Below are 60,948 nucleotides of genomic sequence, written 5' to 3' on the forward strand. Positions count from 1 at the left end.
CTCTCTTAGTCAAGTCTTTTGCACCAATAATCTCATGCTTTGTATGGAATTTAGTAGAGAATGTGCACTCATTCTCGATGCTCTCGCTAATAAGTTCCATTCCTGCAGACACCACCAGCATGGAAGATGGCAAGCTCGGATCGGTCGTGTTGCCGGAAACAAGGACCTTTATCTTGGGACATTTAGTGAGTCACTCAAATTTGAGACCACTCTTTATTTTGAATCCTTCACGATTTCATTGGTAATTTGGCCGAGTCTCATCTCTATGCTATTGTTGTGACTGGCTTTGGACTCATTTTCATTGCAGCTTTCCTTGCTTTCATGTTTTCAATTTTGCTGCCACTAGTGACCAGTTATGCTTTTTTTCTGCTCTGCCCTAGGGACAAAAAAGAACTAGTGATACTTTGTATAAGGCTGATTTGGCTTTACTTTATCTCACTGTATTTCACTTTGAATGCAAAATTTACTTTTTAAGGCTGTCGTTGGTAATAAAGAGATCAGGACAAAAAGAGCAAACCTTGCTTTAATGCAGGATTAAAGGATTTCTGTCTAACATATTCCACTCTCAGACTCTAGCTAATCTTGGTTAAGAGAAAGTTGTGTTAGTTATCTTAGTATAATGATTTTGTTACTGTTAAACTTCAGGCACTCAAGAGGAAGCAGCCGAGGCATATGACATAGCTGCCATAAAGTTCCGCGGTGTAAATGCTGTGACCAACTTCGACATCAGTAGATACGACGTGGAACGGATTATGGCGAGCAGCACCCTCCTCGCAGGGGAGCTTGCCCGCCGAACTAAGGAGATCGCGCCCAGTGAGGAAGTTGCCGAGTATAATGCACTGACCCAGCAAAAAATTAGCGGCGACGGAACTCTTCAGCTTGAGAGCAATGGCAACGTCGCACATGGTTCGGATTGGAAGATGGTTCTGTACCAGTCCTCGCCGCAGCTCCAAGCTAGCTGTAATCAGTCACTTGATCACAATTCTATAGGTTGTCCTTCTGGTGGTAACTATAGGAACTCATCATTTTCAATGGCCCTACATGATCTCATAGGTTTGGAGTCTTCAGTTAACTCAAGCCAGCCATCAGTCGATGATCCGGCTAATAAGCTAGGGACACGTCACTTGTCGAACCCGTCTTCCTTGGTGACCAGCTTGAGCAGCTCGAGGGAGGCCAGCCCTGACCGAGCCGGGTCGGTGGTGGCTTTTGCTAATAAGCCTCCAGTAGTTTCGAAGCTCGCAAACGCTAGTCGTACTTCAGCTTCTGTGACTTCTTGGTTTCCCTCAGCCCACATGAGGCCTAGTTCAATTTCCATGTCTCATCTTCCCGTTTTTACTGCTTGGAATGACACCTGAAAGGAAAGTTTTTGCATGGAGAAAGAGGGTGGGAAGAGGAAGAGGGAGGCACTGGTGTTGGTGGTGGAAAAAGTTAGGATGTGGGAATTATTTCTTTTTGTTTTTACCTTCATGTTGTTATTTTAGTACTTTTTTAGGGTTTAGTGGATGAAATTAGGGGAGAATGACTTGGGGGACCAGCCATCTCTGTCTGTATCCATAGTGTAGGCCATGCAAAGAACCTTTTTTGAAACTGAAACCACTTTTGGTTTTTGGCTCATATTGGAATATATCAAGAATTTTGCAAATGGGTGGGAAATGATATTTGAGAGGGTCTCTAATGATTAAAATTCTTGTAAGATGATGTTGGCGATATGGAAGTGGGCTCTTTTCTTTCTTTTGTTCGCATTATAATTGCATCTACTTTATATCCCACTTTTTTGGTTGATTGGCTCTTGTTGCTAAGTACAAAAACCAACTCATTGTTTTGCCTACTAAAGCGAAAATATCATCAATAAAAGAAGAAGAGAAGAGGGGTCTAACTTTGGGGGTTTGACCCAACCCAACCATCACATTTCATCATCAAATCTCTTCTTTTAAATGCACTACACAATCATTCCTCATCTCTCCAAAAGGGTCTTCTTTCTCCAAAGGTGACACAGACAAAATCCCATTTCACAAATCCAAAAAAGAGAGGTGGTGTAGATTCTCTCTCTGTGATGAGAAAGACTTCGTTTGGTTCCATCTTTAAGGAATTTTTAAGATGGGCGGTGTGTGTCATCATGATTAGTTAGGACTGTCTGCTTATCTTTTACTTTTCTTTTCTTTTTTTCTGGGCAAAAGCCATTTTTGGGCAAAGATAAAAAAAAAATCAAATCTTTAAAGCTTTTGCAAACTTCTGCAAGCGAAATTCAAAAGCGACTTATTATTATTATGGTGAAAAAGTGATTCAATGTCCTCATGTAACATGCAGTGTGTATGTGGACACTTATTATTAACATTATTGTTTCAAGTACCCCTAACTCGGCAATCAGAGAGGCTTTCACATGTGTGGGAGGGCTTGTGCGCACGTGTGAGATCGGCTGCAAATCTTGAACGAGAACGTGAAAACTAGGGTTTTAAAAAAGATCACCGGAAGGACAACGAGGAAATGATGCCGGAAAAGCTGGGAAAGTCGCGTCATTACTGTGCGAGGAAAGTCCAATTACTAACAGTGAAAACATCATTAAGTACACTGACTAAGAACAGTTCTTTTGTGCTGTTTTCTTTTTGCATGCAAATGGATCTACAGGAGGTGGTGGGTCCATCTTTGGTTGACCAAGTGAAGATTGCCTTTGAAAACGAAATCGAATTCTTGGGATCACAGGCAGAAGAAACGCGCCGGAAGAAAACAAAAGGGGAGATAGGTCAAGAACTGGTCGAATCAAAGCAAGTAGAAAGCAAATAGCAGGGAGAGAAAGCAAGAGAGAATAGGAAAAACATTTAGTCGGTCAGTTCGATTATATTGGCATATGATTGAAAGAACCCTTCCAACTTTTCATTTAAGTTGTGGTAGGTATACAAAATCCATCTTAGAAATTAGAACGCCTAGCAAAGGGACGACAAGGAGCGGTAAATAGACATTTAAACGAGTGGATCATGTCTATGGCAAAAAATAAAAAGTGAATCTTGACCAACATTCAAATAATATGTACAGACCCTTTACAGATGAAAATATCGTCGCAGTAATAGTTATAACGAATTATAGTCAAAGCCGTAATCTGTTTTTTCTCTGTCGCACTCCATGGGCGGCCAGGAAATATAAATCAAAATGCTTATATCCCTATAATGAAGTTAATATCGACAACCATTTGATGAAAAGTTGAAAATCTTATTATACAGTCAATCAGTTAATTTATAAACATCATAATAAGTTCTTTTTTTTGGTAAGGCATAATAAGTTCATTTTTATGCATGCGTAATCTAATTTTTCCTGATAAGAATCACAACAAAGCTCAAAAGGGGGAAAAAACAAAGTTAAAACCCCAAAGTCAAAGCCGCTGTAATCCACCAACATCGTATCAGCTTCACTGAACTTGACATGTTTCGCTAGAGTTGGAAGACATCGTTCCTTTTTTCAATTTCAACTTGTCGATGTTGGATGCACAATGTAAACTAAACAAACAAAAAGGGCACACCAAAAGTCACAGATTTTCACCAGCCTGTTTCAGAATCTTAGACTACGTATGTGTCAAGAAAAACATCTCATCTTTTTCATGCGGTGATCACAAGTGAGATGTGTGATGTTTTGGCATGCTGACAACATCTCTTTCCAGTACAACTTCCTCATAAGTCAACGAAACGGAGCCTCCAAAATGACACGATCAACAATTCGATATCATGTCGCGCATGCCATGATATCGTTGTCGACTCTCCAATGAATTGGTCGTCCATTTCATTTTCTTAACTTGTATTCTTATACTCTGTATCACAAAGTATATATATATATAGGATGAAAGAGTGTTAGAAACGACTAAATGAATTTGGTGCAGTGACACAAAATACCACTCTTCGGGATAGTGACCAAGGTTCGAGATTTTGCATGATCACTTGTGATCGTCGACCGAGATTTGACAAATAGAGCGGTGGTTTTATAGTGGCCAAAAACAAAACATAAAAGAGAGATTTTGTTTTTTTTTTTACTCTTGGAAATATGCATACATATTACATAAATGAATATGCACAGCGAAGCGTACAAGCCACAGCATATTCATTTGCGCTTCTTTCTTTATGCGTGGGATGACACGAGATGCTCTATAGTCCTATTATGGACAACAGACAGTTCCAATAGATAAAGTCACATTTTTCAAGATAAAGAAAGGTGAAAAATATATTAAAATTTTCTTTTCAAAAAATCCAAAGCTCGATTGGACAATGAAAAGAAAGAGGGGCACGTATAAAGGGGAACACGCCAACAACTATAACAAGAAAAAAAGAGATAATGCGAGTGTGATTGATGGTCAAAAAGTTGGCAATTTCTTCGTGGAAAAGATGGCAAAGCGAATAAGATACTTCTTTATTTTTTTCTCCTTTTATCCTCCCTTTGTTATGTGCATGTCGAGCTTAGTCAACAAATATGATTACATTTTTGTTGTTGACAGATGGATCGACGACAAAGCAAAATCTCACATGAGACATCTTTCTAAAGATCATCGAGTCGATCTTAGTTGCACACGAGCTGTATAATCATAGCATCTAATTACCCTTTTGCGGTTTCGACCCAGAAAAAAAAAAAAAAACCTTCTTTTGCGGTGAAATGTGGTGATGGTGAAACACGCGAACCGTCCAATCCACATCGTCCTCGAAACCATCCGGACGGGAACCGCGATTTTCTTCTTTTTTTCTTCGCTAGTCGAGTCGAATGCCTTTCTTGGGGCGAGAGTAATAAGATTCAACCATGCAAAAGGAAGAACATTTACAAACCGAATTGATTAGCAGGGTTGAAAGCCTTTCTCGGAGCGAGAGTAGTAAATAAGATTCGACCATGCAAAAGGGAGGACAATTTACAAACCGAATTGATTTTGCAGGCATTGTGAGTTTCGAAAATGTGCGTCATCGCGTGAATTTCTGTCTCCGCTCTGCCCATTCAATCTAAAGATCGGTTGGATCCCTTTGAAAACTTTTTGGTAATTGGCTCCACATGAAACCAAAAGCATAGAAAAGTTGCTCCTTCATCATTGGGATCCCATAGTGAACCACCAGATTTTACGTCTTTGGCCACGTAAAAAGTTGTGGGGGTACTACTACCGCAAAATCACGCGGGGCTAAAGTAGGTTGAGTATCGAAATATCTCCGATAACTTGTATACACGTTTATATATATTCTTTATTTACGTGTTATTTCTCTTCATTTATCGGTTTAAGCTATTGGATCGGATATTCTAACATTGTGTCAGAGTCGGGTTTTTGCCTCGGTTAATTTCCCTCGTGAGGCCCCCTTGTTCGTCAAATTTCACCTACCGTGTCTAATCCGGCTTGCATATAAGAGAGGGTGCTAAAGTATCACTCCATAACTTGTTTACAGAGATTCACATGCTCTCTATTAACATATAGTCTTCCATCGCCTATTAATTTAAATTTTTGAGTCGGACATTCTTACCATAGAAGACTCAAAACAATGAAAAGAGAAAAATGCACGTTTCACTTTCATTGATAGAAATAAATAATGATTTTGTCAAGTAAAATTTCAAGGGTATCCAAGAAGATAAGTCGCTCTCTACCCACAAATTCCACGCATTACAGGACGGAATACTCAGTTGGAGTTGGTGGATGTGGCCTCCAATCGCGTGAGACCATGTGTTTTTGGAGCTTATATGGACAATAATTGAATGGAGGATGAGAAGGACACAAGGTATGTTTCCTGCGGAGGAGCCCTGTTTCTTGGTGGGAGACTTTTCTCTTGAAAATTTATTGTTTCCTTGAATTGCATGTTTCGTATCTTTCTTGAGAAAATAAATGAACACACGAATGATGACATGGGCGATAAAAACAAGAAAAACCCAGCACGCTAAAAGCAGAATTACAGCCAGTTCTCACAAAACTAGAGCTTGTGTACTCCATGAAACATGGGCATTGTTGGATCAGATGACAGCACTGAAAGTAAGTCATCCAATTTGACTGGTTGGATCGAATAGTTTTGAGGATTTAGTTGGCATTGATTAGTGCACATACAAAATCACCAAGAGATTGTTAAGAGAGTTTGGAATACACACAATAAACAGGTTAAATTTGTGCGGCTTGCCCTCTGGATCTTAGAAATTGGCTTCAATGTCTCCCGATGTTGACTCCAATGGAATTTTGCTTGGAGCTTCGACCACGTGATAAAACGTGATGGATTACGAAGGCAAATTTGCCATATAACTATGCACATATAAAAAGGTAAAAGAATATTTTAAAAATATATTGCATGTAAGAGCGTGAGCATTTGACCAAAGTCGATACAAAATATATATCAATATATAGTTCTGAATATGCTTTTTAATAGTACCTATATTATTTCTCACATGTATCAATGATGTATAATCAGTTTGCCTTCCATAACTAGTTACGTGTAATCACTTGCTCAGATATGTGAGAAACATTTGGCTAGAGTCAATGCAAGGAGGCACATTGCCGCCGATCTCGAATAATGGAGGCAAATATCAACTTAAACATAACCATCACACGATCGAAAAACAAAACATTCGCATCTCAGTTAGCCACTTGTTTTGCTAACATGTACATCTTGCATTTTTTTTTATTGATGATAATGAGAGGAACTCGCGCCATTCTCGCTTGCATCAGTTGTCACAAGTAAACCCATTATCAGCGCCCAAAGGGCCCTCACCCCCGGGCATCAGATAAGTCCGAACTGGGTACATGTAGAATGATGAATTGGAAGCAGCACCAGCACAGTAAACTCCGTTCATGGGGCAAGTTAAGAAGGCGGGGGGGAGCGAACCCCTCACCCCTTGGATCTCCAGGTGAGATCTAGGTTGGACAGCACGCATGTCTCACTTAATTGTCAAACCAAATAGGCGCCTCATTGGGTTCTCTTCTGATGACTCAGTTGCTCTGGTCCTTATTGTCCGTTCCAACATCTGATAAATTTGTTTAGGACCACTTCTCTCTCTGTCTCAATTTGAAGATTTTCATGTCTGTGTTGAGGAGCATAACAAGACGAATGCCCTCATCAATATCTGCTCTTCTGAGTTATTGGCATCTGCACTGCATACGTGCAAGGGACTACTCGTATGTCTTGCTGGCTTTCAGGGGACCCAACTTCAAGGGTCTCCTTGCAGCATTCATTCACCATTTCTGGTGTACCTCTAGCTCCCACTTCAGGGTTCAGCGAAAACCATTTATTGCTAAATTAAGGTTTACTGACCCCCAGAAGTCCTTTGCTTTCTAAAGAAAAAAGAACAATCAGTGGGCAGTCACATACTGGTGTCCGTGCCCTTCTTTGCTATGGGTTTTATCTTGTATAATCTTAGGAAATTCGTATTTACTAAAGTTCCTTCTCTAATTTTGCACACTTGGCTTGTATGAAGGTATATTATTTTTGGAGTTATAGTAGTGACAAGAAGCATGACATCTGAGATAAGACGTAAAAAAAAAGGAAAAAAAAGTAAAAATATCTTGTTATAACAATATATATTGACATACACCATAAATTGATCGTCTCACGTATAAATTCACTTTCCATGTATCGAACATTGTATATGTCATATTGTTCTTTATGTACAAATATTAAATCGAATTTGTCCCGTTTATTACTCAGCCCGATTGCTTTCTCACTATCCTTTGAAAAAATTTCCATCCTTTTAGTTAACATAAACAAAAAAACATTGCATTCTATTACATGTTGTATATAACAAAAAAAGAAGAAGCAATTTTGCTAGTCATATCATGAACATATTTCCTTTATTATTGCCAATAATATAATACTATGTACAAAGAGAGAAAATGAACCCCCAAAAAAACTGAAACGACCTTCATGATTGGTCGATAGTTCAACTGGAAAATTTTTAAATAGTTAATGTGTTTTATATTATATGCTTATAAGTAGCAACAGTCGGTTTTCGTATAATAAATTAGATATGAATTATGTCAACGAGTGCCTCAAGGGTGCTTGTTAAGCATATTGAAAAGGCAAATTTTCTATTTTAAAAGTAATACTTATGCATATATACTACTAGAAAATAAAGTGTATTGAAAACGGTAAAACTTTGGTAGTCTAGTTTATGAATCAATATACATAGTAAAAGACGTTTTAAGTCTTATCAGATCTAACAAATCATATTAATTTTTATGCATTTATGAGGTTCGTAGAGTGATTTTTTCCTGAATAAGTGTCGTGATGTCATTTTTAAGCCCACGAGGGAAAGCATGACTTGATTTGATTGTGCCTTCGACACTCTTAAGACGTGTGCACAAGCAAATTCCAAGTTCCAACGCCAAAGATTAAACATAGAATTTAGAAAAATAACAATCTCCAGCTCTAGAGCTCACTTGATTTTGCAATTCAATCCCTTAAACTGACACTAATAACTAAGCAACTCAAATCTTTCTAGTTGGACTTCACGAGATTTTAAAGGGTATCACCGTTACAATAAGAATTTCACATCCGCTACGAAATATTCAGTTATAGTCAAAACTACTCCACACGGTCCGTAACCCGAATATCTGAGGATGGTGAGCCCGTCACCGCAACCCTACCAATACGCTAAGAGATAAAAGATTTCTGCATGTGAGATATAACGCAACCACGTAACCCAATGTGACTGCGTTACGTGATATTGCCAGTCAGCCCTTCAAAGTGATACTAATAACTAAGCAACTCAATCTTTTTAGTTGGACTTCACAAGATTTTAAAGGTTATCACCATTATCACGAGAATTTCACACCCGCTACGAAATATTTAGTTTTAGTTAAAATTACTCCAAACAACCCCCCGACCCAAATCTGAGATTGGCGAAGCCATCTTTACAACGTAATCCGTTCAGATATATTCATTCACAACTTGAGTCGATCTCGAATTCTTGTGGAAGATAAAGGCGATCTCAACCACGAATTGAGAGGGCCTGCTTGATCAGAGATTTCGTGATTTGCATGCAAGTCCTGCTTCCTCAGACCTGGCATGTAACTTAATCAAAGTTTCGGCAAGATTTCCTGTTTGTCATTATCGTGGGATGCTCCTCTGTTGGTTTTTGCTCGTGAGTTTTTGTCTCTTCTATCACTCAGACGCAGCAGCGCATCTAACATGCTTGCCAGAAAATAGTTAATGACTGACATCCCCGCAAGATCTCCCCCTGATTTCTTCTTTTATTTTTTTCTTCTCCGGTAAGACGAAATATCTTTACCGTGTCCTTTCGTAATATTTTCGTGTACGTATATTCGTACGGTTTTGTGGCCTTTTTGCCTAACGAGAGAATAAAAGCTGATGGTGCATTTACCTTACCAAAAAAAAAAAAAAGCTGATGGTGCATGCATGCATGCATAATATGTTTTAATTAATTAACTAAAACAAATTATGATGATGCTCCCCAACAGTCGCATAGGCTCAGAAATTACTGAGGCTTCTCTGAAATTTAAAAAGCACGAATATTGCTTGTGCACAATTTAAAAAAATTTAAGAGTAACTATCATGATATTCATGTTCATAATTTGAAAATTGAAATGCTCATCGGCGGCTCTCGCGAAATGCACACAGCTTTCTCTACCTCCCAAGTGTACTGTCATCTTCTTTTTTGCCTCTCTTGCTTCTTTTAAGGACACGTTTCACATCGGAACGTGAATCTTTTAAATTTACAAGTTATATTTCATAATCACGACTGAATGTGAAAAAGGGAGACGCTCGTTCGACTCTATTCCTCTTTCCATTTTGTTCGTTTCTCAATTCCGTTTCTATTTTGTACCTTCTGTATCTCATACCAAATGGGTCGTGAATTCTTTGGAACGCACATAATAGTCTACTAACCAGTTACGAAAGCACTGGATTTTTGTCATAATCTTCATTATTTCAATGGAAGAAAGTTCATAATGCTTTGTACCGTGAGATTGGTCGGATCGATGATGATCGGTAATCTTGGAGAGTACCTAATAATTTGTTCTTTGGAATTCTTTGAAATCAAGGAGTTTCTTTTACCTTGTCTCCTTTTTGCTAAGCAAATGAAGATTAATGAGATGGGATGAGTTGTGATGCGATAACATAAACATCTAAGGATCATTCTCTCCCTCAAGATGTACATGATGTGTTGACTCGAGACTGAACCATATGTACTACGAATACGAATACGTCATTGGCTATCTTATCTTCATTCCTTTGTTGCATTGCTCATACCTGATGTGAACTTTTGATAATTGCCCTACAAATTATCCAGAAATAAAATCGCAATAATTCTCAAAATGAACAGAAGGAAAAGAAAACCACTCCAAACAGAACAGCACAGCAACATGAAAAAGAAAAAGAAAAAGAAGATGAAAAAGACTAAAGATAGAGCCAAAGATTGAAAAAGAATGGGTTGAAATCTGTTCTTTTCTACAGAACAAGAAGAAGAAATTGTCCCCTCTCCCTCTCTCTTTCTCTGAGCGTCTCTCTCTCTCTCTCTCTCTGAGCCTGAGAAGTGTGACAAGACAGCTTAAAGGCGCCGTCTGAACAGTAATAGTTTGTTTTTCTGGTCAAAACATTGATGGTGTTTACAGCTATTAAATAGCTACATCAATCCAACGATTCATAAGTGAGGTTTAATGCGTTCAACTGCACCTGACGTGCATGTGTGTATATGTATGTGTATATATATAAGTATTTTCCCATGATATTATCTCCTTCACGGGGACACTGAACTATGAAAATCTGAAGTTGATCTGATCTTTGCTTTTGTTTCTCTTCGACAAATATAAAACTCAATGAATCCTTCGTCTCCCTAGCCATAATCATACCAAGTAGGGACTGATCTAGAATTTTCTTTAACGGGGACAAAAATTGGTCACTGATCACTTTAATAATTAATACAGTGTGGTGTATACTATTGTAGGTTTCTCAGTCTAAAGAAACTGCGTTTTCATGATTCTAGAATTCTTTGTTAAACTTTATTAGCTCGTGGGGGCAGATTGAAATGAAAATATCAATTCTTGATTAAGTGGAAAGTAATATAATGGGGGAAAGAGTTATTTTTAAGCCGAAATAATTTAGTATAACCTAAAGACACTAGAATATTTCAATGTACGTAGGTCCATCCCTAGCTCGGGAGTACAAAAGATTGATTCGCAAATTATTCAACATAGTTTCGAAAACATTTCACAATTGAAATAGTATTAATCTTTAACGGTACTCTAGTGTACAAATCTTATTTAGAGAACTTACAACCTTGATGGGTTTAGCTATAGGGATTTTGCATGGTTGGAGTAGTCATTGACATTCTGCAAAAATTCATATTGTCTTTCCTAGGAAGATATGAATCTTGCCAAAGACTTAACCTAATTCAAGGACTCAAACGCTTTTGTCTTTTTTATATGAAGGGTTTCGAAACTCTTTAAGTGCCCGACTTATCCCTATCAGGAGTGACAGTCCTTACAACCTACACATATTGGGTGAAGACGTATAAGTTGTGCTCTTGGGGGTGGTTTCGAGAAAATGCACAAGCGTGGTGGTTCGAACTCAAGTTTTGAGTAAGAATAACGGACGTGTTTAATTTTTTAGCAACCCTTGAAATCGATAATTCCAATATGTTTTCTAGATACGAGCCTAAGTCAACTAGAATGTAAATGGTCTAAGAGAAACGAAAGTTTGGAACAATTATCCTATTTCAGCAATGGTAAATTTATATTTCATATTTCTGGCAAAAAAATAATACATTTCATAAAGATATGTCGAATGTCGCCGACATTGAGAAAAATCAAGTATTTAAACCTTTTTTTTTCATAATATTATGGAGTACAAGCGCAAAGACACGATTATAAGACGTTCACGAAACACTATGAAATCCCCACGAAGTGATTGAGTTTAGGCTTTTGGCCTGGACAGATGAATCTGACCTAGATTAAATGCACAAAAATTAGTGAGAATTGAACGAGTGCCATCCGGTACATAAACAAGAAATTCATTACGTTCCCCCCAACTATGCAAAAAAAATCGATCTCATGTGCTGGCCATGAAAGAGAACCATCCCTTGGCGCCTTGCGATCGGGTCCGGTGTAACTGGATCGATATGTCACACGGTAAAATCACAGTAATTGTTCAATGTGATTCGCTCATTTGAACGTCGGCCCGTATATTTTATAATATGATTTAATCACACTCGACATTATCTTAACACGAAAATATTTCCTTTGAAAAAGAAAACTTCTTATAGAGAGAGATAGGGAGAGAGAGCGTCAGGGGTTGTCGGTGACTGAGGGGAGGGACAACACGTGGAGGCAGTGGCCAAAGTTTTGTCTCCGAAGGGACCTGTCGACGTCCCCGAATCCAACTCACAATCTTCCTCCTCCTCCTCCTCCTCCTCCTCCTCTCCACCGCCGCCCCGGCTCCACGTCGGCGCTCCTCCGCCGCAGCCCGTCACCTCCTCGCCGCCGCCTCCGCCGCCTGCCCCATGCGGCGGCTCTTGCGGCCGGTTGAAATGTAACCTCCCGCCCCCCCGGAGGCGGCTTCTGCTGTGGCTTGCAAGTCACGTCTTCATAAAAGTTATGGTCAGCAGCATCATGGAGATCGTGGGGCTCAGTGAGACGGCTAATTTAGCTACACCTCTAGCTGTGCCTAGCGCACCGCCTAGCCGCCTACCACATGCGTTGCACCCTATAACGAATTTATTCAGAAAATTCTCTACACCGCTTTACGAAATTCCGAGAGCGACAAATTCGTATTCGTATTCGTATTCGTATCGCGACGCCTTTCGCATAAATCGACTTTCAAAAAGATCATGCGCGAGGGGGCCGTGACCCATTTGATGGCGTGAAACGATTTACTTGGAATTCGGAGCGAAAATTGCAAATACCCTCGTGCTGCCTAACATGAAAGGGAAATTTATAGATGGGTATTTAAACGAGTGGATTCCGAGCATCGATGACACTAGAATAATGATTTCCATTTTCCGGCGACGGTAAAATTTTCCCTTGTAGGGAGATCTAATCGTTTCTTCCGAGAGATGTGGCATGGTCTAAAGTCTACTTTGGAAATGGGATAATGACACAAACAGTTCCCGAATTTTGGCTCAATGCGCAATTTAGTCCATGAACTTTTAATTTGTTCAATGTAATCCCTAAACTTTAATCCAATATTTGATGTGGTCCCTGAACTTTTATTTTATTCAATGTCATTCCTGAACTTTTGGTACATGTTCAATTTAGTCCATGAATTATATGAAAATGTTCAGTGCAGTCAGTTTAGGGATTATATTGAACAAATTAAAAATTCAAGGATCAAATTGTACAGTAAATTAAAGTTCAGAAATTGTTTGTGCCATTTTTCCTTTGGAAATAATTGAGGATTCCTATTTCATCGTAGTATAACAAAATCAAATAATAATTGTGGTGATGATGATCAAATTAGACTTCTGGGCACTTCCTCCTTCGTCTGCTGCTGCTGCTGCTCTGACTCTGCCGATGGGATTCTGCAAGGAGGGATGTGATATGACTTGACATGCTCTAGTCAACGGATGTGGTTTGGATCTTTTTATTGTTTATTTTTTTTCCTGATTTTCAGCGGAATTGTTTTTTATATTTGCCCTTCCTTTACAAATATCCTTACAAATGGTTTGTTACAAGGGAACTTTTGGTTACAGAAACGACTCTACAATTATTTTATAAATGGAAAGAAAATCATGCGTGTCGTCATTTTAAACTTTTCTTGTATAAATAATCATTTCCATTATCATCCATGTACACAATGAAAACAGATCATTTATTCATCACGACTTTTTTGTGTTACTGGGCTTGTGAACATTCATGTGGGCTTTGGCCCATATGAAAAAAGCCCACTTGAGAAAAAAGCGATCTGAGTTAACACGAACATTAAAGAATTAATTGTAATGAGAATAGAAATGAAATTAATTTTGCTTGGTTTTTTTGGTGGAAAAGTGCATTCTACCATTTTAAGTAGAATAGTGAATTCAAAGTTGTTGTTGACTAGAATTAGGCATGGCAAATGGGCCGGCCCATTTTGGAGTGGTATTTGAATATTTTGTTATTTGGGTTTGCAAATAGCATTTCACTTCCATTTAGATAAAGGTGAGGAGTTACATGGCCAAAGCTTCGGACAAAGTAAATCTCAAAAGGCCTGAGGGAGACAGATAGTCCAATTTCTTGGCAGGTGTTTTTTCCTTTGGGTTTTGGCAACCCAATCTGTAGCTTGATTAAACTCCCTATTATAACGGGGAAGTTGGAGATCCGAAAACAAATTGACATATCATGACATGCTTCGATAGGCACATGCACTTCCCACTTAGGATGATCTGCGCCTGAAAGAGCTCTTATGAAGTCAAGATTATCCGACTCTAAAGAGAAGCTCTCTTTAGTTCGTGCGACCAAAATCTTTGGGTAACCACGAAAGCCAACGATTCCATTTGTGCAACCGAGGCAACTTGCACCGATCAAGCAAAACCATCTACCGAGCAATCGGTGTGATCTCTGCGTCTGCGCCTTCCGAAGTTTCTTCCACAAAGGATCCATCAACGTTGAGTTCGAGAGTACCTGGTCTCGGAGAGTTCTAGATATGGGGCAAGTCTCTTCTTATGAATGATAATCATAACAAAATTAGTGGTGAAGTGATCTAGAGAAGATAATTGGAGAATTAGAAGTAGATTTGGTAGATTTCAATTTTGAGTTATGCCTTTTCTAGTTTATCTTTCCTACTTGAATTTTTTTTTATAGATTATTGGTGAGAACATTGATTATAGACGAACTGATGATAGATAGATGGATAGATAAAGGACACAACATCACATACTCTTAGCTATCATTTCAAACTCACAGGCAATATTATTAGGGCCTGAGAGCGATCTTGGGCTCGGCCCACTGAGACCAGCTTCCCAGGCCCATTCAATCAACATCTTTTTTGCTTTTTTTCTTTTTCTTTTTTATGCCTAAGAAGAGCTTTGGAAAAAAGAAGAAGAGTAAATACTATAAAAAGATGATTTTCTCCCTAATAAGTTTTCTTAATTTTAATTGCAAGCATAATGCCATGACCCAAAAAGGGCAAGCATAAGGAAAGTTTCTATCATAAGCTTTTTAGCACTAATGAAATAACAAAAGAGTTTATTCCTGTTTATTTTTTTCGAATAATAACTTTCCTTTATAAGAGTGATGAATAATAAAGGCACATTAATGAGAGAATGATACCCTTTTGTAAACTACCAAAGTAATATTTTTCACGAGAAGGGGCTTGGAATCCATGAACTCAATAAAGATTTTAGAAAACATTTTTCTAAACAATGATCGATTGCAAATATGAATCAACGAAAAATATTTTCATCGTTTACGAAAATATTTAGACATAAATTGTTATCAATAATGAAAATATTTTTCATTGACTAATTAGGTTAAGAGATACAAGTAATCGTTTTTTAGAAAATAATTTTTAAATTATTCATTTCTTACGAAATAAATGGAAATAGAGTTTTAGAATCCCATTTCTCTGTTATTGAAGTTAATCCCTAGGGCTAGTCTGTTATTATATATTCATATAGGTCAACATAGTTATCGCCAAACCAAACGTGGTGCATCGTCAGTCCTACGCACCTTAGCTGTAGAAAATGATTTTGATTTCTAGCAACTTTATAGAAAACAAAACACATACTCTTCGTTTCAACCTCACAACATTTTCCACAAAGTGCCATCAAAAGTCATGTCATTCACTTAGGATGATTTGGAATTATGCGTTGAATTCAATGCACAAAACGTCAATCGACAAGATTAAGAATATATCGTGAAATTTCATAAAATCAATCAAATATGCTCTTTCATTCATGATATCTAAAATAAATAAATAAAAATCTACAGGTTTTCCTCTCCCACATATACGCAAAGGTTTTGTACCTGCAAATTGTATTCTTTTTTTAAAGGTAAGATATAGGATTGAAGATGATCTTAAGAGTAATTTGATAATACGAATAAATTCAATTGTTAAGAGTAACTTTTTTATTTCTAAGTTTTGAAGGAAAAGTCACAATGGTGTGTTTGTTTCATGCAAAAACAATGATTTAGAAAATACTTTTTCAAAAAAATGATCGCTTGTATTGCTTATAAAATGAAAAAACGAAAAATATTTTTATTATCCATGAAAATATTTAGACATAAGTTGTTGTTGATAATGAAAATATTTTTCATCAATTAATTATTTCAAGTGATACATACAATTATTTTTCGCGAAACAAACTGTGCCTAATAAAAAAATTTAGCCCACAAACAAGCTTGGGGCGTCTCCTAAATTTAGTAGATTTCAATGTGACATGTGAAAGTTGCTTTCCTAGTCGGTGGTTGACAAAATAAACCAGAAACATTATTGGCCGAACATGATTATTATGGTCGGTTTGATTTGTGGAACGGATGAGTTGCTTCGAGCACGAAACATCATGGTTTGGGTTTCCCTAACAGCAGCCTTTTCTTCTATGCTTTAAAGCTTTTAATTAAAATAAAATACGATCATGACTTTTTTTTTCTGCGCATGCAGCTTCCATCTGTTCATTTCATTACTTAATCAAAGTCTAGATAATATATTGAGGATCAATCTCTCTAATCATGATACTGCAGTTGAGATTATTATCAGGGTTGCTGTCATTATTGTTGATGTCAAGGAGTACAGGGCACAAATCAAACATATTTAATGAGAAAGGTTCTTAATTTTTTCACTGCACATGTTACTTAAAGAAGTGCCAAAGGGCACTCTTAATTTTTTTTTATAGTTAAACAGGATTATTAACATCATTAAATATACTTATATTGATCAAGGGTATTTGCCAATTGAGTGGCAGCAAAGGTTCATGCATGCCAGCCTTTTGTAAAGGAGGAAAAGGAAAAGCTTTGCAAAAGTGGAAAAAATCTCTCTTGAGAGGAGAGATTGGGGAGAGCATCAAGCATGGGTTTTGTGCGACTTTATAAAGCGTTAGGCAAGTGATTAAATTCTTTTTAATTGAATAATTAGTATAGAGGGGGAGATCTGAAGGGCTCGGAATTCAATGAGATTCTTCAATTTGAGGTATCATCCCCCATCATTGCTAATGACGAGGGACCACAAGTTTTCTTCGAACTTGCAATTCATGGTCCACTTCGATTCTTATGCATGGGCGCGCGTGATCTTGAGGCTAGGCTTTATTTTTTATTTTGTTTTATTTTTGGTTGGGCCTCTACTTAATAACCTTGACAAAACAAATCGTGGAAAAGTTAGAATGTCCGACTCAAAGCTTACACTAATAACTTGGAGGGAGTCTACATGTACATATACATTTACATAAAGCGCGTATAAGTTCAGTAGATAAGCGATGCAAGATACCTTAATAAAAAAATATCTTGTTATGAAATCAACCATCTCGGTAAAGATTGTTGTTATCCAAGTATTTATGATAGAAAGGAAGCTTCATATACACCTGTAAGTCCATCGATAGAGATAGATGTACTAATTCCGACACCATGGATCGAGGTTTGAAAACTTCGGGAGAGGGAGAGAGGAAGTTTAATAATAATGAACAATTATATTTGGTTTTATTCCTAAAACTGAATCTAAGGGTCCGTTTGTTTGAAAGAAAATTATTTCCACAAATTTGTTTTCCAATTTTTTGTTGTTTAAATCACGAAAAGCTAATCGATTTACGGAAAACGTTTTTCATGAATTGAAAACAACTTTTCGTTCCGGCATGAATAAAACCACTTTCTATAAATCACCAAACAAATAAAAACTAACCATATTTTCCTTGAAAATATTTTTCTTTATCGAAAAATTTCTAGCGAAACAAACAAACCCTAAAATTGTGTTTATCATTCAATAATATAGTTGCAGGTGACCGCCGGTGGAAGTTTTTCATTTTATGAGCAGCCTGTCAAGTTCTCGATGCCGCTTGTGAAATAAATCTTTTCGCAACTAGTTTGTATTGTAAAAATTTTGATCCGAATATTATGTTGAATAGTACTTATTGCTATTTAGCAATGGGAAAATCACAACAGGATTCCTAAAACTTGTATTGATTCGGCATTTGAATTACAAAAAGCTTTCATTTCGTGTTGTTAAGTCTTAAAACTTATCACCGTTCTCCACGTTAGTCCTTTCTTTAGCTCCATTAGCTTGTAGTGAACTATATGATGCATGTGGCAATTTTTATTAATTTTTTTCGTCTATGTGGCTACTAATAACCGAATGGAACATGTCGAAGCCCAAAACGACGAGGGTTAACACAAATCCACTTCATTTTGTGTTTGAATAAATTGAAACTTAAAGAAATAAATTTAAAATTTATAAAGAAATGGGAGCAGGACCGGAGGGTGAGGGTAAGCATGGTGGGTGATGCCGGCTGCAACTATAGTGAGAGAGGACAATGGCCCTCGCCTGATGAAAGCAGCAGGCCCTTGTCGATGGCCTGGCGAAGGTCGCCACCCTCGTAGCGATTAATATATATATTTGAGTGTGCAAATGAAATCACTATGTTCAAGTTCATATCTAAATGATGTCGACAATGGACGCATGTGCTCCTAGAGAGCTTTCTTACTTTGCAAATGGAGAACAACATATTGAGGGGAAAGTATTAGAGTTGCAAGGACCTTTGGATTTTGGTGAACAAGGAGTGGCGTGGGCTCGTCGAGGTGCTTTGACGAACCAAATAGAAGGAGAACGCCTTGGATAACGTAAGCATATCAATATACTTGGAAAGATCTAAATGCAAAAGGTGAACAAATTGGCTTGGGTGAAATCGCCAAGTTAGGACAGATCATATTGTAGAGGACGTTCACGTTATAGATGGCGTGGACCATATTCCGTGTACCTAGAAAATGAAGACCAATCTCTAAACCAATTTTATTCAATTTTGAATTGGCGCTTTGGAGCAAATTTCAAGCATTAGAATTGTTGGGACCGCGCAGCAGAAGCCCAATATCGTCATTCGTGGAGATCGTCAAGAGGAAGCCCAAGTCCGAGCTCATCAATATATCCAGTTAAATCCACATTCACTTAAAAAGCTTAAGTTAATGAGTTATGAGTAAATTAGGATATATTAACTACTCCACACCACACTCCGATGTGGGATTTCTCTAACCATCTTAACAATCTCCCCCTCAAGTGTGACCTCGGTATTAGGTCTACTTCTCCTTAATCCATTTATCCTTCTGCATTAGGATACTCAAATTTGAATTTCCATCAATATCCAGGCCTGCGTTACTACACTACAATGCTCACCGTTTGGAAATCACGTTGGTCACCAGATTTATTCATTGAGAGGCCCACCAATCTATCATCAGCTCTAATACCATTTATCACGAGCCAACAAATTCATGGCCTAGAAAAGCCCATGCGACGCTTGGTGAGCTAAGAACACTGGGTTAGCCTTCCTTGTATAGTTGTGTGTGACATCCGAAGCCAACTACACTCCCTTGACGGCACATTCTTTCGCCTACTAGGCCTCTCCTAATCTTAATGGACCAATGGAGGCTTCTCCCCTTAGATTCTCCAATTAATCTAGGAATGTTTTCCCTATCCAATGAGCCATTCGGTTCCTTCCCATGCCCCCATTGCCATCCTAGAAGTTAGACGAGAGCCACACCTTATCCGAGCCCTCTTAACCCCGTCGATCACTCCCTGCTCTCACAGGATCAGGTAGACCATAAGCTTTCCTCGAATCACCCACTTACTGGAGGGAACCTGGCTCTCAATCCCCCTTCACTTTCTCGTCCGTCTTTACCACCTGTGACAAATCCTTCGCCACTCTATACCCAACCTTGAGATGGCTCACTAACAGCTTGGCATAGTAGTGCTGATCCCCTCGAATCGGCCACGCTAAGAGTGGGACTTATTGATAGCAGTTAAAAATATGTCTGATATTGATGTACTGAAGAGGCAGTTGAGTAATGAGTTTGAGATAAAAGATTTAGATATTGTAAAGAAAATATTGGGTATGGAGATTTTACATGACAGGACTGCGGGAATTGATTTCAAACATTGAGCCAAGGTGGAGAGATGTTAAATTAATGTCTCGAATTTGAGCCATTTAAGGAGCTCAACCCAATTGGATAAGTCTCTAAGTTTGAATGTGTTACTCACTTGTTTTCTTTGGGCACAAGGTTTTTCTTTTTTGATTGTGAAAAGGCCTTGCAGCTACAACACAAAGAAGAAGGAGAAAATGCATGCATTTAAAGACAAAAGAAAGGCCTCACATTCTTTTATTTAATATATTATATATTTGTGTGTGTTGTGGGTCCAAGTAAAAAAAAAAGAAAAATTATTGACTCCTATAAAAGAAAAAGAATTAGAGTGTAGGTTCCAAGAGAGAGCACTATAACCGCAAATGGGTTCCTTCGTGCTCCTCACCGCACAGGGAAGACAAGCAATAGAAGCCGCGTAGCGAAGTATCTCTCTTCTCCCTTTCGCACGAAGACAAATCTTGGAAGCTGTACAATGAAGCATTTCGTGTGGGCCGCACAGAGAGGGAGCTCAGAACCCTGTAATTTGTGCTTGTGCTTTATATCCAAGTGAGTTATTTTATTTGTAAACACTTAGGATTTGGGAATATTCGAATATATAAGCGATTGTAAACTTTGATTTTCCGATTTATAATGGATTATTTTCTACTGGTTCTCCCTGGAGATGTAAGTACTGATACTCAAACCAAACCAAGTAAATTTTTGAAGTCCTTTTATTGTTCCTCATTTATTTCTTCGGTGATTTCGCATTGACTTAATTGCAAGATCCTAGTTAGTTTCCGCATTATTACATCAATTGATATCAGAGCCCAGGTTATCAATAAGTCTAGACCCAACAGTCACTCAATGGGAGGGAAAATTGAAGTAAGGAATCCAAAATGAAGGGAAATTGAAAGACATGTTCAAATTAAAGAAAATCTAAAGGGAGGAAAAATTACCCCATAAGTTACAAAATGCAATCGAATCCTAAACCTTCAATTAGCTCGATGGAGTACTAAACCTTTACTGGAAAGTTGAATCAAGTTTTGAACATTTACTCAAACATGTAATTAAGTCATAAAACTTGTGTCACGCCCCGAACCAAGACCCGTAGTGCTCGGTCCTGGCCTAGTCGTGATTTATTTCTTTTGTTGTTCCGGGGAATTTCATCGCGATGTCCTGTTTCAGTTTCTTTTGGTTATGCGCAAGCGGAAGCTATTATGGTTAACAACAACAACAAGAACAACAACGTAAGCTAGGAAGCATATTATACAAGCACGCTTAATTTACATGATAATTACTTAGTTTACAAGTCCTCTTTCCTACGGGCCTTCTTGGTTATTTGTTTACATCCGAATCACGTCCGGTCCTTCACATACTATTCGCATAGCTGGGGTCATCCTAGCTTCACTACCACCGTCCCCTTCACAAAAAGAAAAAGTTAGCTTTTTCTCAAGCTCGATCGACTAGCTACGGTCCTCTTCTATTCCCGTTGGGCGCGTTATCACCAACAGCCCCGAGTGGCCCGTCGAATCAGCAAGGGCTCCCAAAAGGTCTCCATCAAACCACACAAACCACGCTTCATAACGATGGCGAACCAGCTCGTCAGTACTTTCTTAAACTCAAACTGTGGTACTACATTTACGGTACGTGACTTCCGTTTCTACGTCGACAACATCTATCACTAAAACATACATTTCTATTGGGAGACCGAAGCGAACCGGGGGTGGCAAGGCCATACCTACAAAGCTAAAATAATAAGGAGTGTGTTACACAACTCAGTAAGTTAAATTCACTATACTTCGGCTTAAAAATAGCCTCGCATTGAACAAGAGAACAACTGTTACCGTTGGCTTGTCAATGGTAGATCAATAGAAAATGCTTATTATCTTACTTATTTTGCTAATCATGCCATGCACACCAAGTAAGAGAACATTAAGCATGGTATTTACATGTTGCATGCAAAGATCGACACACGAGATTTCCTTATTTCTCAATCGAAATCCATCGGTTCCTCCGGTGTTCACCGGGCATCCGACACTCCATCGGGCATCGTCTTGAAATCCGTCGATGACGGCATCGCCCCGAAATCCATCGGCGGCAGCAACGTCCCGAAATCCATCGGCGGCGGCAACGTCCTGAAATCCATTGGTGACGGCCTTAGTCCCTCGCGTGATCATGCATCAAGCAACAAACAATCCGGTTTCTTATCTTGATAACATTAGTCCATGCAATCAAGCTTAAAGGCGTGCGGTGCTCGTGTAATCCATGATCTATAGGGCGAATTTCCTATCATATGGGGCGCGGTCTAGGGTATGTGGCTCGGTCCACCATGCCGAGCGGCAGTTCGGAGCCAAACTTGACCCGAATCTACACACCTCAATGTAAACCCGCACCAAGCCGAGCTTGATCCGTGACGCCACAACATGAGTACGAGACCATACGACACCCCGTTTCACGCCTCGGTTGTTCCTTGACTCGCAGCCATAATGCAAAACAAAAAGCACACGTGCAAGCTTTAAGCATCACAAATAAGGTCATGACTCGAGCCCAAATGCGCAACATCACATCCTAACCAAAGGATAGGGAATTCACTTACTACTCGGGTCACAGGTGGTCCTAACAAGGGTGTTCGGTGATGGTGAGGCGAGCAAGAGAGAAACCGAGGGGGTGACCGAGAAAGAGAGAGAATGTATGAGAGAAAGAGAGAGAGACTGAAGGAGTGTGTGTGTGCCGGTTTGAGGGAAAGAAGAGAATGGGTGATGACTCTTCTATTTATAGCCAAAGGCTCCAATGATTATCTTGCCAAATGGTCCAATCATTTCCATCGAAGTGGCGCCTATTAATAGAGGGAGATCTTATCCAATCTTAGACCCAATTATTTGTTGATTCAATTGACTAACAAGTGTCCTATTGGGGTCATCATGCCCTAAGTTTAGGGTATGCGAATCACCCTATGCATTAATTATTAAGGGGACACCTAAGTCTCTAATGATGGTTCCTCCAATAATTCATTGACTTGGTCTTCATTTCTTCTTGTTCTCCAAGCTTTTGGGCGTATGGCTCCTCTAGAATACTCAAGAACTTCTCAATTATTAGAGATCTTATAAGATAAGATCCTCTCTAATGATTAGCCCTCAATTATTGGTTCAATATTGACTTGGTCTATTCGGCTTCTTGCTCTCCAAGTTTGGCCGAGTACGGCTTGTTCTTGTCCATCAAGGGCACCTAATAATTCACTAAGGACAACCGGTTCATGACATTTAAGCATAACTTCCGAAATCCCATTGTGTATGTCCTCCAAAAATCCATAATGATACTTAGCAAAGATGACTAAGTAAAGGAGAATTTACGGAACTATAACGATCGACCAACCTATTCGAATTGAGATTCGGTGTAGGAATACTTCCAAGTATAATCAAACATGACCGAGCCAAAATCCGAGTCAAATGGTGCAAGGTTAGGTCATCTGGACTGACCAGGCGCATGGCCTATTCGGTCGGGCCTGACCGGGCGTAGGGCCTAGCACATTGTCGGGCCACACTGGCACAGGGCCGAGCACAAGGCTGGGCACGGAGCTGAGTGCACGAGAGTAGTGCCGAGCCGCACGAGCGGTGCGCCGAGCGCAATGCTTGGCCACACGAGCGAGGGGCCGGCACACGGACCAAACACTTGCATTAGCTCACGGATGGGTAAAATGCACAGTTTGTAGCCAAGTCTAGTTGGCACAGTATTAGGTCGGAACCGGATCGGATGGGCACAATGCCTGGTACATAGGTCAGGCATAATAACTGGCACACGGTCGGGCACGTAGCCGGTCTGTGGCTTAGCTAACAGGCACAAGGGTCGGTCCATGACTGGGCACAAGGCTTGGCCGGCGTGGCTAGCACGAAGCCTAGTCCGCGACCAAGCCACTAGGCTCTTGGCCTGGCACATGGCTCGTCCATGGCCTACTTGACTCAACGCGTCGATCCATGGCCGATTCGCAACCAGTCCACGTTCGAGTATCAACGACCCATGGTCGACCCTCGATTGTCATGTAACCATGTGGAATTAAGTACTACGAGATTAATCCATGGTCATCCGCGACCGATGCATGGCCGTGCGGAATTACCTGCGACCGACACATGCCAACATGGCACTGATCCATGGTCGTCCCGGACCTTCCCACTAACCGCCCTTATGGTCAATCCACAGTCGTATTACTCTAATTGACTTACATGATCGGGGAGTCATTTTATTGTCGATCCTATGGCCAATCCATGGACAATCTTTCGATCGAACCATGACTAACCCTCAGCATATTCGTTCTGACCATGTTATCTGTTCCATTACCAACCCTCGAATCGAATCGCTCGCCCATTCCATTACCATTTACCTTTGGTCGTCTTTGCCCAAATTGGGGATGTCACAACTTGTATTGAATATGTAATTTAAGGATGCCAAGTAGGCAATTTTTAAGTGATACGCAAAGAATTTTAGGTATTATATAACCAATTGAAAGGTTTAGGACTTAGTTTCTTCCGTACACCAAATTTAGGACTTTCGATGCAATTTTCTCTCGGTAGTGTATTAGGATGAAGAACACTGAAATTAAAAAAAGAAAAAGAAAAAATGAAGAAACTAGAAGTAAAGTTCACTTGAATTTAAACTAACTTGAAATTTACATACAAGTTGACACTTAAATGGATATATTGACACGATTCACAGCGAAGACACCGGGAACAACAAACTTGACCCCAAAGCTAGAGCTGAAGTTGAAGTACTTTGTTTCTAAAGGGAGTATACATTCAAAGGAAAATTTGGCAGAAGTCTTCTGGGAATTTTTTTTGACGGGTAGGTTTCATATAGAACCTTGACCGACCTTGGAACCGCTCACCTCTACCGTCGCCGTCGACTATGCTTAGGTGCCTCGCTCCTACGCCCAAGTCGCCGCTGCTCAGCCTAGGTCCACAAAGGTTGTGCGCAGGTCACTGGCAACCATGCCTAGATACTAGGCTCCCACGCCTAAGTCATTAGTGCCGAGGCCTCGGTCTATTTAGGCTAGGCCCAGGGTCGCAGAGGTCAGGCCCGAGTCCATCGTGGTGCGGCCCTGGTCCATAGAGGCAAGGCCCAAGACCCCGATGCCTGTGCCCCTGTCCCCGACATTCAAGCCCCATTACCCGACTCTTGCGCCAAAGTCCATTGAGGCCAGGCCCAATTCTATGGCAACTGAGCCCAGGACCCTGGTGGCTGTGCTTTGATACCTTGCTCCGGTGCTCAAGTCACCGGTGCCCGAGCTCGGATCTACAGAGGTAGGAGCAGGACCTCGATACCCGTGCTCAAGTCCAAAGGGCCATACTTGGGACCCTAATGCTTGTGACCAGGTTGCATGGGTACCTGGCTCCTATGCCCAAATCAGGCTCAAGACCACGATGCGTTTGCCTAGGTTCATCGAGGCCATGCTTAGGTACCTAGCTCTCACACCCAAGTCACTAGCTCCCGGCCTTGGTTTCTCGGCAGAAGGGCCCAGGTTCACAAAAGCTAAGCCTAAGTTTCTCGGCAGCTAAGTATCCTTTAAATCTCACAATAATGTACATTTCTTTAGGAAAATAAAATAAAGTTTTTTTTTTACAAACTAAGAAAAATCATTTCTAGTTCATATTCAAATTTCAGCCACATACCGAAAATATCGCCAGGCTTTGTTAAAAATATTTTTCAAAAAATATTATTTTTTTTCCCCGAAATAATTGGATCCTAATTTGATAAGTCTATTCTTTAGGTTCGGTCTATATATCCTGCGGCTGCCTTGGAGGGGTAGACTGAACTGTTCCGCAGTGGATATTGCACGGAGAGATGACTAAAAGCTATCCCATTAAAAAACACATAACCTCCCTCCTTATTTTAATTCCATAAAAATTGGAATAATAATAATAAAGCTCAGCTTCCAGCAAGGTCACAGCCGGACATTACCTTTGACAGATTATTGGATTTTGACCAGGATTGGATTAGTTGGCTCAGGTTAGTACAAAGAAGTTGCAGTTCAACAGCTGGAAACTGCACCAGGACTATACGAGGTAAATTTGCATTGATTACATTCCCATTACATTATTCCATTTTCGCCTATCCTAAATGGCTCCCCCAAAATATTAACACTCTAATAAAAAAAAAAATCAAATAAAAGGGTTCCGGCCATTTTTCCATTGAAAAATTCATTTAGGAGTAACATTAGCAACACTTAGCACCACAAGGAATCTTACTTATAGGTCAGCCAAATCAGAACCATAGTAAATAAAATGCAAATTCGGCAAGGATTTCAATATCAAACTGGAGGTACGCAAGGAATCTAAGGTACGACAAGATGAGGGGAAATGTAATCTAAGTAGTCAAAATAATTATCTCGTGCGTAAATATCTTACTTTTTAAAGACAAGTTCGAATTTCTTGCGTGTTACGCGTATTCAAGTTTTTTCTTTTTTTCTAAATTCATTTGCATCTTTAAACATTTATCTATTCGCAAACACTTGAATTCGTTTTTTTTTTCTACCAGTATATCTGAAAACAATCTGCCAAGGAAAAAACTACGTCCGTATCAGACAAACCCAATATAAATTGTACCTAAACAATTATCCATGAAGGATTATTGGGTATTTTTATCGCAGATCCATGATCCCATAGAATTAAAGAATGAGTTCTCCCTACCGAGTCAGCAGCAACCATGAAATGGGATGATGATGATGATGATGCTTATGGAGACTATGATGGATCTTAGCCACACCATAAACTCTCTCAACCCTAATAAAATATGGAGGCCGGTTTAGTTGGCTCTGAGAAAAATGCGTGTGTAACAGCAAAGAAAGCACTGTAGGAATAGTTGGCAAGCGTGTCAGTAACCAAAAAGAGTTAACAAAAGTCCGAGAAAGGATTACACCGAGGAGGGTAGACATTAAGTGCGTATAATCCTTCACGGTCGTACTAAAATGTAATAGATCTCAGTCGTTCAACAGATCTGGGCGCAAGCCGTTGTGAAAAATCCAAAAGGATAGGTGTCAAGCATCATGGATTAACCCGAAAGAGAAGAGACCCCCCTCTAATGAGCCTTGTCTCCTCTCAAATTTTAAAAGAGAAACTCAAAAGCACAGGAAAAGAAGTAGTAAGCTATGTCTATTGATAAAGAACTTACAGAGGGTAGATGCTTGTGAGGAGGCGAAAAAAAAAAGATAAAAAAAGAGAGGGGGTTTCTGCAATAATTCAAGAACCAGAGAGCTGTTTGGCAGGAGTCGGTCTAATTTTTTTTTGTTTTTAAGTCATGTAGTTAACAAGACCAGCTTCAGAAGGTAAGCAAAGCTCCTCTTTCCTAATGAGTGTACTTATTCACACACTTCCCTCAGTCTCTCTCTCTCTCTCCCTCTCTCTGCTTTGAGCCCTCTACATTTTCTTTTGATGAGCACAAAGATTGAAACTTGACGACGTCTTTCTGCTTCTGAGAAGCCAGTCTTTCTTGGGTAGTATAAGGCGAGAACATCAAGGGCTCAAAGGGTGCAACCAGACGCTCTCATTCTTGGGGATGACTGAGCTGAAACACTTCGCCAATGTCAGCGGTTGCAGAATTCAAGCGGAACATAGTCTTCTTGGCCTCGTCCTGATTACCCTCTGAAAGTACCTTGAAAAGGGTATCTGCAACTTCTCTTTTCTTGGTTAGGGACCACGTGGGTCTAGCTCCAGGAATTGGAATGGTCAATGCGCATTAACTGCCCTAATCATTCTTCTTTCTCTGGTCGTTGCTCCGAATTAGAACTGATTTTTGTGCAATTGGGTCTTATTTAAGCATCCTTGAGCGAACCTTCAGTCTAATTTCTCTCATTTTGGAGCGATGATGCGCGTGTAAGTTTTGAAGCATTTGTCAGTTCTTTTGCCAAGCAGAAGAGGAGGAATCTGCTTTCAATTTGTTGGGTCGGTCACAAATGAGCTGTTTCTCACCAATGTGTCATTCGTTGTTGGTTTTCCTCTGCTTTATGCTCTGAAAGGTTCACTTTCTTGTCTGTAAGGAGAATTTTTCCCCATCTCTCTTCGGGTGGGGTTGTTTAGCGTGATTTGTTCTTCCTTAGAACAATAGGCAAGAGAAGCTGGTGCTCTTGTAGATTTTGTGCCTGATATATCTCGGATTTGTTCACATACTTTGCCTTATTAGATGCTGAAATGAGAGGTTCCTGTTTTCTTCTTTAGCTGCCTCTCTCGATTCCATAAAGCTGCCACCAAAGTCACTAGCTTCTTCTTGAGTCCTGCAATATATCACCAGCTCACTGTGGTCAAACCCACTTTACACATTATACTTTTATAACTCATATAGCGATAGGGCGATTCTTTGAGTGCAAAACTTTGGTTTCTGCATTCTGAAATGAATAGTAGTGGTGGGGGTGGTGGAGATGTTATGGGGTTTCATGATGGAGGCAATAGCGCAGCGAATTGTCCATCCTCGGGCATGATTGCCAATCCATCTGAAGATGTTCCTATGATTGCTATGAGCTCAATGCCCACGTTGCAGAGACCTCCAATCTCGGTTGACCCTTTCTTTGCCTCCGGCTGGGATACACTGGCCTCATTAAGTCATAATGAGAACTATGGGAGTTCTTCGTTGGTTTCCCACAGCAACTTTTCCTCTTATCCGGTTTTAATGGATAACCAAGGATTCGGGAGGAACGGCTCTACTCAACTAGCTCAATGCCTGTCTGATCCGAGGCTTCAGTACATTGGAAGTGGCAGCGTCTCTGAAATGGTCGGTGGCTCCTTTGGCATGTCTGAACTTAATCATCTAGCTAATCATGGGTCTCTGCCAAATAGTGCCTCCAACATAAATAGCAGTGGCTGTGAGAGAAATTCGGAGAAAGGTGCACAATCTTGTGAATGCCAAAATTCTGGAGAGGAACCTGTTGGATCTTCAGCCGAAGTTAGGAGAAGAAAACGAAGCCCCAACCCAAATTCTCAGTCTTGCTCAAATAAGGTGAATCGACTTATGCTGCAACGATGTCAACAATATGATGACTTTGATTTTCTTTTCTAGTTATGTGCATTATTAATGTCATTAGAAAATCGATGTTTGCTTGTCATAGAACAATGAGGGGGACAATTCTGATGTTCCGAGTTTGCAAAACGAGAAGAAACAGAAGATTGAACAGCCTGAAAGTGCTGATTTTACTAACCATAATACCAACCAATCAAAAGATGATTCTTCTAATGGCGGGGAAGCTCCCAAGGAGAATTATATTCATGTGCGAGCACGAAGAGGCCAAGCTACCAACAGTCACAGCCTCGCAGAAAGAGTAATTCCTATTTGCCCTAGTTGAATTAGCCCTTTAGAACTAATGCTTATAGAGTTTAAACTCTTTTCGGCTTCAGGTTAGGAGAGAGAAAATCAGTGAGAGGATGAGATTGCTTCAGGAGCTTGTTCCAGGATGCAATAAGGTAATTAATGGTAGGCCAGCATCTGAGATATGTATTCCTATGATTTTGGGTGGATGGTCACTGTTTTAGTGATTTTTTTGCTCAGATTACTGGGAAGGCAGTGATGCTCGACGAAATTATCAACTATGTGCAGTCCCTGCAACAGCAAGTTGAGGTACGCTTCATGTGGAATATGTTCCTTGTGCTGCGAGACGACGTTATTGTTTTTAAGGAGTTGCCATTAAGGTCTTTGAACAACTGAGGCACTACGTCATGTCCATGTTGTATGCACGCTTTTTTTACTATTTTGAAAACTTAATCTGATTCGTCATTCACCTTGTTCTTATTTTCTCCGAAACATGACAATAAAATCATGTTGCTGTGGTCACCAGCAAAATAAGAAGATGATGCGAGAAAGGATAAATTCTACTGATCCGCAACCTGTGAAGTCATAACAGATGTTAACAACCAAACTGCACAATGACTGTAAATTAGATGGGTTGACTCGTTGTTACCTTTTGTCTCTCCTTTATTTTTATTTTGGTATATTGCAGTTCTTGTCAATGAAGCTTTCCACTCTCATCCCTGGATTGAGCGTCGACTTAGAAAAAGCTCTATCTAAAGAAGTAAGCGGGCAATAATACACTTGATCTTGACAAGATGATTAACATTGTTCGGAAAAAAAGCCCATAAGACACTGCTTAGCGAGTTAGTAACTTCTAATTTTATGGCTTCCAGACTATTCATTCGCGAGGTGGTGGTTTGACAAATCTGGCGCTCAATCCTGGAATGGGCTTACCTAACCTTTATTCACAAGGAGTCCTTAAGGGGATGTTGCCAATCTTACCTAGCACAGATCAGTATCCTCCCATAAATCAGGTTTAGCTGCAATGAATCTTCACACGAAATCTACTCCCACCTATTTGCTTTTTTACGAACTGACATTTGTGACCTTCTCGTGTCTAGGCTCCACTGGACGGCGAGCTTCAAGCTCTTTACGATATGGGTTTCGATTCCATTTCAGGTATGGACATTATGAAAGTGAAACTGACAAATTCGCTCAGAGTTCTCGGCGTTCTTGAGCATTTTGAATCTCTCTTCTAAAATAACTTGAGACTTTTTCCGTTTCCACAGGGCGCATGAAATCGGAGCAATGAATGTGAGACACAAAGATCTCCATTCCCACAGCCGAGGACATTCGATTACTTAAAGCAGCATTCTGTGAATTCAATTCAATCCAGCGCGATCAGAAAAAAAAAGAGTTGTATAGATGATCAACTTGTAACTGTTCATTCTTCGCAATTATTAGTTGAAGAGGATGATGACTTTAAGCATTGACCAGCAGCACACACTGATTCTGGACTCATATTCTGCGACTCCGATTGTTGATGTAGATGGCAAAGAAAATGCAAATCATTCTTATTATTCTAATGGTTTGGTCTGTTTCTTTTATTAATGGAGGGGTCTAGGCCCAAGAAGGAGATGCTCGCCATACCGACCACACACCACTTCGGGCCTCTTAGCAAACTGTCGGGCTCACGATCATGTCTACCATCATCCTCTTGCAATCCAGTTTTGTTGTCGGAAAGCAGTTGCTTCAGTGGCATCTCCTTTATTTGAAAGGATAGAGGCCAAGTCGAGGATAGACCGGGCCCAGCTCATTCTCATTCTCATTCTCACGTAAGTTCGTTCTTTAATCTTCAAGCTAACCGATTAGGAGATTCTTGCTTTTGCGGATGACTTAACCATCCCGAGCCGTATGTTTAAGATGGTATCGGAGATGAGAGGTCTTGCGCGCCATATCCCTCGGTTTCTTTTTACCAATTCACTCGAACGCCATACTAGCTCGACCTTTATGTTAAGGTAGAAAGAATCAGTGCACTTTTTCGGCCATTAACGGGCTTGACTCTGTCGCTGCTCAAAAGAAGGAAGCTATAGTAGCATGTGGTGTATTCACGTACCTTTCTGTCAACAACCCCTACACAGACAATAAAGATGCACTTAATTGAAGGTCGAACCCAAGGACCTACTCGTCTATCCTATGGTTGGAGAGACGATCCATGAAAGCACTTTGTGTGGAAATGGGATGGACAGCAAAGGATTAGAAGTTTCTTCCGGCTGGTTTCACCAGTGCCCACTTACTAATTACGAAAGGTTCCAACGTAAAATTACTACGGATTTATTTTGCACTTATTGTCCGCAATCCTCTAAAACGATTTTACACGTGCTTAGGAATTGTGAGTATGCAAAGGCTGTTTGGCAAAAGATTTTGCCAACAAGCTTAAGGGGTGAATTCTTTGCCCATGATCTGCACTAGTGTTGTTGGCAAAACTATCTACTTCAACAACTACGGTAAAAAAAGCTAACTGGCCACTAGTTTTTGGTGCAACTTGTTGGCATTTTTGAAATTGGAGAAACAAGAGATTATTTCAGACGGACTTTTCTCTTCTTAGCGCACTGTGGACCTGATTTTGGGATATGTTAAGGACATCCTATCGGCTCGTATGAGAGAGAACATATTGTCTTCTCGGAAGGAGGAATGGGATATGTTTGTGGGTTGGACCGTCCCTCATTTTGGTTGGGACAAACTCAATACTGATGGGGCCTCTAAATGCAACCCAGGTCAAACTTCAATAGGTTATCTTCTTCATAATGAATCAGGTAATTGGTTTGGTGGGTTTGTACAAACTGTGGAAGTGTGGTCTTCGCTCAAAGTAGAACTTTGGGTCTCAAAATGGTCATCTCATTGGACATTGTAAACTTATTGTGGAGGTGGACTTGTGAGCGGCTATTTCCCTTCTTCAGAAATCAACTCCCTCTCTCAATTTTGGCGACATTCTCCTTTTTCATATTGGAAAATTGTTAGAGTACTTCCAAAATTGTACCTACTTTTAGGGAAAGAAACTCATGTACAGGTTGGTTAGTAAATTGGATACTTCAATCAAATGATGTGAATGACACTCTACAATTTAGATAGGCACCGAGAGGTTTACTTCCTTGTTGATAAGAGATCAGACATGATTAAGTTTTATTAGGAAAGTAATGGATACTTTCCAAAATTGTACCTACTTTTAGGGGAGGAATCTCGCAGATTGGTTAGCAAATTGATTACTTCAATCATATAATGTAAATGACACTCTAGCATTAGATAGGCCACAAGAGGTTTACTTTCTTTGTTGATAGGAGACTACAGGATCAAGTTTTATTAGGAAAGTAATGGTGCAACTCTAGGGTTTTGCTCTCATTTCTTACAAAAATAAATTGCTTCGATATTTAATATGGGAAAATTACCCAATCATTTTTAAATATATCGTGCGTATGCCAATTTAGTTTTAAACTTTCCAATTTTGTCAATTAGTCCTAAATTTTTGCGCGAAATTCCAATGTAGCCCTTGATTTTTGCTTGTACAATAAGTTTGAAAATTTGGCAAATTTGGAAAGTTTAGTATTGAATTGACATATGTACAATAAGTTTAGGCTGATTGGACAATTTACCCTATTTATATGGAGGATCGATCTTCTTATACTTGTTTTTGGGCCGGAGAAAAATAATATCATACTGGAGAGACGCATGTTTGTTGCACGGATAGAGGAGTACAACTTTTTGTGTATCGAAAAATCAATTGAAATATTCATCTTCAAAATTCAATCAATCCATACGAAATTCAAAATTTATAAATTCATATTTTATTCTAAATATATATTTGCTCTTAATGACAAAATGATGTGATTTATCTTAATTGGCATTTAGTTATACTTACTTGCCACTATGTATATGAGTTGTGACTCTCAAACATATGTTCGAATTCTTATGTTTCATATTTGCTAAAATATCCATATTACTTTATTGATGCTATAATTGACACCAACGTCAATTTTTAGGTCATAAAACTTCCGGATAATTTTACAATTATTACCTCACAAAGTAATAAAAATTTACAACCATGAGTTTTCAACGTTAGAGTTGAAACTTCTCTCGTCAATGCATCATCGAACTTATTGTAAGAAATTTATGTTTTCAATTTGAAAGTCATTTATCACAAAAAATTATACTGCACATATTACTGTCAATTGCATAAACAATTATGTGTAAAGATTTATTTATAACATATGCACAAGCAGGTACCACAGATTTCTAAATTTATTTTTTTTTCCTAATATTTTTTTATTAAAAATTTAAAAAATTCATTTAAGTCATAGGTTATAAATCAACGGCTGTAAAAAAAAATTTGACTTTTATTTCCCAAAAAATATGCAAACATTATCTTTTCTTGTAATCAATAGGCGAGGGCAAACCCTGGCGAGGTCGCCCTGGTCGGGTCTCGCCTGTGGTGTGCAACGGCCTTGCCCAGCCATGGTTGGTGGCCAGTCACCGGCAAAATGAAGAAGAAAAGAAAGAAAAAAATTAGAAAAAATAATTTAAAACGAAAAAATTATTAAAATGTTATTAAAAATTGTCCATAACACCAGCGGTACCACGTATGTCGGCCGGTATTTACGTCAACAATAACCGGCCAAAATTAACCTGAAAGACTGAATTGGCACAAGGCAAATAGGTTTAAGACTAAATTGGCATCATTACAATAAGTGTAGGACTTTTCTGACACTTTTTTCTAGTGAGATTTGCAAGTAAATGTAAGTAAATTGTTTGAACCGTTGGTAATTTTGAAACTATCATATAAATCAAGGCTAGTGATTTCTTGTAAGAGTTAGCAACTTAACGCATTGATAACTTAACAAATATATGTTGGTAAATCATTAGGACAATTGGTATTTTTGAAAACAATAATATAAACGTTGGTAAGTAGGCCAACAAAGAGTTGATAATATTCTATGAAAGTAACTTTTAACACATTAGCAAGCTACATAAATAAATTTGGTTCATTATTGGTACTTTCACCAAAATTGTTGGTAACTTACCGACATGTTATCAACTAAACAAATTACCGGTCCAAATCTTATTACCAACAAGCTTTAACATTGACCGACGCTTTTCACATTTTACCGGCGGGGGACACTGTTCCGAATGTTGTCCTACAAAATGGTACAATCATCCAAGCTACACACCGCTGAAAACTCTTCTTTTGAGATTACTCTCGGAATCGAGATCAAAAGCTACGTTCATCCGGAAAAGGGTCTTAACAGTCATTAAAAGATTCAGCCAAAAGAGAAAGAAGCAGGCAAAAGAAAGCATTTTTTTCCTCTTTCTGCTAATGCCAAGTTTCAATCAGCCTACAGTGAAAGGCAAAGAAAGAGCTGCCGACAATAACAGATAGTCTCAAATTGATCATCTGGAGGACCACTTTCCCTTGGAAACTATACAGCTAGCTCTCTCAATACACTATGGTGAATTTGAATAAACTAGAATTTATGTTTTGAATCTCCAATTCAATGGTGATGTGGAGAGAGAGAGAGAGAGAGAGAGAGAGAGATATATATATATATATATATATATATATTTTGGAGTGGTCCAGGTCCATTGCCAACCATAAATTGGTGAGACAAGAGAGTTTGTACTTTTGAAGATGGGGATGGGCCACACTCTCCCCACCCAACAACATCAGACAATCACAGACAGACTCAACACACACACTCTCCCATGTGCTTGTCATTGTGCTTAGATAAAACAAGGCTTACCCACTATTTACTGCCTTTAAATTGCAATTTTCATAACCACAGCTAAAGCTCACTAATCCATGCTTGGCCCATTTCCTCACTAACAAGTCCCAGCTTCAATGCCCTTCTGAGGGAAATCACAACAGAGAATGAGAGCTCAAGCTCAAAGTCACTTTTAGCCGATCATTCTGAAGGATAGAGCCTGAAAGGTTAGGTGGAGGTGGAGGCAGGATGTTAGTGGTAGCACGAGGAAAGAGCCATGTGCATTGCATAACTCATCCGGGGCAAAAAAAGGTCATTTGTGAGAGTATGGAAGACCTATAAAATAGAATGCGCAGATACTTGGATCTATTTTCATGAAAGTCAGAAAACCACAAAAAAATAGAAATAGAATAAACCTTTCCCTGCCCCCTGAGAACCAGCAAAAGTTTCGCTGGGCAAAGGTGAAAGAGACTGGAGGAAAAGACAGATGCCCTTGGCGTTCACCTGCTTCTTTCTTCTAATTTAGAAAATAGAGCTAGCCATGAAGCCAGTGGAAATTTTCCATTGGTTTTCACAATCCCCCTGATGCCAAAATCCAAACAGAGAATACTCCAATTGCTTCGATAACAGTAGATGCAAACTTTGAACCTCAGTTTTTGTCACCTCACTGAAATACCTTAAATTTAGGTCAGGAACACAGTAAAGGGCAAGATACTGCACGGGTAATGATGCAATAAGTGAGCCAATGATGGCCCTTTCTTTCTGCCTCAAAATAACAAATTCTTATGGTAATAAAACTGAGGCAAGACAACTGACAAGAACCTATACACCAATTCTCTGAAATGAAGATATATAGAATGTTCAGACAAGGGTCCTACAACCCTAATGGACTAAAGTATACTCATGAATTACCTGGAACTGAACCAATATAGGCAGAAAAAAGCAGCAAAAACAGACGGGTCATCAAGGAAATCTGCACTGCAAGAAGAAGTGATCTGCTTCAACTGTAACCGGAATCACTTTCTGAGTGTTTTGAACAAGAGAGTATTTCTTACAAAAGAATTGACTCAAAAACAAAAGAATTCAAAAGAAAAAAAAATAGAGAAAGCAGACTAAAAACATCAGGACAGTCGAAAGCATCCCCGTTGCCAATGTGATCGTCTCTCCAAGATGGCAATTCCTGTTTCTGTCCACTTTAAGGTTCTTTCTTTTTTTGTATTTGGGTGGAACTGCACTTAGGTTTATACAGAGGGTGGAACCTAAAGACAAGAAAAGCACCACCCCATTCCTCTACAACTTCTAAGGATTCCTCTGCTCGTGTACAGTATTATTTGCGTGCACTGTCCACCCATTCTCTGGCTTCTACATTCGCAAAATATTAGCTGAGTTATCAACTCGGGAGCTCGAATTACTCGACCTGCTCGCCAATCAAGTCCAAACCCACCAGCAAGAAAGAAATCCCCTGAAACAGCAAAAAGTAAAAATGTATGCCCTGAGCCGACAATAAACTCCTTGCTGATGCCGTGAGAAGAAGAAATGCCAAAGAAAGCTCTTTCACATAAATCCTATTATGCTTCTTCTTTCGAGAAGCTAACTTCTCCTGCTTTTGGATTTCGTCTTTCATTTCCTCGAGATCAGGAACTGATACCCCTCTTTGGTGCTTCGGCTCCTTATCAATTAAAGCCAGAAGGTCGCCCTCAGAAGAGCGACCAGATTTTTTGGTCACCACCCACTCATACGCGCTTCCTAGCTGAAATAGTCCAGATATCATTGCATTGAACTTAGTAACGGACATGGTGTTCTCGAAGAGGAGGTAAGGGACTATGAACGGAAAGGATTTCGGAGCAGGAAGAATGTTGAGAAAGGACATGGTGGCTGGAATGTAGCATACAACCCAAGCAGGTAGCTCGGCCTCGGGAACAAACATAGTCATAGGAAGGATGATACAGAAGAGGGTGAAGGAGTAGAAGGGCAATATGAGTTTTCGGAGCAGAAAAAACAGAAAGATCATATTAAACTTCTTCCATACGCTGATCTGCATTGAGAAAGACAAGAATCAGAAAACCAGTAAGAGTCAAAATTTTCACACTATTTACTCAAAAGACATCATTAAGCCTGATAAAGAAGGACTAACAATAACTAAGGAGATAGTAAGTACCTTGGATCGGATAATGTCAAGCAAGCACAGCCGAAACAACTGCATTGGGCCAGAATGCCATCTGTGTTGTTGCTTCCTGTAAGCTTCGTATGATTCTGGCAACTCACACTGGCACTGTAACATGCAAAAGAAAACATGGCACATAGCATCTCAATACACTGTTTAAAGATCTATGGGATAACCAGACTTGATGACTAAAATAACAACTCCGTTGTGAATTCTGCGTTCTGAAAACATCATAGCTAATAAAATAGAAAACACTAAACTGAAGGATTAAAATGTGCTTTGGAAGTGCCAGGTTCAAGTTATATGAAGCTACAAAACTATAAAAACGCACATATATCGTCACTTAATATCTGTGAACCACTACGGTGATGCAATGTGAAACACAACTCAATAATCCTTTTCCTTAATAAACTTAGATGTTAGCAAAACGTGTGCTAGATTCTCCAGTAGATATTTTACAGTTGATTCCGCTTCATTTTTACTCAGAGATAAGCTGAAAAGTACCATTTACCTCAACATCATTCAGGAAAACAAATTTCCAGCCTCGAAGGTGAGCGCGGACAGCAATATCCATGTCTTCCACCGTGGTTCTCTCCAACCAACCACCAGCATCCTCTAGGGCCTTTATCCTCCAAACACCAGCAGTCCCATTAAACCCGAAAAAATTGATGAAAATACCATTTACTTGCTGCTCCACCTCGAAATGGAAAGACAAATTAATGTTCTGTAACCGCGTAAGCAAGTTTTCATCCTTGTTGACAAAGGACCATCTTGCCTGAACTAGTCCCACCTCTTCATTGTCCTGAAATAACAAATTGGACATGACAATTAGAATACACCCAGTTCGAGCATCACAAAGCTAACAAATCCCACTCAATTATTACAACGACCACAGTAGTGCTCATTTGTTCGGCCAATTCCACAACTCGGGTTGAGCAAGAGACTAGTTAGTACCTTGAAGTGAGGAACTGTCCTCTTCAAAAAGTCGGGAGTGGGCTGAAAGTCAGCATCAAAAATGGCCACAAACTCATAATCCTTTACATAGCTACAGTTCATGGCAGACTTGAGGTTACCAGCTTTATAGCCATCTCTAATTACCCTATGCCTGTACAGAATGTTGGCTCCTTCCTGCTGCCACTTTTGCACCTCGTCATTAATCAAAGATTGCGTGGTCGGATCGTCCGAATCGTCGAGAACTTGAATTAGCAAGCTCGATTTCGGCCAATCCAAATTACATACAGCAGCTATTGATTGTTGATACACCTACAAAAAGAAATTCCTACGTATCAGATAAAATAATCTCTTCCAGCACTAAATGACTCGAATTTTTTCAGCATCAACAGTGGGGTAAACATTCTCACCTCCTTCTCGTTGCACATGGGAATTTGAACAAGAACCATGGGGAAGAACCCGTTCTCGCCTGATTCAGGATCGACTGCAGCTCCGTTCTCTTTGGGTACGGGCTTGATCTTCTTGAACTTGATCCAGAAACACCCCAGACACAGAACAAGCCTATCTATGCTCTGGATAAGAAACAGCACAATGCACGCATTGGCCAAGAACTGCAACGGCGGAGCGAGATACTCCACCCGAATCAAAACCCACCCCGAATATAAGGAATTAAAGGCACCCTTAACCCCTAAAGGTGTAGCTAACAAGTATTGCAATTGTGGAGCTCCGAAATGCCAACCCTTAAAGTATGCAGCAACCTCGAATCCTAGCAACAAAATCGACAACCAAAGAAACACTTTTATACACGCATAGATCCTGGACTTCACAGTGGGGTTCTCCTTGTCTCTGCCGGCGCGAGAATGGTTGGTCTCGGCATCGTCGGCATCAGCGTCGGTCCGTCCGGAGGCGACGCGGCGCCGCACCGCGGAGGCGAGAGTGAACGTTGCAGCGGCAATGGAGGTGAGGCAGCCGGCGGCTTTGTGTGCCTTGAGGAGCAGGACCCAAGTAAGCTGCTTGGCGTTCTTGTTCCGGCCCTTGTCGCGGGCCCGGCCCGACGGTGTCGAGTCGCCGCCGCCGATGAGGAAGTCCTCCTCGGACGGCGACTCGAGCTCGACCATGGACCAATTGGGGTTCTCCATCTTGACGACCACGGGAGTGCCCTTGTGGCCCTCTTTCGCCCACCAATCAAATGAGGGCGCCATTGTTGGTCTTGGTCTTCGTCAAACTTGATCTAGGAAAACACCCACTTCGTACAATTTGGTTCGATGAGCTAAAGATTGGAGCTTTTCCTATTTCCGCAAGATTTAGCCGAGTCCCAGATGGGGAAAAGCCAAAAAGAGCTAGGAATTTAGTCTCATTCTTGTCCTAGCGGGAGAGACACACAAGCCGCAGAGAAAGAGAGAGAGAGAGAGAGAGAGCTTGTGTATATTCAGATGTAAACCAACTGCTTCAGAGGAAGAGAGACAGAGAGCGAGAGACGCGTGGAGGAAGCAACAGAGCGAGGCGTCTCTAGATCATGGTGACATTGGGAGAGGAGTGATACGGGGGAATGAGAAGAGGAAGAACACGGAGAGTTCTAGAGAGAGAGAGCGTGGTGCTTTGTATCGAGAGGGAGAAGGAGTACGAGGGAGAGAATGGGATGAGTCCAAAAGTGCTAACACATTCGATTACAGCTTGCAAAAGGTGGTCTCAAGTGGCAAAGAGAGAGAGGGAGAGGGAGGGAGAGAGAGAGAGAGTGATGTACAGACAGATATAGAAAGAAAAGGATGGTAACAGCGCAACACGTCTTTGATTTTGATTCCGAAATCAATTACCAAAGAGATGGAAAACAAAACCCTTGTTTTTTCACCAAAGGAAACTCCTTCTCTCCGTCCAAAAATTGCATTCTTTTACATCCTCAAAACTTTTACCGCGCGACACCGGAAGACGACCCAGATTTTGAGCACACGGTAAAATCATCCGCCGCCCCCAATTCATGGGACCAAGACCCGCTTCTTCCAACCTTGGAACATTTCGATCGCACTTAACCAAGAAAACTGTTCCAAGAATCAACAAAATCGAATAAAAAGACTCCTCCTTGACGAAGATCTCGTTTCCAAATTTTCCTGCAGATCAATTGACCACCTACCCCTCTTGGTTCTCAACGAAAAACCAGAACATCACCCACCACCCGTCAAACACCCTTCCTCCCCACACACGGTAATTTCACGGACCCAAAAGATTGTCCTTTTCATCCCATTTACTTCCTCGGCCTCGGTCTCGATCTCGGTCTTTGGCTTCGGCAGGGCGTTTAAATTTCGCAGAAAGACAAAATGTCAGTAAGACCCCCGCTCAGGACCGGTGCGCTAGGGACGAGAAACGATCCGATGATCGGGCAACACGAGAACAAACCGCGAGATGTTCGACACGACACGCGATTCCCCTTTACCCCGCGCGTGCGGAATGCGGATGCTCCCTACCCCCCCTTCCGGGATATTGGTCAGAGAGAACCTTCGAGGAATTCCTCCTCCCTCTTCTCCTTCCTTTTCCTTCCTTCCTTCCTACCAACCTTCCTTCTATCTGTCGAAATTAATGACCAAGAAAACGGTACTAATGACACAATGGATGAAAAAGCAAAGAAAAGGGTCTCTTTCTTCTCGTGGGTCGGGGGACGAACGGCAAGCGGAAAAACCAGAGGCGGAGGGAGGAGGGAATGAGGGAAGGTGGAGGAGGGAGAGGGTGGGGGAGGAGCTTGAAAGGCGACGGCTTGACGAGGCAACAACCGTCCGTGTCCCAACGTGGCAAAAAGGTGGTAAAGGTGACGTCTTTCGGAGGAGGAGGGTTTGGTTTTTTTTTTTTATCTCTTTCTTTCTATTTTTTTTTGTTTCTGGCGCATTCGTTGTTTGTTCTGCCACTTCTTTTATTTTTTTTTATTAATTCCTTTTGGATTTATGTCGGAAACCAAAAAGTAATTTTCAAGACCGTGGTTCTCGACTTGTTTGGAGGTATATATACATATAAAGTGGGTGGATATTTGGATTTTTTTCAAATTTTTTGTAAAATAAAGACGCATTTTAAATTTTAAAGATTCTAAAACATTGGAAATGATTCGAAAGATAAACATATTTTTATATTGGCGTATTTTTTCGAAATTTTTCGTTTCGGCTTTTTATAATCATATACCGTGTTATCAAGATCGCGACATCCCATTATTGAAGTGGATAAGTAATTGAGATGCACTTATAAATTACTTTGCCCGTCTTTAAGGAGTTAGTAAATTTTTCCTTGGATTAAGATGATCCGGAGTAACTTTAGAGTGTTTTATAAGTCAATTTACGGAATTTCAAACACAGGATTGGATCCTTTTATGTAAATTGAAAACATTTTAGAACTGTACTTTATTTTTATTTACTTTCTAGACGTTAATTTTGGAATAGTGATCGGGATGAAAGTAAGGTATTTGTAAAGTTCTCTATAAAAAAAAGTTGTTGAAAATGCATACGCTAACACGCATAACGAAAATAATAACCAACCTTTTTTATAAAATTGAAAAGAAAAAACCAAAGAATCATAATGACAGATATGCCTTTAAGAAATTATCTGGACACTTCTAAATTAAAAACACATCATCTTCTCCACGTTGTGCACTCATCTCAATTGTTGCGTATCGAGTATTATGAATTTTTTTTATTTTTTTCCTCGTGATAATGATGTATTCACGAGCGCTTGAAATTTATGATATGTTCAAAACATTTTGACACGTGGTAATTTGGACGGTCAAAATCATGCGTGAGAGCACTAAGTTAGTGGTAAAAGTATTGTTAATTAGGAATTTGGTTTTGCTATTTAAGTATTCAAATCACGGCCCAAGAATCTAGTTATGGATTGATTATTTTATTTTAGACACGTATTATCTCTATTATTATTCAACGATTATATAATTACCTTTCGTTTTCCAAATATTTTCAACTTAAAATGATTAGTGGAAGAAAAGAGACATGCTATCAAGTATGTATATGTATATGTATATATATACATATTAAGTATTGAAAGGGGCGAAGCCCAAAAGTTATACCGAAACTCGCCTAACGAAACTAGATCTGACCTCATCTCTTATCGATAAAGGAATTTATAATACAACCATGAAGCTATCACCTCTAGATGTTCCAATCTTAGGCCCCTTTTGTTTCGCGAGAATTGAATAATTTGAAAAATATTTTCCTAAAAATGACTGCTTGTATCGCTTGAAATAATTAGTTGATAAAAAAATTTTTCATCACCAACAGCAATTAATGTCTAAATATCTTCACGAAAGATGATAACATTTGTTGTCCATTCATTTTTATAAGAAATATAGACAATCATTTTTAGAAAAAAAATGATTTTCAAATAATTTATTTTTCGCCAAACAATCGGCACAGTAAATAGAAGTAAAATTTCTAATTCAAGCGCCTACATGTGTTTTTTTTTTCTTTATTTGCATATTATGAAAATTTACGTGGCTCATTTACAGCAGTTATGTCAGGATGGGCATTCACATGGCTGACGGCGATGGATCTTGTTGCCATTTAATTGACCATAAAATCTAAAATTATTTTTTATATAGGCGGAAGAATTGAATGGTTCAAATAATTATTCAATCCGCCAGCTTCAATAATATTTAGTGTGATGTCTCGAATCAATTAAGACTAATCCACAACATTGGACAGGTCGGAAATTATTTAGACGGCACGACCAAAGGGGTCAAGGTGCGTGCCCTAGCTAGCTCAACATTAATGTCACATGGTCCGGACTATACTTCAAATCAAATTAGATCTAGCTACTATCGTTTTATCGCGGACCCGCGACTTAAATCGCATATGCTCTTCTTTCATTTATTTAGAAAAGAAAAAAAAATGAGAAACTTTTGTAAATTAAATTATACTTGAATGCTTTTGGAGGGGCCAAGTTTGGCAATAGTTTGTTTAATCTGGCTGGAATTAAATTTGAATGATTTTGGTGTGAAAAGATTGGGAATTTATTATTATTAGTAGTAGTCTAATCATGAGTTTGACACCAAAGTCAAGGCAAAGTTGAATAATCCTCTTTGTGATTAGTTCAATCATAAGACTTTATGTTTTTAACCAATGAAATAAATTATGATGACGCAATTATTGCGATGGACGCCGAATAATGGGTTGTCCGTTGCATCTCGAAGTATGAAACTCAGTCAAAATTTTGTTTTATGTTCGATCTGTGCCGTTACTAAATAATAATTTAGTATTTCGAGACTACTGATTTCAAATTATAGTAAATAAATTATTATCAATAAAATTATAGTTAAGTTAAATTTATTAGAAAATTCTTACAATCAAATACAGGAATTTTCACTTCATTCCATTCCATTCCCACGGTTCATCAAATAGAGATATCGGATTATTTCATTCCAGTCCATTCCATTATTTTCATATTCCCTAATTTCATTCTATTCTGCCGTACCAAACGCAACACTGAAGGTTTTATGCATAAACATGTCGTGTGGTGTAAATTATTGTAAATCTCAAGTTTGGATTGTTGTTCTATTAAAAAAAAAGGTTAGGGTTGTTACAAGTCTGTCCGTCATGATTTGACCAAAGATAGGACATTCTAATCATATCAAGAGATTCGAGGAGTGATGATTTTTGTCAACCTAACCTTGATAGATTGCAAGAAAACGATGTTTTCCTCCAACCAAACATTTGAGTATGTAGCTTACAAGTTACGTATGTCTCCCCACACGAAAGTGCAACGAAAGTTAAATGGGAGAGATGTTCTTGTTTGTAACTCGTCAATCAGAGATAAGTTGTTATTGACTAGTTGATTCATCAGTATGATTAATTATTGCCAAAATTATACATAAACAAATGAAAGAGAGGGAAAGGGTGTGTACTTTTTTCAAGTGATTTCCTTTTTTCGATTTTATTTCGTGTTCTGATTTTCAATTAAATCTTCAATTTGTGTGAAAGCGATCCATTTTAGTCTATAAAAGACACAAAAGACCATACCATTGTACCCACCTGCGCATGACCGAGTTGGTAGGCGCTTTCCTTCCCTCCACAGAGGTTCTGGGTTCGAACCCCCTCTCGGTTCCGTAATTTAAGTGAGGCCCCCTAGCGATGGGTTGCTAGGCTAGTCTCCCCCGAGGTATAGGCGCCCCGATTATCTGTGCGGGCTCGTCCCCGGGGAATGGTGGCGGATCCTCGGTTACCAAAAAAAAAAAAAAAGACCATACCATTGTAAATTGTCTAGAATGTCTCATTAATTTGAAAAAGTAAACCAATATTTTTATCAATCTTGATGGAAGAGGTACAGGGTATTTCGAGAAGATCTTTGAACCCCAATCAAATTATGAGGACGGAGCAATTCAGCGATCTCTTGTTATACGATGTAATTTTTTTTTAACCATGATTTAAAACAACAAATGTCAACATCTACTTTTCCATTTGACCCAAAAAAAACCAAACATCTGCTTTTCCTCGATGGAGCATCTCCAGAGGTTTTCGACATTAGCTCGAGGAAGTTCCACAAAAATGAAAGAGAAGAGTCGAAAAACGAAACTATTTACCAAATGAAAAATAAAATAAAACTAAAAATGAGATATTCCCCCCCCCCCCCCCCCCAAAAATATACATATTTTTATTTATTTATCAATTTGCATTTTTTTGGGTGGAAAATCGAAACGTCGAAAAAAGATGCTCGAAGCGCCGTGACCTTTTTTACCGCTCCCACGTGGATTCAACGCGCGAGTGCCCGCGAGTCGGCGTCCGCAGTCGCCGAACGGGGGGACTCATTTGTGGACCGGACGGCGAATAGTCCAAAAAGCCCCTGCCCCATTTCGCTGCCACCGACAATTTTCAGACGGGGAGGGGACGGAGCCCGAGGAGGGGCATTTCCGGGATTCCACATCCCGCCGGGGGCCCCATCCCGGGAGCGGACGCGAACGGCCCCCGCCCGGCGTTTACGGTGGTCCCTCCGGCAGTGAATGCCGCGATGGGGACGTCTCGGCCCCTTCCCTCCGTGGTGTCCCACCCCTCCCCGGCGCCGGCGGTCGGCGGACCGCCGCGGCCGTCGGGGACGAGCGGTCGGAGGAGAGCCCGCGTGTGGGACCAGCGGTTCGGGCCGCGTCACGTTTCTCACGCGACGGAGCAGGAGCAGGGTACGACTCTGCCCCGAGTCACGTGAGATGGGCGAAGTGGGTGGGACCCAGCCTGCGCTTTATCTATCTATTCATTTAATTTATTTTGCACTTTTTTGTGCTTCTGTGGTGTTCCTTTTTTTTTATTTTAAATATTCCTTGTTTTTTCGAAATTCAAATGCCTTTTCGGAAAAATCGAAACTGGGCGCGCAAAATGGAGGAGGATGGGGGCGATTTTGGACGTATTCGACGACGCCAGAGAGATGTGCTGTCTGGCTCTTTTACCCTCTCTCTCTCTCTCTCTCTAGCATTGTGTTTCTGATTATTCGATTTGTGCATATTTTAATATTATTATAATTATAATTACCGCAGAGAATGATGTAATTCGGTAAAATTAAGAAAATCTTCTTTCGATTATACTCTTACAATCGCTTTTTAGACTATAAATGATAACCGTTTTATTTATATTTTTCTCGTTCGAAAATAAATAAAATGTAAATTGCCAGAATATTTCATTTTTCTATTTCCTAACAAAATTTAATTTCAGAAATAGCATTGGAATAGAAATGAGAAGTTAAAATTCTTCTCATTGCTCGCTCCCGCTACTAGTCGGTCGTCCACTCGCCGCCCAACGCCGCCCACTTGCCGGTCGCCGCCTCCTGCCATTCGTCGTCTCCAGCTGCCAGCTGCCCTCCTCTTGTTGGCTGCCCTCCTCCCATCGTCGGCCACTGTCTCTCGCCGCCGGCCGCCCTCTTCCTGCCGCCGGTCGCCTCTGGCCACCGCTCACCTCCCACTGTCGGCCGCCGGCCACCGTTTCTCGTCGCCGGCCGTCCTCTTCTTCCCGCCACCGGTCGCCTCTGGCCACCGCTCACCTCCCATCGTTGGCCGCCGGCCACTGTCCACCGGCCACCGCTACCGCCTCCGGTCGCCAACCTCCCCCCGCCGCTCGCCGTCCACCGGCCACTGTCTCCCACCGTCGGCCGCCCTCCTCCCTTCGCCGGTTGCCTCCAACCGCCGTCCTCCGCACTGGCCGCATTGCCGTCCGCTACTCGCCACTTGCCATTCGCTGCCACCGTTCGCCATCCACTCGCCGGCCATCCGAGAGAGAGAAATTTTGTGCCGTTATCAAAAAAAATTTTGTTTAGGAAACAAAAATTTTGTGTCGTTATCAAACGTATTTTTTTGCTCAGAAACTCGTCCAGGAACAGAAATAGAAAAATCTGGCTAGAAATTGATTTCTGAAACAGATGAGCTGTCATCCGCAGCCTTAACGACCAATCGCAACAGTTTCAATTCCATTCATTCCCCCCATAGCCCAAAATCCACGAAACAAAGGTATCGACGAAACTATCGCTATCTTGCGTTCGATTCTCTTATTTTTTTTTTCATTCCATTCCCTGATTTTGTGTGTGTGTGGCGAGAGATGATCGAGGGAAGGGGGACGATGCATGTGCATCGAGGGTCCGGAGTACCTCTCTTGATTTCTTTTTGAAATTTCTAATTTGCCGTGACAATGTCATACGGCTAATTCGCCGCTACTGGTTTTAGAAATGGTAAATAATTAGGCAATTTAGAAATGGTAAATAATTAGGCAATTTCAAACTAGTCCCTAAATAAACTGTATGAAAATATTCAATATTGTCCTTGAAATTAAATTAATTGAAAGACAAGATTAAATATTTTTATAAAGTTTATTTAGATTATTTTAAACATGTACGAAAAGTTTAGAAATTACATCAAACAAATTAAAATTTCAGAGATTACATTATATGTTGGGTTAAAAATTCAGAGAATTAATTGAATAAATTAAAAGTTTAGGAATTATATTACGCGTTGGGCCATAAATTGAGTGACCATTTGTGTCGCTTTCGAAGACTTCAAACGACAGCACTAAAGAAAAAACAAAAAGAAAAGAAAAGAGAAAAAAAGACTTTAGATAGAGAGCCTCGAGAAAGGGGCTTGACCGGAGGAAGAATCCAACCAAGGTTTGTGTGGTGGCCAATAATGGCGCGCGGGGCATTTCCGTAATTTGGAGCTGCGGCGGGGACGGAATCGGAAAACCAACCTCACGACAGGGGACCAGAAAACATACACGGACTCCCGGGGGTGTTCAGGTCTCGCCACGTGGCTGGATGACGTCGGAGCAACGGCGGGATCGTCGGACGAGGCGATGACCGAAGGTTTTGCGGTGTCTGGCGACGCCGACCGTTTTGCAATGACCCGGGCGGCATCGGTCGCCTGACGCACCACCGCGTCGCTCGCGCCGGCCCCGCCTTCTCCTCCACCGGCCACCGCCGACGGTCGGCCGTCTCTGCCGCCTTCTTCCCACTTTGCTTGACGTCTCTCTTCGTCCTCCGCCACTCCGCCTCTCCTCATCTCCTTCGATCGCAACCTCGCGGCCTCGTGTTTGAGGTCGTCGACCCGAGGCAACTTCAAACATCGAGCCATAGTTCAATACAACTTTTGCTAAGCTCGCTCGCTGTCGGCGATAAAAAATAATCTGTAATTCATTACTTGCTGATTGACATGCGAAAGCTTTCGATTACAAAATCAACTGCCAACACGGATACTATTTCATCCGATGATGGAATGTGCACTTGTGATTGACCTAACAGAAATCTTTTAATTTTATTTCACGCCCAAAGAATTACAACCGACACATAAAATGTCAGCTAGCAAATTTCTAATTATACTCAATTTTGTACGGGATACGGTGGGGGGGCAACGTACCAAATACTTGGGTTCGGGTGCTGGGAGGAGGACACGTGGCGCTGCGGGAGGATCCAGGGCGCACCGAGCCAGGCTGGCCTGGGTAGAGATAGATAGGGTCGTCGCTTCCCGTCATCCGCCGCAGGTCACGGCGGCTCGCCACCTCAACATTCGCCATCCATCCATCCATGCATATAGATGTTGTGCGTTATCCAAAACCGCGAAACCGAGACCTGCTCTCCTTTTGTCTTCGGACCGACCAAATCGTGTTCGCACGCACGGTGTCTTTCTCGTTTTCCCATGTCTATTTTCCCACGAGTCTTTGAGCTTTGTCCTGATTCTCCATTTCATTGCCCCACATCCTAAGTCCTCGGCAGCTTATTTCCCCTATTTTCCTTTGTTTTTCTTTTCGTTTTATTTCTATCAATCACCGTACTCTCTCGGCCGTGCTTCGAGCGGTGAGGTATAGGAGTGAGTTGTGATAGAGAAGTCTTAGGTCGGAGAATTTGATGTGGTATGGAGCAGTTAATATATCCTAATTGGCCCATGATTCGTCGGCTTAAGCTTTTGAGTGGATGTGAATCCAATTGATATGGTAACGGGATCGGAGTTGCAAAATATAGATCATAGGAGCTCACACGTGAAGGGTAAATTGTAAATTGTCGAGATATATGTCTAAATTGTGTAAGGGAAGCACATGCCGGAGGAGCAGTTAATATATCTTAGTTGTTGCTCATAACTCGTTGACTTAAGCTTTTTGTAAACGTGGGTCAAGTCAAACTGACGGGCTCGAACTTGGAGCGCTCCCTCTCGGCAATCTCCCGGGACAAAGGTGTCGGGTTTCTGCTCCTCCGCACGTGCGTTTGACAGTCAAGAAAAGCCAATCTCACAACAACAACCATTTAGCCATCGTGAAACAGGTGTTCCTCGCACTAAAAAATCGACCCACCGACAGATTTCTAAGGAGAAAGCCAGTAAAATGTTAGGAACGCCAAATGCGATTATAAAGTGAGAGCAATCATAGCAGCACCAACAGCAACGTGCACGTTTGGGTTTTGCATATTCTTTTGATATTTGACTGGACCAGCTGAACTTTAGCACTTTGAACCCACGTGTCCCTTTTACACACGCGCGCACACAAACGTATATTCCAATTTCTGGTCGAAAAATCGATTTATCAAGAGATTCATGACACAAAAAATCTTAAATTGGTACACTTTGTGATAAATTTATTCAAATTAATTTTTTGACTATAAAAAATCCCAAACTAGTATACCCGTGACAAATTTACCCTCCATTAGTTTCCGTTAAATTTTATGGTCAAATTGCTGAGGTGGATGACACGTGGCAGTTGGCAAGTGTACCGGTTTAGGGTTTTATCACTCTGTTTGTCACAGATTTACCAATTGATGATTTTTCGTGGTATTAATCCAATTTGACGAAGGGTAAATTTGTCACAAGTATATCAATTTAGGGTTTTTGGTGATCAAAAAATTAGTTCTGAGTAAATTAGTTACGGATGTATCGGTTTGGGATTTTTTGTGGTCTAAAAGTTAGTTTGGAGTGAATTTGCTATAAGTATATCGATTTGGGGTTTTTCGTGATATTGACTTTTTATCAAGATAAGGGTGAGCATTGAACGAGCGTTGAACTAAGTAGTTCACATGCAACTACGGAAAAATAAATAGACTATGTACAAAGAATCGAGATTAACGAAGCGAACGCCGGACATTTGTCAATGATGACCCGAAATTTCGTTACATTGTCGCGCGGGCCAACGTCACCAATAGGGCATAACATATGTTGGGGACACAAACATTGCTTAATTTAATGCACGCGTTATCTAGCTGGCCCCTTTATTTCCATTAGCCGTCCGCTTGTGCAAGCATTACGAGCTTGACAAACATTAATTATGGTCCAACACCTTGTCCTTGGTTGCCACCTAATCTTTTGATTGAAACTTTATGTGTACAGGTGCCCCATAGGGGGGTTCCTACGTTTCTTGATTATTTTCTTAAATGTTATAGACGGATTTATATTTAATGGGGTCAGCCAACCCTCGCACGAACACATGATCGTGTCGATGATGTCGGAAATCAAGTGAACTTACCTGTAGTCTATTATTTGATCCGTGAATCAAGTACCATACATTTCTTTTTTTGTGTCATTGCGCAATCAACTTAGGGTGCGTTAAAACTTCATGATAAAAGAAAATATTTTCCTTAGAGATGATTTACAAAGAAACTAGTTAGTTTTCATTTGTTTGGTGATATTAGGAAAGTGATTTCCTTCTCGCCAAGAGGCAAAGTCATTGTTTTATAATCTGAACTTGTTGTTTTCAGTGCATGAAAAACGATCTCCGTAGATTAATTAGTTTTAGAGTGTCTTGCTGAGCTTGTTGTGCTGTAATTTGCTTCTGCGATTAAACGACATCTCTTTCTCCTTTCGCTCCTTTTGAGGTCGACCAACCAAACCCTAATTTCCTGTTCTTGTTTTTGTGGTGATGACCTATCAAACCCTAATTGATATATGATGTTATTGCATCGCGCACGTAAAATGCGAACGTAGGACAAATCTATCGTTGTCTGTTTTGTCGTGTAACGATGATTCGGAGGATCTCAAAACGAAAGAAGATACCGGCGGATTACGTTGTACTTCTTAGGGTTTCAAGCAATGAAATGCACATTTAGGGTTCTTGAAAGTTATCAGCTGAAAATAGCAAAACAAATATGTACTTTTCCAAGTTAACCTTGGTCCAGAAAGTACAATATAGTAAAAATAAATCTGAAAAAAGCGGGTATTACGCCGCGCGGATGGGCCACGAAGCAAGAGTTTCGCCCAGTTGCATCGGTTTACTAAGGAAGTTCTTGAGAAAATTACCAAAAAAGCCTTTAATCTTTTGCATTTGTGCCAATTCAGTCTTAAACCTTTTAATTCGACCAATTGAGTTTTAATCCTCGGCGATGACCAATGACCGGCGATGGTCGCCCTTGCCAAATCTAGGGAGGTCAAGCCTCGCCTGAAGCTGGCGAGGGAGAGCCTCATCGGATTCTAGCCACGGTAACCTCACCTGAGGCCGGCAAGAGTGACCCTCCCCAGTCGTCACCTGTGGCCGATCGCTGGCCATCGCCGAGGCCCGGCTACCGACGGAAGAAGAAGGAAAAAAGAAAATAAATTAATAAAAAATTACAAAAATTATTCACGTCAGCATCAGTCGTGCCATATTGGACGGCAGGTATCCACTTTAGCGGTTTTCGGCCAAAATTGATTGGATGAATTATATTGGCAAATTGTCAAAATGTTTAGGATTAATTGACCAAATTGAAAGGTTTAAGACTGAAATGACACAAGTACAATAGGTTTATAACTTTAATGGTAATTTCCCTAGAAGTTCTTCTATAAACATTTCAAATTAAAGCATTAACATTACGAAAAGTTTCAAGTTCGAATCCTCAAACCTTTCGTCTTATAATTTTCAACATCAACACGAAAATTGTTATCTTATTTTGCATCCTTTTCTTTTTCCGTAATGACTAACGACTTAAAAATGTTGGTTTTAGTTTCCTATGATATTTTGTCATCAATTTTACTAAACCCTTATGCTAATAAATTTTGGCTCATGCCATTTTCACTCCTCGAATAATTTTAGACACACCTTAAAATCTAATGGTCAAAGGTAACCTCGCTAGGAGCACATAGTGGTGAGATTGATGAAAGAGGAAAAAAATACATACCTTTAATGGAAATCAATCAATCTAATGATTTTTAGTATCGCTTTCTAAAATGCTGCTTCTTCTTCTTTTGTATTCAAATCGAAGATGTTTACATGTTTGTTGCTTTCTTACGAGAATCATCTAAGATTCGAGTATGTTAATAAGTTTAAAGGTCGGATTCTTATTTAAATGAATATTAATAAAGTACATTTATTTCCAACGTCTCTAAAGTTTAATATAACGACATGGTCCAATGAGGGTGGGGAGTGGTTACCGACTGGACAAGGAGCTTCTCCTGGCAGGTTTTAGGATGTCAAATGGGGCACGGAGGAACTGAATTGTACACCGAATAGGAGGAGGAGAGCGATTCTCAAATATATAAATATTATATATATGAAAACTAAAATTAACTCACGGAGGCGCCTTTTGACCGTGCTCATGTGGGAGCATTCCTAGAATGGGTGACCTCTTGTGAAGATACCCATCTATAAGCCAAATGATAAAACCGTGAGACTTGATATGGGACGGGCCAAAGCGGATACAATCACATTAGTAAGTAGAAGAGAGAAAATGAAAGTTCATATAAAATGGAACGGAAAATAACATAAGACGGTAGAATAAAACATCATTAATTTGATAAATACGAACAATCTTGCATTTTCATGACAATGCGCGGCTTTTGCATTTTCAATAGATAGAAATTTTCACTCTTTCCATTTGTAATTTTGATTAATTAGTTCTCTTGAGGATATTATCGTCAACTCAATAAATTAAAGAGTGTTATAGTCATTTAGAGGGAGGGAATAGCGGGAGCCTAGATTTAATCTTTCACGATAATCCTAAATATGGATGGACCCGTATAGGAATTAGATTAATTAAATATATGGATGTCTTTCCCTTCTAAGCAAAATACCTTAAGTGTTATCGTTAACTAATTCAACTTGCAATTAATACTTTTCCATTTAATTTTTAGTTGTCACGTATTATTTTCGTAGATACTTAGAGAACCAACTTTCCTCACTAATCAATTTGACAAATTGTGTTGCTATAAGCAACAAGTTAAATAATCACTTAGGAAAAACCACATGATTGTATTTCTTTAGATTTAATCTCGCGAGGTAAATCATCATTGTGTGGCGCAACGATACATTCTTCTCCAAGAAGAGAGTATTTCATGTGACGGAGACACCACGTGGCAGAGAAAACATGGCGCGACCGAGCAATCGCCATTGCTCGCACATTATGAATCTCATCCCACCTGACCCCACGTGTGCATGCATCTCACCCTTTGACCGACCGATCGATCAATCGTAACACATGTCCCGGCTCCCGCCACATGAATCTATCACATAAAATGCAATTCTCCTTTCCAAACGCACTCCAAAATGCCAGAACACACAGTCAATAGAATTAAACAATCATTCCCTTTTTATTTTTTCTTTCTCGAAGATGGAAAATTTGGAAATTACTCTGAAGCATCTGTATCAGCACTTCCATGGATGAAAGCGACTTCGTAACTTCAAGCTCCCGTTGTCTCGAGCTGTTTTCCTACCCAATTGGCCATACTGCCATGTGGGGAGAGCTAGGGTTTGTCCCCCCCTCCTGTAGCAATAAACATCATTATCTTTAATTAAAAATGCTTTGATTATCGGGGGAGAGCTAGTGTCTTATTATGATACAATAAGGCTCTTTATTCATTTGTTTAGTAGTACTACCGTGACCTCATTACCGACAAATCTTGCGGCCTTTCGTGTCGTAATTACACGTCTCACATGGAATGTGTTGTTCTCTGACATGACTTGTTTTTGCCTTCTATGGTAAAACACACTTATTCTCATCTTAATCTATGTAATTAAGATGATAATTGGTGCAGAAATGGAAGCAGGTATTGAGAGAAAAGAGGTCTGGAATCGCGTAGAAAGGGAAGGAAAACGGATAGCAAGAAATGGGACGAAATTTAGACAGAATATTCGATATCGACGTATTTAGTCATATGGAGAAAGCTAAATAGAAATAAAAACTTGTCAAAAGCTAATATTTATAGTATTAATTACCGACAACTGAACCCTGATCATAATCAATAGTGGGTTTTTTTTTAAGTAAATCAGAAATTAGAAAGCAATTACTTGAAAAAGTAGGAGATAAATAAAAGACTAACAAAACTCGAATTGATACAAACACTATCCGTTCTCTATCAATTTTGTCCGGTAATCTTCCATCGGATTACCCGAAATCCTTCACTTATTACCAGAACCGAATAAGACCCAAACCGAAAAGCCCCGAAATTTTCGGTTCGGTTTTTGACGGCATTACATTGGAGTTTTCTCAAATCATGCTCTTCAAGAAACAACTCAAAACATTTTCCTTATTGGTCACAATAAATTTCTTATTGCACGGGTGCGTCAGAGAGTACACAAGGACACTTCAAAATCAACAGCCATTGGATTCCATTCTCAACGCCAAATGCAGACAACACTCTAGTTTCCCTATAAAAAAAAAGAAAAAAAAAATTAAATCCCTTAAAAAAAAATAAAGAAACCAAAACCACCTAAATATTTTCAAAAAAAGTAAACACAAAAGGCCAAAAAAAGAAGAAGCTATCTTTGAACGTGGATCGGTTGGGTCATGGCGAGAGGGATATTCTCTTCGGATCTCTGCCCCTCTCTCGCGCACAGATTTGATTCATTCCAACACCCTAAATTCATTTCACGAAATTCCCCGTGAAAAAAGAACTTCAAAAGTCAACAAAAGGCGCATATAAGTTCGAAAGAGATTGCTTCTGTCCTCGTTCAATCAAGGAATTGATTATCGAGCAATCATCGGCCTATGAACATTGAGATTCATTCATGTCCAATCACATTAACCCACACGTCCATGTCCAACCTAGTTTCGAGAAAATCGGGCTGAAATCGACGTCGCACCCGAAGGCTTTCACCGGGCCGGTTCGAGAAGTTTTGAAAGGTCAAATTTCATGAGGAACATTGAGGAAAATACCATGAAATGAAGACCCAACTTCCCAAACTAATCCGTTTTGGCCTTGGTCTGTATGATAGATATGATTAGTGAACCGATGGCGGTTTCTTCACATGTAGGATGTGAAGCGAGACCGGAGAATTTTCCGCGACATACTGTGGACTGGGTTCCGTGGAAGGAAGGAGAGATGCCATAACTTTTCCCTCAGCAAAAAAACCGGAAGCAATCGCGTTGCTCGTGGTCTTTCCTCGATCTGGACCAGGAGCACGAACATACATTATGTACAAGTACGCAGCAAAGACTAGCGAACACCTGACGTCGTTGACCGCCGCGTCAAATCATCTTTTTCTTTTCCTCTTGGACATTTTGTTTCCATCAGTCTTCGCGACTGAATCCGACTGAGAGTTTCCCAGCTTGGCCTCAACAGCGGAACACCACAGGGCCCTCTCTACGTCTGATGGTGTGAAAAGCTGCCCCTCGGCGCTTAATTCCTGGAAGTGCTTATGCTGCTTAAAAAGTGAAGGCTAAACGCATAATATAGTAGACGATGATGATTGAACTTAAGCATTGAGATTTACATCTAAGACATTGTGAGGTTCACGAAAACAATCCTCAACTTTCTTGTTAGCTAACACTTTGCATCATCTAACTTCAGAACTTTCAGTTTACACCCTCCAGACATGCTAAAGTTTCGAAAAACCTACCTTTTGCACCATCTATTTCTATCTTTTCCCTTCCTTAGCAGCATCTACTCTCTATCTTTTTTCCCTAACGTTTTCCTAACGGTGTTTAACTTCAGAATGTAGCGTGCATTTTCACCTTAGGATGAAAACTGTAGGTTTTGAAACTAAAGGATGCAAAAAACAGATGACCAAAAACAGAGGACGTTTTTGCAATTGTCTCCTAAGATATTTCTCAGTAGTTACTCTGATTATAGCTATCAACTCCAGCATCAAAACAAACATGCACGGTTAACTGTTGAAGGACTCTTTAATCTAACTTCTTTTAGCAGATCAACATAAGATAGACTAAACTAGAGTAGAAGAGCATACATCATCACCACAGGAAATAGTGTCTACAAAACATGTTCACTTACTGTGGCCATCAGTAAGCCCATCATAACAAAAAGAAGCTTTCTTGTTTTTAAACAAAGTGCAGCCCATTTTGAAAACAATAATTTGCAGAGCATTCTCCGACTTAAGTACATTTCTTTGTACTTGATATGTATAACCAAAATTTCAGATAAGTGCAGACAACTTTCTATATTGTATGGACAGTACATTGGTTCAAATGATTCCTCCAACTTACTTTCTGTACATGGTTAGAAATCATGCGTGTTTTCAGGTTGCTAATCATTATGACTAACAAAACTCATCCTGAAAAGTATATGGACTCTTATGAAAGCGTCGTATGGCTGTTTTTTTAGTCACAAAGATGTCAATAGTTGACATAGAATGGAATTAGTGCTACAGGAAAAAGCTAGACACACTTCCACATTAAGAAGAGCCACTATGATCATTTGCACCCTAGAGAGGGGAATACCATCTTCATATTTTACGAGTGCTGATATCTAGCAAACTAGTAGAAGATAAAATCCAACAAGGGTGAGTCACAGGGGCGCAGCAGATAATGAAATGGACAAAACGAAGGAAACGGTATTGGACACCTGATTTAGGTCACTGTGACCTACGTCCATGGGGAGAGCAGCACAAAATTTCACTATAAATCAAGCGATACAATAGAGATTACAATCACATTCGAGCACTCAAACACTTTCAATGTTTCCAACCTCCAATTACACCAATAACCCATATAGTGTTTAACCCTCACATTTCTTAATGAAATAATCTCTCAATCTTACAAAGGAATTACACAAATTCTAATCACAAGAATTTCATTTGGTAAGAGAGAAGATCTCCCTCATGTGACCATCATGAAGGAACATCATGATGAGCCATCATGATGTTTCTTTCTTCATCTTTGAGAAGCGAAGCACCCATTCTCCCATTCTCTCTTTCCAAGTTCATACTACATATATGGACGCAACTGTGGCTTTTGCTTTATCTGTAGTGTAGGAGGTTACGTTTGAAAATCCTTGTGGAGTAGCAATGTGTGCAGGTGGAGTTGGTATCTTGATGAGATCCATGGTTATGGGGAAGTTCAACCATGGCTTGGACTTGGAAGCACTTTGGTGGCAATTGAGCCCATGAGAGGCTATGAGAGAGTAGCAACAAATTGCAATGAAGAGATCATGCCTTGGCTCAAACGTTGAGCCAAGATGGAGATTGTTGAATATGTCTCGAGTTTGATCCCGCGGAACAAACTAGGTCCAAAGTCTACTTTTGCTTCCTATCAACTTTTAGTAGTCAAAGGACCATGACGAGGACTCAATGCTCATCATAGACTTTGACCATGTAAAAGTAAAGAGAAAACGGGAAAATGGGCACTTCCCTTCTCAAAGATGAAGAAAGAATTATCATGATGGCTCGTCAGGATGTTCCTTATGATAGCCATGTGAGAGGGATCTTCTCTCTTACCAGACGAGAAAAGAAGTTAAGAAGAGTTTCGTTCAAAAGAGACAAGAGAAGAGAGAGCAATGATGGAGGCATGGGCGCACATAAATGAAGGGACATTACACTTTGTTTGTTGTTTGTTGTTGACTCCCTTCACTTGCTCTCACAATGCCTCGACAAATGAAGATATGGCGTCCCTTTGTTCAAGATGTAGACCGGAAGAGGAGCTCTCTTTAAAGCAATAATTCAATCGCAAGTGGAATTGAAAGGATATGCAAAAGCATGTGAAGTTCATCTCCTTCTATAGATAGAATGACTCCCACGTGCAAGTAAAAAAAAACAACAAATGAGATATACTCGGTTTAGTATAAAATAAGGGAGCTTTCATCGAGCACCAGGTGTGTCTTGGTGCATCGAAGAAGAGGAGGTGGTTTAAGTTAGTGTTTCTTCACGCGAGTTTGTTCGTTGTAACTATAGCTGAGTGATTTGGCCAAGTAAATTCTTATGATTAGAAGTTGTGCAATTCTTTTGTGAGACTGAGAGATTATTTCACTACCAATTGTGAGTACTAAACACCGTGTGAGTTATCGGTTGTAATTGGGGACTGAGAAACACCGAGAGTGTTTGAGTGCTCGAGTGTGATTGTAATATTAATTGCATCACTTGATCTATAGTGGTTCTGTGCTGCTTTTTCCGTGGACGTACGTCACACTAACCGAACTATGTAAACCCGGTATCCAAAATCCTTCATTCTGTCTATTTCATTATCATTTGATTCGCTTGTCTATTTTCTCAACAGAAGATACTTCAGATTTCTTTCCAGCTAACTCAGCTGCACCCGGTGCGCAATCAATTTTAATACAAAGAACAAAATCTCACATGTCTCAATTTACCTCATTTATATAGTATAGAGGAATATTCGGTTCCTGGAGACATTTGAATGGACAAATACCAAATACCCAGTGCCTCATTTCTTATGTCATTCGAAAGGGTGACACTGAACTACTAAGAGAGTGAAAAATAAACTGACAGCAACAGGTTCATTTATGCGCAGAACAAGCTGTATGACTATGCAACACTAAGACATGTCCATTAGCAAGACACAGACCAATTAGAAACATGTGACACATCCATAAACATCCCAATCGAACTTAAAAAATATGGGACTATGCCGTTGTCTTCAGTGCAATAACAGGGAAATGGTGTTGATCTCTGAAACTAGGAAATACCAAACTCTCTCAGGGTTGGAGTAGGTTCAAATCAGGACTACTCTGCACATTCTAATCAGCAGATGTAAACAGCAAGGCCGTAAATGATTGCAGTGTCGAACTCTGCGTATTAAGTTTCTGTGTTCGGTTGGATGTAAGTGAATTCAAATTTATAGTCCATTCTTTTCCTTCCACTTCCTTTCCTTACTTTTCCCTTCATTTCCCTTGCAACTTGCAAAGCGTCAAAAAGAAATGCTAGACTGACCTTTGCCTTAGCCTGTAGTTTCTCCGCGAACAGCAAATACTGCTTCAAGGAGTAATCTTTGGAGTGTCCCAGAGCAGCCACCATAGCCTTTCAGACCCAAAAGAAAACTGACGTTTGTCAACATCACCGTAACATAATCTCCAGGCATAAACACACCCATAAGAAAAGGAAAGAACTTTATGGCTCGGCTTCTCACCTCGTCAGACATGAAAGGGGCGACGTCGGGCGCGTACGCGGCGAGGACGGCGGACGCCGTGGCGGGGCCGACCCCCTTCAAGACCGTGAGCTCCGACACGGCCTTCGACACGTCGGGGAGCGACCCGAAGGCCTTCCGGGAGGACGACTCCACCGCTTCCTCGTCCAGCGACGACACGAACTCCAGCAACCGCGGCCTAGAGAAGATCACCACGAACGCGGGGGCAGCTTCCGTAAGCCGAATCAGAAAAACCCAAAAAGAAAGGCTTCGCGTTAAGGGGAAACGGAAGAGCGAGCGAAAGAGGGGCGGGGGGGACAACCTCCACTTGCCGCGGGCGAGCTTCCACCGCATGAGCTGGGCGAGCTCCGGGCGGGTGATGAAGGGGTCGGGGCTCCGGCCGCGGAGGAGGGCGGGGAGGCGGCGGCGGTAGAAGTCGTCGAGGGGGAGGAGGTCGGGCTTGTCGAGGGCCGCGATGCGGTCGGAGTAGGCGGCGAGAGCTCGGGTCCACTGCGCCGCGTCGCCGCACTGGAAATCCATGGCTGCCCTGCCCTGCCCAAACAAAGTGAACCTTTTGAAAACCTTTGAGTCCATGCCCGACCCGACAAAAGTCCGGCCCGACCCGAAAAAGTCTCGACCCGACCCGACAAAAAGTCTTGGGCCGACCCGACCCGTATTGGGCCGCTTTTTTCTGGCTGATGTATCTTCGCGCGCCGCAAGTGTTTGTTCTCATCCCTCACGGTTTAAGCTTTTAGAAGAAAGTGCGCTATTCCTCGTGCTGATTATGAAAATTCGTCTCGGCAAAAAAAGCTATATGAAGACGACGATTTATTATCGGCCGGAGAACTTTCTTCGTTTGTCGATACGCCTCTTTCGTCGATCCCAATTGATAAAAGTTCGGAAGAAATATTTTGGCTGAACATTCGTTCTTCTTTAGAGGGATGGAGCATCTTGCACATGCGTTTATTTCACGGGAAAATTTCGTTATAGAGTAAAATATTATCCATATTGAAATCAATTCTAGGAAAACGAATGGTGTTTCGTTGTTTGGTTGTGTATTTGAGATCGAAATAGAAAAAAGTTTTTTGATGTTTCAATCTTGCTTTTACTCAATAATTCTCTCCGAAAAATACTTCAGAATTCCTTAAAGAGCGGGACTATTTCCACCTCCTCTTTGGCTGTTTATGTCCGGAAATCACCAATTCACCCTACTTTTTTCTCTCTCATCTTTTTCACTAGCTATGCTTGTTGTTAACCGACTAAAATAGCCTGCTATGTTGCGGATTAGGTCGCCAGAGCCCGACTCCGCAACACTCTTCCTTTGAATCGGGTCTCATTTCCCTCGCCCTCTCTTTTTTGAACTTGTCATGTTCGGGAGAACATCTCATGTATCCATCTATATTTCCTTTTTGAAATGAAACGATCCTTTATCGATAAAAAAAGAAGAAAAAAAATAGCCTGCTATATTTGAAAATCAAATAATCAGTAATTAGTCCTAATTTTTTATCATCTGGTATTTTGTTTCCCACTAACCCCACCGTTTCTTCCATCTTCCTGTTCCATTATTCATATTTTGGAGTGTGTAACTTTAGTCCAAAAAAAAAAAAAATACTAGTTTGCTTCTATTGTTAATTTTCTAATGTGGCTTTTCTATTAATCTTACTAGCAGGGCACGGTGCCTTCGACCGGAAGATATTATATTTAGTTAATGCTAGTATTAGCTCTAACCAACCTCGCCAATCGTCCCATTTCTATCATTTTGGAAGATATTAAATTTAGTTAATCTAATATATATGAATTACAAGTAATATTTCGCGATGAGGATTCTTACGGAATATAAATATTCTAGCAAAATTTGACCAAAACTAAGGTAAAAAAAGAAGAAGATGTTGATTTGTGAACAGTACAAAAAAAGTAACAAACAGATTAATACAGATAAGTGAAAATCAATCTCAAGAGATTTTTGAAATATTTGATAATTGTAAAATATACGAATTTAAAATAGTATAGTTATTATGGCACTTTAAAAATAATATGTGCTTGTTACGCTAATAACAATTAATGATGGAAAATCGATATATATGGTCATGGAAATGGAGAGATCTTAATGTCCATTATGCTATTTTGCAAATGGAAAATTAAATGAAATTATTGCCATTCGAAAAAAG

At 40.2% G+C, this 60,948-nt stretch overlaps 4 protein-coding genes across 6 annotated transcripts in view; 2 read left to right on the forward strand and 2 right to left on the reverse strand.

Annotated features, from left to right (window-relative positions):
• LOC115676425 (AP2-like ethylene-responsive transcription factor CRL5) overlaps positions 1-1,731 on the forward strand; it is a 4,325-nt gene extending 2,594 nt beyond the window's left edge. For 2 of the 3 annotated variants that reach the window (XM_030599340.2, XM_030599342.2), the window contains exons 8-9: positions 109-185; positions 646-1,731. In XM_030599340.2, coding sequence (XP_030455200.1) covers positions 109-185; positions 646-1,355 — 787 coding nt within the window. In that variant the 3' untranslated portion in view covers positions 1,356-1,731. The remainder of the gene's footprint in view (positions 1-108; positions 186-645) is intronic. The other variant, XM_030599343.2, reaches the window with a different exon arrangement.
• A 25,502-nt stretch (positions 1,732-27,233) lies between these two features.
• LOC115676483 (transcription factor bHLH74-like) lies at positions 27,234-30,792 on the forward strand. Its single transcript, XM_030599425.2, has 8 exons — positions 27,234-28,921; positions 29,031-29,240; positions 29,317-29,382; positions 29,468-29,536; positions 29,916-29,987; positions 30,100-30,240; positions 30,328-30,385; positions 30,496-30,792. Exons 1-8 carry the CDS (start codon positions 28,319-28,321, stop codon positions 30,516-30,518), a joined length of 1,242 nt encoding a protein of 413 aa, XP_030455285.1. The 5' UTR covers positions 27,234-28,318; the 3' UTR covers positions 30,519-30,792.
• Positions 30,793-35,938: 5,146 nt separating this feature from the next.
• Positions 35,939-40,363, reverse strand: LOC115676406 (probable xyloglucan glycosyltransferase 12). Its single transcript, XM_030599312.2, has 5 exons — positions 38,485-40,363; positions 38,078-38,386; positions 37,635-37,925; positions 37,118-37,231; positions 35,939-36,994 (listed from the first exon to the last, which is right to left on the reverse strand). The coding sequence occupies exons 1-5, from the start codon at positions 39,274-39,276 to the stop codon at positions 36,368-36,370; spliced, it is 2,133 nt and encodes a 710-aa protein (XP_030455172.1). The 5' UTR covers positions 39,277-40,363; the 3' UTR covers positions 35,939-36,367.
• A 14,050-nt stretch (positions 40,364-54,413) lies between these two features.
• Positions 54,414-59,332, reverse strand: LOC115676413 (uncharacterized). Its single transcript, XM_030599324.2, has 4 exons — positions 59,103-59,332; positions 58,784-58,979; positions 58,588-58,674; positions 54,414-55,092 (listed from the first exon to the last, which is right to left on the reverse strand). The coding sequence occupies exons 1-4, from the start codon at positions 59,318-59,320 to the stop codon at positions 54,940-54,942; spliced, it is 654 nt and encodes a 217-aa protein (XP_030455184.1). The 5' UTR covers positions 59,321-59,332; the 3' UTR covers positions 54,414-54,939.
• Positions 59,333-60,948: the final 1,616 nt, after the last annotated feature.

Source organism: Syzygium oleosum, unplaced genomic scaffold, assembly GCF_021117445.2.
Source record: "Syzygium oleosum isolate NSW1041296 unplaced genomic scaffold, Sole_v2.1 Sole_v2.05, whole genome shotgun sequence".
Lineage (NCBI taxonomy): Eukaryota > Viridiplantae > Streptophyta > Magnoliopsida > Myrtales > Myrtaceae > Syzygium > Syzygium oleosum.

Coding starts and splice junctions, on each gene's coding strand:
- LOC115676406 (XM_030599312.2), bottom strand. CDS start 39,276: ATGGCGCCCTCATTTGATTGGTGGGCGAAAGAGGGCCACAAGGGCACT. Junction 37,232..37,634: donor TTTTCCTGAATGATGTTGAG/GTAAATGGTACT, acceptor TGCATGTTACAG/TGCCAGTGTGAGTTGCCAGA. Junction 36,995..37,117: donor TTGACATTATCCGATCCAAG/GTACTTACTATC, acceptor TTCTCAATGCAG/ATCAGCGTATGGAAGAAGTT.
- LOC115676483 (XM_030599425.2), top strand. CDS start 28,319: ATGAATAGTAGTGGTGGGGGTGGTGGAGATGTTATGGGGTTTCATGAT. Junction 29,241..29,316: donor GTCACAGCCTCGCAGAAAGA/GTAATTCCTATT, acceptor TTTCGGCTTCAG/GTTAGGAGAGAGAAAATCAG. Junction 29,988..30,099: donor AAAAAGCTCTATCTAAAGAA/GTAAGCGGGCAA, acceptor TATGGCTTCCAG/ACTATTCATTCGCGAGGTGG.
- LOC115676413 (XM_030599324.2), bottom strand. CDS start 59,320: ATGGATTTCCAGTGCGGCGACGCGGCGCAGTGGACCCGAGCTCTCGCC. Junction 58,675..58,783: donor CCCCTTTCATGTCTGACGAG/GTGAGAAGCCGA, acceptor TGGGTCTGAAAG/GCTATGGTGGCTGCTCTGGG. Junction 55,093..58,587: donor AACTACAGGCTAAGGCAAAG/GTCAGTCTAGCA, acceptor AAGCACTTCCAG/GAATTAAGCGCCGAGGGGCA.